The sequence below is a fragment of the Lolium perenne genome, chromosome 5, assembly GCF_019359855.2.
Source record: "Lolium perenne isolate Kyuss_39 chromosome 5, Kyuss_2.0, whole genome shotgun sequence".
Lineage (NCBI taxonomy): Eukaryota > Viridiplantae > Streptophyta > Magnoliopsida > Poales > Poaceae > Lolium > Lolium perenne.
In genome coordinates this window covers 188,860,717-188,928,882 of record NC_067248.2, presented here as the reverse complement: position 1 = coordinate 188,928,882, position 68,166 = coordinate 188,860,717, and the positions used below count along the sequence as shown (strand labels likewise).

General features: G+C 44.0%; 1 protein-coding gene and 1 pseudogene across 1 annotated transcript; both read right to left on the bottom strand.

The window, feature by feature from the left end:
* Positions 1–22,089: 22,089 nt before the first annotated feature.
* Positions 22,090–30,779, bottom strand: LOC127301269 (endoglucanase 22). Its single transcript, XM_051331484.2, has 3 exons — positions 29,829–30,779; positions 29,172–29,639; positions 22,090–23,083 (listed from the first exon to the last, which is right to left on the bottom strand). The coding sequence occupies exons 1-3, from the start codon at positions 30,309–30,311 to the stop codon at positions 22,376–22,378; spliced, it is 1,659 nt and encodes a 552-aa protein (XP_051187444.1). The 5' UTR covers positions 30,312–30,779; the 3' UTR covers positions 22,090–22,375.
* Positions 30,780–35,803: 5,024 nt separating this feature from the next.
* LOC127303927 (uncharacterized) lies at positions 35,804–63,957 on the bottom strand (annotated as a pseudogene).
* Between the last annotated feature and the right edge of the window lie 4,209 nt (positions 63,958–68,166).

The window sequence follows — 68,166 nt, the reverse complement described above, 5'->3', positions numbered from 1 at the left end:
AGAGGAACGCTGGATCCTCCTCATTGGATTCCCCCTGGACTACCAAACGGACGCCACTATTGCCCAAGCTTGCATCAGCTTTGGTCAGACCCTGCTTTGGCATGATCCCTCGGGTAATGGCTCAAGAGTGCTGGTACGTGTTCTGCTAATGGACGCTGCGATGATTCCTCGCAGCCTAGTGTTAAGACAGATGGGAGGGCAGAACGGTTCATGGACAGTGCCGGTTTACCTTTTGAGGGGGCTTGCCCAAGCTGAGGCTGGCAGTGCTCCTTCTGTTCCTATCCAGATGGAAGACCCAATCCCACCTAACGGTAACCCTCACCCGCTGTTGGACCTCACAGATATCGGTATGCAGCAAGGTTTTCCCAACCCCCCGGCTGAGTGGCTGCACAACAACGCAGGGCCTGGCGATGTGGCACCTCAGCCTCCCCCAGGTAGCCTAGTTCAGCTCAACACCATTCCAGGAGAGCAAGGTGTCAACGCGGAAGACGGAAGTGTGCCTGAGAACAATGTATATGATGATCTGGAGGATGAGGGGTTCAACTTTGAAGACCTAGAAGATGCGGGGCTAGACTTTGGCGCGATTGTTTCTGAATCCGAAAACCCTGATGACCAGTTGGTCCTAGTGAATGTGCAGCATGCCATCAACATCTCTGACGCCCTAGCAGCAGCGATAGCCGAAGTCCAACTCAACCCCATTCCTCGCTCTGAGCTCCATCTTGTGCACCCGATCTGGGGATTTATGCCCAACCCTGCAGAAAACCAGCTGGCCATAGTTCCTTTCCATCCTACCCCTCAGTTCCCAGAGGAGATTCCGAGCAATGCAACCGAAGACGAGGCAGAATCCAGTGCTGCAGCAGCCACTCGCAAGCGCCGTCGTCAAGTTCAAGTCAGTGTGGAAAACCTCCGCCGTAGCCCACGCAGCAACAAGTACCAAGGATTCAAACAGCAGATTGTCTCGGATCGTGTGGAGCGCAGGTCACATGTGAAGCCTAGCTGCACCCTTACCATCACGCCCCCTCCTAGGCCTGTATCGGACTCCCTGCCAGTGAATGTGACTTCAGAGTCTGAAGAAGAACAGGGTCGAGAAGCAGAACTTCCACCTCCCACTCCCGTGATGCTGCTCCAGCACATAGCAGTCAACCTCTGTGGAGTCCCAGAGGAAGAAGTATCGCAAGAAGCCTTGCTAGCCACCAGAGAGGAAGAAGAGGAAGGTGACCAGGATGAGACTGAAGCAGACGCAGAGCCTTAAACCTCTCCTAGACGCTCCTCGATCGATATCCGTGTCTTGCTACTTTTCTGTTTCGTGTGTGTCAGTCAGTCAGTTGTGTCTTAGTTTCTCGCGGTGTGTTATCTTGTTTTAGTGTTATCATGGTTTCTCATACGTTTTGGTCGGTTCTCTGTTGGAATATCAGAGGTATGAACTCTGAAGACAAATGTCTCGCCCTTAGAAATAAAATCGAGGAGTGTGGTTGTGTCATTATTTGTCTCCAAGAAACTAAAAAACACCACTTTGATCATTCTTTCATTCGTAAATTTGCACCTCGCCGCTTCGACAAATTCGATTACATCCCATCTCGCGGTGCCTCAGGTGGTCTGATTACGCTTTGGTGCAGTGCTTTGTTCAGTGGCATCGCTATTCATAAAGAATCCTTCGCTTTAACCATCTCTCTTACCTCGACCAAATCTCCTCATACCTTTAATCTCACTAATATTTATGGGCCTTGCTCTGGGGAGGGCAGAACTGATTTTGTTTACTGGCTTGATAACCTTAACGTGCAGCATGACAAACTTTGGATTCTCCTTGGAGATTTCAACTTCGTCAGATCAACTGAAAACAGGAACAGGGAAGGAGGAAACATTGATGATATGATGAAATTCAATGAGATCATTAGCAAACAGGCTCTAGTAGAACTGCCGCTCAAAGGGAGAATGTATACATGGAGTAACATGCAGGAACAACCACTCCTAGAACAGCTAGACTGGTTCTTCACCTCAACAGAGTGGACTTCTGTTTTCCCTAACACAATCATTAAACCCCTTGCAAAACCTGTCTCAGATCACATTCCCTGCGTGGTCATGATTGAAACCCTCATTCCCCGAAGTAGATTATTCAGGTTTGAAAACTTTTGGCCACTTCATCCAGGCTTCCAGGATACAGTTCAATGCAGTTGGAGCAAGCCCATCCACTCCTCTAATAGCGCTCAAGTCATCGCTGCCAAGCTCAAAAGATTAAGAGGTGATCTCAAGCACTGGAGTCGCTCCATTTCCAAGCTCAGTATTGCAATAGAAAACTGTAACAAGTTATTGGGTATCCTGGATGATATTGAGGACAAGCGTGCACTCACCAGGCCTGAGTGGAACTGCCGTGTGATCATCAAGAGGCACATCTTGAGGCTATTAGATTACAAGAACAAATATTGGAAAAAAAGGTGCACCTACAGATGGGCCAAACTGGGGGACGAAAATACAAAAATTTTCCATGCCAGAGCAACAGAGAGATACAGACGCAATAACATAGCAACTCTTAAAGGTCCTGATGGACGCACTCTTGATTCTCATGCAGAGATGGCTGCGGCTTTTCACCAGGCATTCATACAGCGCATGGGTATATCTGTGAATCCGGAGAACAGCTTTGACTTGAGCTCACTACTGCAACCTCTGGATGGTCTTGAAGCTCTCTCAACCCCATTCTCTCACACTGAGATTGATGATGTGATAAAGAAAATGCCAGTAGACAAAGCCCCGGGCCCGGACGGTTTCAATGGCATGTTCCTTAAGTCTTGTTGGAATATCATTAGAGAAGATTTCTACAAGCTTTGCCAAGATTTCTGGGAAGGAAAAATCACATTGCAGTGTCTAAACAATTCCTTGATCACCCTCATTCCGAAGAAATTATCCCCAGAAGAGGTGAATGATTATCGACCCATATCGCTGCTAAACTGTGCTCTAAAAGTCATCACCAAACTCTTGGCGGATCGTTTGCAGAAATGGATTCTTCGCCTGGTCCATCGTAACCAACATGGCTTCATTAAGAACAGAACCATCCAGGACTGCCTTGCCTGGTCATTTGAGTATTTACATCAATGTCATGCCTCTGGTGCACCCTGTGTTGTGCTCAAAATTGACTTCGAGAAAGCCTTTGACACCGTGGAACACCAAGCAATTCTTGAGATCCTTAGAGCCAAGGGTTTTGATGAGAAATGGATCAACATGGTCAGACTGATCCTGGACTCCGGTACTTCTTCTGTTCTGCTCAACGGAGTTCCTGGGAAGGAGTTCAGATGTCGTAGGGGAGTACGTCAAGGCGACCCCTTATCCCCGCTCTTGTTCGTTGCCTTAGGAGATCTTCTCCAGACGGTGGTCAATGCAGCTCATGAGGATGGCCACCTCCAACTACCTATTGATCAACCTGCCGGAGAGGATTACCCCATCATCCAGTATGCCGATGATACATTGGCAATAATACCTGCTTCGGGGGACCAAATCAACACTATGAAAAGCATCCTTCAGACTTATGCAGCGTGTACCGGCCTGAAAATCAACTTTAACAAGACCCAGCTTATCCCGATTAATATATCCAATGAGGTAGCCAACGCTCTGGCAGAATCTATTGGCTGTAGAGTGACCTCGATGCCATTCACATACTTAGGCCTGCCCATGGGCACCACCAGACCTACCGTGGAAGATCTCATGCCGCTTGTCTGTGCAGTGGAACGCAGACTCTCTAGCTCAGCGATCTGGCTCACTTATGGTGGTAGGCTAACGTATGTAAACTCAGCCATCACACCCCTCGTCACCTTTGCAATGTGCACACTCAAAATACCCCTGAAATTTTTTGAGTTCTGTGATCGGGGAAGAAGACATTGTCTGTGGAGAAAGGTTGTCAATGGGGAAGAGAAATGTCAATCGCTAGCTTCGTGGGACAGAGTTTGCCAACCAAAAAACAAGGGTGGATTGGGGATCATCAACCTGCAAATTCAGAACAAAGCGCTCTTGCTCAAGCACTTAGATAAATTCTATAAAAGAGCTGATACTCCCTGGGTACAGTTAGTCTGGTTCAAGCATTATGCAGAGGGCGTCCCTCATGCAATGCCACCCTGTGGTTCATTCTGGTGGAGAGACATTATCGGGCTGGCAGATATCTACAGAGGCATTTCCACCGTCACGGTTGGGGCCGGAGACTCAGTTCTTCTTTGGAAAGATCCCTGGACTGAACCACTACTATGTGATAAAGCTGCTAGATTATTCTCCTTTGTGAACCATAAAGACGTGTCGGTATTTGATTTTGTTAATTGCCAAAATCTAGAAGACCACCTCGCCCTGCCACTATCGATTAGCGCATACGGAGTTGCTCTCTTTGGAGGATGAACTAAATGACTTGCAGTTAGATGCTCAGAAGGCTGATGCTTGGAAGCCAATATGGGGTGCCAATTCCCTTAAACCCAAAGAGTTCTATTCACATTGCTTCAGAAACTGCTCAACGCCCAAACATGTCTCGGATATCTGGAAAAGCAAGTGTGTCATGAAACACAAGGTTTTTGCGTGGTTGATGCTGGTTGACAGAATAAATACCAGAGACATGCTTAAACGCAGGAACTTCAACATTGGCCTCAACCACTCATGTATGACATGCGACACTGGGGTAACCGAAACAAGGAACCATCTATTCTTCATGTGTAGCTTCGGTGCTAGCTGTTGGGCCAAGATAGGTATCACCTGGGATGGGGACCTACATCTAGAAAACATGATCTCAGAAGCAAAAAGGATTTGGAGCAAACCTCTCTTCACCGAGGTGTTAATCCTTGGAGCATGGAACATTTGGAAGGTAAGGAACAGAGCCTGCTTCGAGGGGGAAGAACCTAGCATTGTATCTTGGCAGAGACAACTTTCCCAAGATCTTAAAACTCTCACGTGCCGTACCAAGGAGAGTCAGCAGAGGACTATCAGAGAGCTCTTAATCAAGATAGCTTTATAAGCTAAACCCTCCTCTCACCCTAGCTTCTATCTGTTAGTTGAAGAGAGTTCTTTCTAGCATCTGCTTTCCTGCCCCATGGCAGGTCCCTGATGTACATATGTTGTAAATAACCCTTTCTCCCATTTTTAATAAAAGAACAGTAGGAGCCTCTCCTGCTGGTGAAGTTTCAAAAAAAAAAAACAGATTAGGTTAGGATGGTATCCGTCTTTCCTTTTGTCTCTGCGCCAATGAAGATAGCATCATCTACAACAAGTGATATTCGGTACTTTGTTCGACGACGGTATCTTCTTTCCAATATCAATGGTGGTGTTTGAGGATTAAAATTTTCTTTAGTTATGTGAGCTTTGAGATCTTGTTTCGCCAGATCGATTTTGGATATTTTCTCATGTTGTCGTGAGTAGGATTATCCTCGTAATTTTTGTTCCAAGTGCTCCATCCTAGACAATGATGATTCATACTCTCAGCTCCGGAGCCACGTTAGACACGCTATTCGATTGTTTTTTTTTGGCATACGTGTGTTGGTACTTTTGCTAATGATGATTGACTACTTTAATAATTACATGCGTGCATATAGTTTTAGCATTGCGGCTTAAATTATAATTTTGGCCATTGATATTTACATGTATATAGTTTTGTTTTCTTTCGCTATATTTAGAAAAATACAAGACTGCCTTATGAAAGAACAAATAAATAGCTTTAATAGTTTGTATATTTGCTCTTTAGAATTTATTCTGTAATCTTAAGAGACAACTCATATATCTCTGCTATGTGGTATTTAATTTTAAAAATATGTATGGTATTTGATAAAGAAAAGCTGGTCACATGTGACGATCGATCCGTACATATCATCACTCTATCGGCACATGGGCCTTGTACTTGCGCGGGGTAGGTTCGGTGGCCGCTTGGCCCATTTATGTCGGAGACCATCGTTAAAATTTTGCCGGCCCTGTGGAAGCCCTTGAGAACCACGTGGCCCCGGCCCGCCACCCATGCTCCAAGTCCAAACTCCTTCGCAAAGGTGGCCCGCCATAGCGGCCATTAACGACCAAAATGATCAACGGAAAATGTAAAATCACGCCTAGTAAGCTTCAAGGATGAGGAAGCAGGAAGGAAGCAGTTGCGCTCTGACTGTCTCCTGGCATATGAGTAGGAAGTAGGCAGCAGCTGCTGTAATATCCCAGGTTTAGAGGCAATAAAATGAGAGAACACCAAAGTGTGTATTGCATTCATGAATAGAAAATCCGGGGAATTTTCGCGCTTTCAAATAAAACTTACCACAGTAACTAAAGTTTCACTTGACTTGCTGGAACTGAAGTAGATCATCAAGTCAAGCGCTACAAACTTCACTGTGATCTTTGCTAAAACCCTGTTTTGGGTAGAGATGATTTGATCTATGTGCTAGATCAAATAGAAGTAGATTTACAACAAACAACACCTTAAGTAAGGATCAACTACAAGATCTTATAAAGGATCTTAACATGACATTCCTTACAACAACACATGAATAATTGTTCAATTCTAAATCAAAGAACACAATTAATTAAGGAACTATTCTATACTTATCTTATCCATGTCTTCTACTAAATAAATATTCCTACCATGAGTCACATGGTATATCTTTTCAACTACAATACTTGAACCAAGTCAAGAACACTCATATTCATTCTTCATTAACTTTGACCATTCCAACCTTGTTTCCCAACTCATACCATTAAACCTAGAGAAAGGAGAGAATCATTCATATGCTTATATTATCCATTGGGTAGAACCTAGTTGAATATTCAACCTATCTATGTGAGGTAAACCATTAATACTAATCAATGCTATAAGGAGTACAAGTCAAGTATTAAACCCTACTTGACCTAGTTAATACTTGATAGTAAGTAAGAACCTCTATTACTAGTGATCCAAGAGAAAGACAAGTGTTGTGATCATTACAACTTGGTAATGATCATAAACCTAGAGGAATCCTACCTATTCAGAAGAGCTCAACCTAAAGAGGTATACTCAAGTCTATGGACTTATACTTGATCTTGGAGAGAGACCATAATTCACCAATGAATTGTTATGAGGCCAACACTTTGATCATTACAAATTGAGTGATGATCATAAACCCTAAGAATCTAAGTGAATGTGTTGAGTGAAGTATTAAAGAAGAGAGATTAGTGAGGAATAAGTGGATCATGTCTAATGGATGATCTTACCTTATAAAATGAGATGATAAGTTAAACCTATATATGTGATCCATAGATCTCATTATTCACATGAAATGGTAAGTAAATCATTAGTAGTTAATCCAGACCAATACTCATGCCTTGTGTAGTATTGATATGGTATTTAAACTTTGCCTATTCAAACAATTGAGACAAACCTAGCATTTCCTTGATACAATAATTCTACCTAAGTGAGAAGGATAACCCTAGCCAATTACACATAATCAAGCTTGTGCTCATACCTAATCCTAGTTGTGTATCACCTTAGTGATCACCACTAAAACCCTACACCATATCTGATTACCAATCCAAGTATCACTATGGATTATAAGTAGAACCCTGCCATGCCTCATGCCTATTTTATACTTCAAATAGTAAAGTATTCCCAAGACCATAAAACTTTTCACATAGAATTCACCCCACATAAACTATTATGTCCCACCTTGTGTATCATGGATCACAAGGATAAAACCAAGTCTTACATACCTAATGACTAAATGCCATTTGGTGAGAAGAGTAAAACCAATATCCGATTCTATTTGGTATCTCAAGTACTTGTTTAGTTAACCCAATAGGAAAATGTATCATAGTTGAACCATCACCTTAGCAAGTGAATTGACCTATGATGAGCTTGGGAATTATCCTAAGAAATCCAAGTTACAAGTTGCTAATCAAGATTAGTAATTATAGAGTTTATTCAATCATCTTCTTAAACCCTTAGAAGTAATTTTCCACACGAAATCATGATCCAATCCATCCTTATTACCATCTACTTTAAACTCTAGCCATAATAAAAATTATATGAGAACAATCCATATTGTTAAGTACACTAGTTAAACCAAATAATATTTTCACCATGCACATGTTCTAAAATTTAAAACATTTAAACAGAGTTGGTTTATAAACTTAAAAGCAATTGGGTTGAACCCTAAAATTTATATCTATTTACATTTTTAACTTGTGCCTCCAAACAACACAAATTTAATCAAATACTAAATGTTTACTTAAAACAACAACATAATGCAGTAAGCATCATTATCAAATTATACTAATGTTCAAATAGTTTAGAACCCGCAAGAACAAAGCAGAAATCAACTTGAATTCAAATATCAAATTTAAAACAGAAATAAAAATTTGAAATAAAGAAAGAGAGGGAAACTTACCTGTTTAGGCCACCACAGCCCATGCGAAGCCCAACAGCAGACCAACCCACCAGACACCAGCCCACTATAACGATTCGCTTTAAGAATCGTGCGAAGAGAGAAGCCACCTTCTTCTTCTTCCTGGTGGTCGACAGCACGATGGCGCGGCGCCGGCCACGTCTCTCGCCATGGATAAGGACGCCCGGACGCCAACGAGTCTCTCAGAGCCTCTCCAAAATCTCTTTGCGTCCGAGTCTATCCAGAGACGAAGTGATTCGCGCCCGAAACCTAACCGCCGTGTCCGCAGCATCCTGGCCGCCGGCGACGAATTGCCGTCGATACTGAGCTCTCCTGGAGCTATAAAACCACCAGTAGCTCCGCCGTGAAACCCTAATACCTCGCCGCCCATCCATTGCTTCTCAGTCATCCTCTATTTTGCGTGTTCTTCCACTCACTGTCGCCGGCGTTCACCTTGGCGACGATGGATGAGACCCTCCCGGAGTTCATGGCGTAGCTCAATCGACGCGCCTGATCGAGTAGAGTCATCCGGAGGAGCAGAGCATCAAGGAGGGCCCGGTACAATGCCAATTTCAGATTTTCCCCTTGCAGCAGATCGCCGGAATCCGCGACAGTGAGCTCGTCTCCGGTCACCTCAAGCCTCCCCGAGCCCACCAACATATTCAGGTGACTCTTGCGCATCTCTGGACCCCTCCAATCATTCCTAGCATCGACCATAGCTCGATTTCAAGTATTGACCGGCCGGCACCGCCGCAGACATGCTCACCGGAGCAACTCCGGTGACTATTTGGTGGTGCCGATGATACCGTTCTGCTCGTGGTGATGAGAGGATTCGAACGCAATAGGTTGTATAGTCTCTGGGGGTCTCTACCATCCCTTCCATCGTTCACCGGAGCATCGCCGACGTCTTCTCCGGCGAGGTGACGTGGAAGTGGAACCCCTTAGCAATTTTGACTCGGTCAACTACCAACAGTGCAGATGACATGGACACGGTCCCACCTGTCTGTGACTAGAACTAGGTTTTGAACCGGTACAATAGTATTTCTATTTAAATTTGAATTCCAGTAAAATGTTGAAACTTTGTAAAATCATAGAAAATTCATTTAAACTCAGAAAATAATGAATAATATATCAAAATGCTCACAAAAATAAAATCTATTCAAATAAAATATAAAACAAAAACGTGTGTCAGAATAAAAATTTCCTTATTTTTAACCTTATTAATTATGCAATTACAAGTATTTAAACTACAATTTGAATTCAATAGTTAGTGAAGTTTCAAATTTAAACTTTAACTATTCAGTAATTAATTAAAATGTTAAGATTAATTTTATTTATCATATTTGCATTAACATTAATTATTAGTGGTAAATCATAAACCCTAATTTGCAAATTACTATTTTCTATTTTCTTTAAATAGTAATAACTCAAGAAAATATTAAAAGCCAAGATTATTTTGATAACTCAAATTTTGTAACTTAAACATTCTTTAATTAACAAGTTATTATTTTAAACTCTAATCATAATTATAAAACTCTAATTCTGGAAATTAAACCCTAACTAAAATTTGTCTTAATTCTTAGACCTTTTAAAAATAATTAAATGATAAGGATGTTATTACTTTTGTGCAAAGTACTTAATCACATTAATTCTAATACCAAGTATTACTTTAAGTATTGGATCATAATTTAGAAACCCTAGTTTCAAATTGAGTAAGACCTAGATCCCATTATTTCATGTGATCATTCCACCTTAGAAGCAACTCTAAAAACCCTAATTATGTGTCACATGTGATCATGTGAGATTTACTTGACATATAGAACCCTAATAAGCAACAATTGAATGCATGCTCATGATCCATTAGCATAAACCAAGTCACATGAGATTATCATTTCATGTCCCCATTCTTAATTAAAACCTATATGATTCACTAGTATCACTTAGGAGCAAACCCTAACTTGTTAATTGGATTAGTACCATTGATCACCACTACTATTTACCACACCATGAGAATAAACCTCAATCATCAAACCCTAGTAGAACTATAATGATGTACCCTAGTACCAACCTTGTGTAGCAATTCACAACACATGCTCCTATTCAACTAAACCCTACCTAGAAAGTAATAAGCCATTTAGCTTAGAAGCAATTAGAGATTATTTAGTAAAGCACTTGTAAAACCATAGTAAACCCCAATAGCTAATTTATAGAACCATCTTGATAACCATCCTTTGATATGATGCTTAAGAGAGACCATAGTAATAAACCTATCAATACTTGCTACATATAGACCCATCCAACTTAAGAACCCAACTAGTTCTATTAGAGAACTAAATGAATCCAATAGTAAACCCTAGAAGGCCATAGCTCCTATGTATAGTAGTTCATATTCTTATTCAACATGTTCTTCAAAAGTTATTCTTTTGAAGTACAAATGCCAATCAAACCTTAGAAGCCCTAATCCTTCTTTGAAATACTCAATATTTTTTAAACAACATGTTCTTCAAAAGTTATTCTTTTGAAGTATATCATAAGTAATCATCAACTATGTTCTGTAGAACTTAAAATTGACAAATGTTCTTTACATATTATTCCACCACTATTCTTTATGTGTATGATTGTTATGATGTCTTATATCACTTGGTTATGATGCTAATATACCTAAACCCTAATAAGAACCTTGTTTGAGAACCATTTTAAAAGTGCAACCAACCCTAAAGAAATCTTTACAACTCATCCATCCTAAATCATCGAGGTTAGGTTACACTCGGGACGATTGCATCTCATGCTATGCATTATAGCATTATTGCCAGTTCTTGAAACATTGTCCTTACCGGACGATGATGGTATTTCAGAATTTGGAGTTATCACGTATCGAAGCTTTTGCCTGCATAATCTTGCAGTCAAGAAAGGCAAGTTTATCGCTTGCTCATGTCATTTGATTATTTTTATCAAACTATATGCAAAGTACTATACTTATCACTCATGCATTGAAAAGCAAAGTATTATTTTACAATTATGAATATGACTATGTGGTGGGCAATGGAACCATGGTATGTGTTGATATGGTGGAGGTTCCATTGCATGGGTTATATTAACCTAGGATTAATTACCAATGCCGTCCAGTGATTCTAGCGCCGTACAAACCGCGTTAACCATGAGATCTATAATGGCTCTAGGGAAGCCAGCCGTATCTTTTCCCTTCTGCACGCCAACGGACTGGTAGAGCTGCGGGGTGTTGGAGGCACTGCCGTAGGTTGGGATAGCCTTTTAAATCCCCATCCATTAGTGATGTTAGCTCTACGGTCTATGATGGATTGTCCGGAGTACACCGTGAGTAAAGCCGTATTATCGGAAGAAGTCTACTGGGGGTGTACGGTCGGACAAAAGGGTGGGTTTGCAGTCGCGAAGAAGGCGGTGTGGGCTTGGATCTTTATACCTGGCCTCACACCAAAGGAAGTGTGAACGGGGGCAAGTCCCTGCGGATGGCAAAAAGGGTGGGATCTCTTATGGGAAAAGTAACGCACCTCTGCAGAGTCTATCAAATTGTGGCTGTCACTCCCTGTTCCGGGAAGGGAACTGCGAACGCGGCAGGAAAGGAACTCCACGAAGTTCTGGTCAACCTGTGAAGACTGACGGGCATAGTTTTCAGAATAAAATAAACCTTTTGAAGAAATGTTTATGAAAACTTGCATTGGCTTATGACTTTCTGGTCTATGGCTGTAGCTAGTGCATGATACACCTATTTCCTAATATGAACTTGCTGAGTACGCTCGTACTCATTCTATCCCATTTGAACCCCCTTCTTAGATCAAGGCACCGAAGGAGAAACTACCGTGGAACTCGAAGACAGAGGAGTCAACTACAACAAGATGAAGAATCCAATCAAAGAAGTCAATGGAGTCAACTTATGCATCAGCTATAATGGAAACCTAGACTAGTAATAGAAGGGAACATTTCCCTAATCCTAGCACCTAAGTAGCTAGAATTCTATAGCAAGCCAAGTAGCTCTTAAATTTGAGTTAGCAATAAGATAGACTACGAGTCGTTCTTCTGGAGCTTTATTTGAAGTTTTACCTCACTGTAAAGTAGGAGGTTGTGTTGATCTTATGTAAACAGCTCGTGTGTGCTTCTATAGATATACCTTGGACTCGCATATGTTTCTGTTTTACCACTCTGAGAGATGTAATATGAGTGGAACGGTGTTTCACTTGTGTTATGTCAACGACTTATGTACTACACCATGCAGTGGTACGCTGGGTCATCACAGCTGCCCACTCTTCATTGTCATCTCTCTTTCTCTCTCTCCTTAAGTAGAACACATGCATCGAATGTCTTGAAGTGGAGCTTGCTTCATGGAACTATGGAAGCGGCAGTGCGGCGGCGTGGCGTCACGCCGAGCGGCTCCATGTGGCACCGGACATGTGGCGTGGTTGGCCTCAATGTGGCCCTGGTGACCGATCGATCCATCCATCATCCATCGACTGCATGTATCTTCAACGTGCGCCAGTGCCCTGGAACAGTGAATCTCGATGATACAAAGCTTCGTTGTCGGCGTCGATGCCATGATGGCGATCCCATGAATCCACCCTCGGGTTGCCACAGTATACGTTGCCATGCCAACAGCAACAGATCGAGATGTTTCCGTCAGTTAGACAGGTACGAGTGCAATCTGAAATTCTTTATGTGGCGCTCCCCTCTCGTTGATATATACCCCCTCCTTCACTAATATACGATTTAGATATTTTAAAATAGTTATAAATTAAAATGAGTAAAGCCTACACATTAAAACTAGACTAACAAACAAAAATGAAAAAATCTATAAAATAGCTAATAAAACATCTTACAAAATAGAATGGAGGTACTACGTTTGGAGAACACTTGATGACCAGGACCCATCAAAGTTTTGACACATACCTCCTACCAAACAAACAAGATCGCCGGTCAAGGACAACCCCTCTCTCTCTCTCGTACGACCACACATGCGCTCTCATTGTTCGTGCTACTGCTACTGCATCATGTTCCCTTCATCTATCAATCCTGCATGGGCCTGGGGCGCGACTTCGCGACGAGCGCTTAGGAGAGCCACGCCCAAGGTGAGGCCGCCCTTCCTTTTTTGTTTTCCTACTAGTATTAGTATTTTGTTTTTGTAAATTTGGTTATTTTCTAAAAAAATCTTATTATTTCCTCTCTTTTATATCAGATTTCAATTTTGTGTTTTCTCTTTCATTTTATTCCCCCTCTGTGCAACCATATGAAATATATACTTGTTCGATGAGTGTACTTTTTTTTTACCATGTGAGCAATGTCATATGTGGATAGAATCCCTTCAGTAGATTACCTACAAAAAAATCTCATATTATAATTTATTTAAAACACACGGACAATTATATTGAGTTACGTGAATATGTTTTTTTTTTCTTATATAAACATTTTTAAAACTGTGTGAGCATTGATAGATATGTATTAACACTTTTTTCTTAAATTTACAAAATATATTTTCATAAATATATTAGCCCTCAGAGTTGTTTCATAGAAAGCCAAGTTTTTCTGTTAAACACCAAGTGATTCCTATTGTTCCAAATGCTCCACATAGCAGCACATGAAACAACATTTAACTGCTCAAATATCTTATTGCAAAGCCATTTGGATGCAAGGGATAAGTAATCATAATTTTTACATCAAAAATCTCTTGCACAACAGCCCAAAGCAGTCTAGATACTAGGCATTCAAAGAACATGTGTTTAACAGATTCTAGCTCACTACAAAGCTCACAAAACAAGGTTTTTGTATATCCCTATGCCTAAGGTTATCTCTGGTCATGATCTTGTTTTGAGATAAAAGCCAGAGAAAAATCTGCACTCTAGGTGGAATTTTTAGATCCCAAACAGAAGGCAAATAAACTGGTTGAATCCCCCTAAAATTAATGACAGCATATAGAGATTTAGAGGAATACACACCTTTTGATTCATATTTCCAAATAGGTTGGTTCTCTTCTTCAGAAAAAATAATAGTTTGTGCAATTTCTACTAACTCAAATCACATTTCCATCACATGTGGTGTAAAAGTTCTCCTAAAATCACATTTTAGTTGTTGCCCATCCCACAGATCAGCAACATGTTTCATTTGTTGATTAACTACAAAATAAATGTCCCAATACTGGGTAGATAAAGGTGCATTTCCAAACCTAGTGTCTTCCCAAAATATAACAGTTCTACGATTTTCTATTTTCCATTTATATCCAAATTTAACAGCTCTAGATGCACACATCAAACCCTTCCAGAAGATAGAACGATTTATGTCCTGGCAGCAAAAGATGTTAGGATTTCTTGTGTTATACTTAGCATCCACTATTCTTTTCCATAAACTACCTTCTCCTTGGATATATCTCTTAATCCAAGAGCAAACTAGACAAATAGTTAAATCTTGGAGATTAGGTATACCAAGCCCACCATACTATTTCTTCATACAAATAGAAGACTAGTTGGCCAAATGTATTTTCTTATTTCCATCTACACCATTCCAATACAATTAGCTATTTGGGTGTTAATAAGATCTAGAGCCCATATTGGAAATTTTAAAAAAGGAAAGCATATAAGTAGGAATACTAGATAAAATAGTCTGAATGGGTATTCTTTTTTTGCCTTCATGGAAAAAAGTTTCCCCCTCCATCCTGCCATTCTACCAAGAAAATTATCAACTAGAGGCTACAAATTCTCCCTTTTCAGCTTACTAAAATGCAAAGGAAAACCAAGGTACTTAACAAGAATTTCCCAGCAACACATTGGAATATATCTAAAAAAGGAGCAAGCTCTAAATTCTCCATGTTTATATACATCAATTCACTCTTGTGGTAGTTGATTTTCATCCCTGATATTTGTTCAAAACAAGTAAGGGTCCACTTAAGATTTATAGCATTTCTCTCATCATTTTGCAACAAAAATAGAGTGTCATCTGCATATTGCAGACTAATTACCCCACTAGGAACTAAATGTGGGCATAAGCATGTGATTATGCCACATGATGCTCCTTTATTTAACATTTTAGAGAAAACATCTACAAAAAAAATTAAACAACATGGGAGCAAAGGGATCACCCTGTCTTAGACCTTTACCAGTAAGGCAGAAATCACCCTCAACATCATTTACCTTGACCCCAACAGACCCTCCTTGGGTGATTTGCTTACTTATAGAGATTATTTTATCCCCAAAACCTCTAAGTTGCAAGATTTCATAAAGAAAATCTAGATTTCCTCTATCATAGGCTTTTAAATAGTCTATTTTGAATACTAGCCCTTTATTCTTCTTTCTATATACTTCATGTATAATCTCATGAGCCGAGACAACACTCTCTAAGATAAATCTCCCTTTAATAAAAGCAGATTGTTGTGGAGAGATCAATCTATCAATTAACATAGATAATCTATTGGTAATAACTTTTGTGAAAATCTTAAATACACAATTTATGAAGCTTATAGGTCTAAACTTTCTCATTTGTTTTGCATCATCCTCTTTGCGGATAAGAGTAATCATGGCAAAATTCAATCTGTATATGTCTAATCTACCATTATACCAATCATCAAAAAGCTCAAGGAGATTCCCTTTATAATTCACAAAAAGTTTGGAAAAAGAGGAAGGATAAACCATCAGGACCTGGTGCTCCTTCAGCATATAAACCAAACACGGCTTATTTAATTTCTTTTTCAGAGAATTCCTTTTCTAGTTCTATATTTTCCTGTGGAGTAACTTTCTCCTCATGAGAGAAAAAATCATCCAACAATTTAATATCAGGTCTATCTTCTTTCTTGAAAAGCTCTTTATAGAACTCAGTTGCTACTTTAAGAATACCTTTCTTGTCAGTTACAGGACCCTCAGGCCCTTCTACTATATTTTTTTCTTCTTCTTTGATTAGCCACCGCATGGAAGTAAGCAGTATTCCTATCCCCTTCCAGAATATTTCTATCTCTAGACCTCTGTCTGTCTAGCTTTAGTTTCTTCAATAATCTAGTAAGTATTAAGTTCTATCGAAATATCATCTAATCTTTTCCTACTCAGCTCATCTAGAGGTTGGTTTTCAGCCATTATATCAAGGGAATCATACTCCTCCATAAGTTCCTTTTTTGTGTTTCCTAATATCCGCCTCTAGGTTTGCACTCCATCCTCTAGCTAGTCTCCTAAAATATTTACACTTGTCGTGCCAACTATCAATAACAGATTTATTCCCTGTAGGAAGGGCCCAAGCTTTAGCCACTAAGTCACTAAAATCAGGTCTAGATAACCACCATTTTTCAAATTTAAAGCCACTTTTATTTGGGATTTGATCAAAACCAGAGTTCCAAATGATGGGAATATGATCACTCCCTACCCTAGGCAAGGCCCTAGCATGAGCTAAAGGGAATTTCACCTTCAACTCAGTGGTACAGAAAAATCTATCAATTCTACTCATAATCAAATTCTCTTGATTATTGGCCCAAGTAAAAGCTCTTCCAGGGAGCCCAATTTCTACCAAGTCCCATAGTTCTACCCATGCATTAAACTTATTAGCGCATCTATGATCAATATTACCATTACTCTTATCTAGTTGAGATCTAACAAGATTAAAATCCCCACCAATAATGGCAGGTCCTTCCCAGTTAAGGAACAATCCATGTAATTCAGCAATAAACTAATCCTTGTTCTCCTCATATGGAGAGTCGTAAACAATAGTAATTCTAACAACAATACCAGCTATTTTATTCCTAGGTACTGCACTAATAGAGAAGTTTTTAATACCCCAAGAAATGACATAAAAAAGATCTAGGTTAATCCCTACCAAAATCCCCCTGCAGAGCCAACAGCAGGGAGATGATTCCAAGCAAAATTCCTATTCCCTAATAAACACTTCAGGAAAGAATTAATAAACTGTTGTTTTTCGGTTTCTTGGAAACCAGTATAATCTAGCCGCAAAGGAGTAAGAATTTCATCAATATATTTTTCTCTACCCAGGGCTTGAATCCCTCTACCATTCCAGAAACCACACTTCATCTAAAGACTTTCCTGGGGTGCTTGCCCCATTTTTTCCTAGTCACATAAACCCACACATTCTCTCCTCTATCATCAAACTCATGATATGTATTATACCGATCAGGAGTTCTTGCGCGGTCAGAAGGATCTGACAGGTCCCCTAAACATTTACATTGCTCTACATCTAATGCATTGTCTAGAGTCTTACTCTCTGAATCAACATCGGTATTAGCACATCTAGCATTATCTGAGTCAATTGTATCATCTACATCAGTTGTATCTACATGAATTCCTATCTTTCTAGCCATATCACTCAACTCTTCTACTTGCAAGACATGAAAAGGATTGGATTTGATTATACATGTCATTTTTTAGCGGCTCCTGGATTGTTCTTCTTTTACTTCAGCTCCATAGCCTTGTCCATCACATTCTTGGATCTGTCAATTCTCTCACTCTGTCTGACAGGTTGCACAACCCCCATGCCACTTTCTGTTTCTTTCCAACTCCTTGTGCTTCTCTGTTCCTCAGCAAACCATCAAAAGTTGGCATGATATCCTCTGGCAGATGGAGTTGTTCTTCAACAGCTTCTTCCATTCTCTCAGCAAAGGTCGGCCCTTCTTCTTGCCAGAAACTAGTGACTTCAGACCTCACACCCTCATCAACAACACTGTGATCCTCCCAGATGAATTGTCCATCTGTTCCTATGGCACCCTTCTCTAGCAACAGCTTGTACACTTCACTTCCTGGTATCACTTCTTCCACAACTGTATCACCCACATTAGCTGGGACTTGTCTCCCATGAGAGCCAGAGCCAGGTTCCACCTGTTGATTTGAGCCTCCACTAGATTGTGAGTTTGTGTTATTCCTATTTGCTTCACATCTTCCATCAGTGTCCATACCATTAGTTCCAGAGCCAGGTCCACCTCCTGCATTAATGCCATCTTGTCCTGTAACAACATCTCTCTGTACCCCAGGTGCTTTAGGAATCTCAGTAGTAAATTGCAGCTGGAAGAGTTTCCCATGGAAGTTAAACAATCTACCGGCATGGATTCTGTTGGGATCTCTACAAAGGATTTCCACTCTAACAGCCTATGCACAGTTTCTGAAAATGCTTTGCTAATCCACTTTTGTCAGCAAGCCACAAACTGAGACAACTTGGTCAATGATATTCCACTCACACCATGGAGGAAGCAGCCCCCTAACTTGAATCCAAGTCTCAGCTAGAGTCTCAACAGCCATTTGGTGATTGAAACTGTAACTCCTTCCTTAGCTAATGCAAACCTGGGGTATCCAATCACTTGTTCCACAAGGATATGTGGAGGGAATTTCACCAAATATGACCAATCACCAAGTTCTCTAATTTTCCATGGCCAATTTGTCTTTTAGATGTTGGAGAACTCACTAGCTAGATCCTCTCTGCTGATTTCCCCATCATCATTAGTCACCACACCACAGTTCCTTGTCGAGCTGATATGATTAACACTAACCTCAGGTGCCTCAGTATGATAGAAGCCTAGACCAGTTGCGGAGCTCCCTATGTATCTTGCAATCTGATGAGGCCTCTTTAGAATTGGGCAATCGTCCATAGAGTGATTACTGGCCTTACAGATAAAACAACATGCATTCTTTGAGCAAGCAGCCTTCAAGTGACCTGGTTCTCCACAACCCTCACAGATAGTATCAGCATAGTTCAAAGAACTAGACCTAGCAGCCTCTACCTGAGCAGGCCTTTTTTTCTTCTGTTGGAATCTCCCATGTTGATTCTTGTTCCTACCACCATGGTCTCCAGATGCCTGTTGCCCCTGACCACCATTCTGTTGGGGATTTACCCATTGATTTGGTTGCATACCAAAATATTGATGGGATAAGAAGGAAACAGTCCACCAAACCATGGTGGATGCATAACACCAGGGATGAACCCATAAGGTGCTTGTGGATGATAGGGTAACGCCTGCATCTGGTTGAATTCAGGTTGAAACTGTTAATTATGCTGTTGTTGTCGATCTCCTCTCCCACTGTTGCCACGACCACGACCTCTCCCTCGATCTGCCATGATAAACCCTCTTCTAGATCAGAATCCTCAACTCCAAGCACACACAAACCTGGACGATCAGGAGGAAGTGGTGGCGGCGGTGGCCTGAAGGGGGAGACGCGAACCCTAGGTCCACCCCTATTTATACAAGAACGTCTCTGCCCTGGTGGTTTGGTAGGATGCCATGGAATATGCCATAGGCCATAGCTGCTTTTAGAAGCTTTCCACCTCATCCACCTCCGAGCTAAAAGTGTTCCAAAAGTGTTCTCTCAATTCTACCGTTGGTATCCTGTCAACGGCTAGATGCCCGGACAATATGTTGCTAGCAAAAACTCCAAAAGCTTGTCGTTGAGGCCGAAGCCTCAGCCCTCATTCTTCTCTGCCACCAAAACTTGCAGAGTCTTCTCCATCAGCAAAGTTTGGTATCTGAAAACCAACAACGAGGTTGCCGCCGCACGATCCCTGCGCGAACCCCCTTCCGATTCACAGATCGGCTCTCCCACATTGGCGGTATTTGACGGTTTGCTTCGACCATCGCCATGGAAAAGGGAGATAGAGGACGCCTGGGACGGCCTCGCTGCCCAGCCCGCCGAATTGGCTTGCAGGAGGCCCTCATGGCGCTGCGCGGAATTTTCGACGATGCCTCCTCCTTGCCCTTGAGCTTGTCGTGGATGATTTTGCTCAGGGATCTCTTCTTCGAACAAGGCTTCACCGCCACAGGGCCATGGCAGAGGATGGAGGCCGCCGCTTCGGCGGAGCTGCCTGTCGAGCTCGAGAACCTCCTGGAGACGATGAAGCCCCTGTGCGGCGCGATTTCGATCAGAATCGGCCCAAACGAGACGATGCAGAGATTGAAATCGCGATCTCCCGAATCCGACGCAGATCGAGCACCGGACGCCGCTTCTTCCCCGACCTGCGCCTCACCCACTCCAGCAAGCGGTAGCCCGCCCTCGGATCGCCATGGATCTTGCTTCGAGTTCGCGGAGGGGAAGCCGCGGCCGTCAGCTCCCGTCCCCCACCTGCCGCCTTGTCGCGCCACGCCTTGAACCTCGCCGCAACCCTCCGGAACCTATCCTCCATCATCGCCGAACGGCACCAGCGTCAGGCACCTCCGGGAAGCTCCGCGGCGACGAGGAAGTGGGGAGAGCGTTACCGAGCTTGGCCTGGCTAAGCCTATCTGGACGGCGGAGCGGTGGCGTACGGACGTGTGGCAGTGGAAGTCCTTGGTGGTGGTGGGGTGGAGGTCGACGCGTGGCGTGCGGTTCCGCCATGAACAGAACCTTGGGTCGGACGAGTCATCTTTTTTCTCTTTTTCTATTTTGTGCGACCTGCTGGACTAGTGGTTGTGTTGGGTTGGATGCAAGGATTATAATTACTCCTTAAAATATATGCGAGTAAAACAGGATTATAATTGATCCATAGGTACATCCTCCTATCAGAACTATGGTGAGTTGCTCTAAGTAACGCCTGCCTCTGGCCAGGGTTTCGAATCCTGCAATTGTCCACATTACCAGAGAACAAAAGTAAGCACGCCTCCTACCAAACCTCTGGCATGGTTGGTCGTTGGAACTAGCTAATCACGGACATGTGGTTATCACTATCTCGCGTAGTAAGTGCCGCTGAACTAGCACTGTCCCCGTCGCACCGATCGGCCGTGATCACTCCCCCCGCCGACGTGTCATGCTAAACCCTGCACAAATCCTAATCGCGCTGGCGACTGGTCACAGTGCAGCACTGGTAGTCCTGAAAGCGCCCGGGAAAAACGGGAACCGCGCGACAGAACGTGCGTTGCCAACTGCCAATGTCATCCAGACCAGGAAGCGCCACGCCGTTCCAGAGCAATGCAAAGTCCGGAAAAAGTTTGCCGCCGACGACACGTACCAGCGGCGCCGCCGCGCACCGCCGTAGGCACCGGCCGACCGGCGACCGAGGTAATTAGGCGGGCCGGAAAATCGCCATCATGAGCGGTGCTAGCGTGTGCGATTGGTCGGCCGTGGTTATTAATATTGCGCGCCTAAATCAGTAGTGGACGGAGACTACGACAGTGCATGGTCGCCGGCGGCCGGCGGACCAGCGGGCACGTAGTAGCATCCCGCGGTTCGCGCAGGAGAGGGCCGTCGCCGTCGAGGGACGCGTCGACGCCAGTTCTGCTCCGGGATGTAGGGGATGCCGACGCGTGCATATGCAGTCATTAATTGTGGCTTCCTTCCCATCCGCGCATTTTCGTCGGCATCTTCTCGTCGACGCCGGCCTGAGCGGATCACCTTGCACTATAATGTACTCGCTAGAAGTCTACTACATCGGATAAGCGCTCCAGTTTTACTTAGAGGTGGCTCCGGGTACCTCATACTCCTAGTTCGTAGTTATGGGAATTTTTGGTGTTTTTCAGGTAATAAGACATTGTTAGCATGTTTTCACATGTTATCTGTTTTATAGGTGTTGAGTGATGGTTTTAGATATTTTGATGTATGATCTTTGTTAGATCTTTGTTGAATAAATTAACATATAGATGGTCGTATGCATCAATTGATGCAAATGCTGAGATGCAATCTTCTTCATTTAAAAAAATCATGTTTTTATGAATCAAACAACCTATGTAGAATTTTTTTCATAAAATTCAAACTTTACATATATCATTTGAATCAAAGGAACACTCATCATGTAGTGCCGTAGCGGTACGTCTATACTAGCGGTACAGTAGCTATAGAAAGAAAAAAACTAGTGATCCAGTAAAGATGACACAAGTCCTTTAAATTTGCTTTCTGAAACACCTAACTAACTTGAGAATACAAGTACCTAATCTTTCACCCACCCGATCGATTTCGTTATTATTGTTCGTCCACTAGACACTATGCCTGTTCTTTTCTTTCACTAAGTAACTCTTTCTCATATTAACACTTGGAAAAAATCTTATATGGAAGTAAGTTCGTATACGAGAAAGAAAAAGAATTTCCCGCCCAAGCTAATTATACCTGCAGGAGCACCTTAGTTTATCTACACTTGGCTGAGAGTGCCGTCCCTAGGCCTGGGCGGCACCCCTCCGAATCTGACGAGGAGTTCTCCGCCGCCGCCATCGTCGACAGGCGGTGCAGCCTGGCGAAGACGGCGACCATGGGCGCGGTGTTGTAGGTGCACGCCTCGGTCTGCATGTAGTACTTCCTGCCGTCCCTGAACTGGTCGCGGCGGTTGGGCCCGCCGACGATGGCGCCGACGAGCACGTTGGGGTTCGGCTGGTCGCGGCCGAACCAGTCGTCGAAGCCCTGCACGCACCCGATGAAGCGGTTGTCGGCCTTGTGTGCGACGATGGACGCGGCGCGGTGGTGCACGCGCAACGGGAACCGGGTGCCGTAGCCGACCATGTAGCTCATCCGCAGCGGGTTGCGGCCGAGGATGTAGTCGGCCTGCGACCGCGCGAGGGCCAGCAGCTCGGACGGCGGCACCTCCGGCGCGTCGGGGCAGCGGAGGCTCTCGCCGGCGCGGGCGAGGTAGCTGGAGTAGACGGTGAGGAGGAAGGCGGCGCTGGAGGCGTACTGGAGGTTGTTCCACTGGCGCACGTAGAGCATCCCGGCGGGGCTGCGGTGCACGTTGCTGCCGTTGTTCCGGCCGAGGCACGCGCACAGGTAGTGCTCCGCCTTCGCCTTGTACTGCTCCAGCACCGCCCGGTGCTGCGCCCCCTGCGGATCGCCGTCCAGCAGCAGCTGACCAAAATGGAGTGGCAAAATCAGTACTTCCTCCTTAAAAAATTATGCTACATATAATATTCAATCGGTGAAAATCAAACTTTGCAAAGCTTAACTAAATATATAACAAAATATGTTAACTTTTATGGTATGAAATCAATAACTATAGAATTCAAGGTAAAAAATATATTTTTATATGGTCTACATTTCATATTATGGTTATTGATAAATTTTGTCATATAGTGGGATAATTTTATAAAGTTTAACTTGGACAAAAAATTTCAAAACATATTACGCGATGGAGGGAGGGAAATTAAGAAATGGAGGCCGAGATGTATGTAGCTTTTTATTTTCAAACACTTAAAATTCGTATTATGAAATTTTTAAAAATTAGGAGTAAAATTCTAGAGGTAGCTAGCGAATGATCTATAGTACAATCCTGTAAATTTCAATATAAAATATTTAATATTCTAGGCTGCATAAAAATTATAAAATCTGATAAATTATATAGTGTAGAAATATACACTATTCACTATAAAAAAATGTCATATTTTGTCTTTTTTGTAGCCTAGAATACAAAGTAGTTTATATTGAAATTTTGCATGTTTATAGTATACATCATTAGCTACACCTGAAATTTCATTTCAACTTTATAAAATTTCAAAATATAAATTTGAAGTATTTAAAAATAAAGAGGATGGCCTCCGTTTAATTTCCCATGAACATTCTATAGAAAACAGCTATAGCAAATCAGTGATGATTAAGAACCGGGAAATATAGTCGATGGTTTGAATGAAGATTCGCAAAATTGGGATCCAGCTGGAACGATGGACGGATGTAAGTTGCAACTAACGAATCTCTCTTCAATTCCACGCAGTGTTGCTGTCGGTGGCTGCGAGCGAGTGAGGCCAGACGTGACGTGACACATATGGTGGACTCGCTTTCCTGTCAATGCTCTGACTACATGATCAACGGTGTATCTCACTGACCGGCTGGTGGGCCCAGTGGACCGATGCTTAACCGGAAACATCGGCTAGCATCCTCCGAATTTTGCTCTTTTTGATGAAACCAATGAGTGAGTGAATGAAAGCCGGCCTCGGATTTTGCCTCAGCAGGTGATGCGTGACGAAGGGAGCTTCATATCCTAGAAGAAACAAAGGAGAGAGCATTTTGATTCCCTTTGACGTTTGTTTTATTTCGACATTTTGGGCCCCAAGAATATTCTATATTCCTTTTTTTGCTACTATACAGTGCACATCTATATAATTGTACTAAAAGGAATATCGGTTTGTCTCTTTTCTCTTTTTTTTACAGAAAAATGGTGCACAAACTATGAGTTCCTCTTGCCGACACATTAACTTCACTTTCTTCAAGATGCGAGACAGGCTAAGGAGTGGACAGCTCAAAGAAATGAATTTGAACGTCACCACCCGTCTACCACAGCAAAAGCTGACAGCCTCATAGCTGTATTCCATGAAGCCAACACTTCAGTCTGAAAGTCTGAGGGCGATTTTAAAAAATGCTACAGTTATCTAATGGATAGGGGTTGACACGGTGTAGATAGTCCTACTCCTACATGCATGACCGCATAATGGAAAATTGGTTATAGACTAGCTACTACTCTGATCGCGATATTTGCTTGGGCAATCATATAATTGTACTGCCAGGAACCCCTCTAGCTAGGTAGAAACTTTCTTGGAAATTAAGCATGCATACTTGTGTACAATATAACAAATACTCCTTCCTACGTGTGTTCCTTATTTCTTCACGCCATGTGCTGATGTGCCTACGAAAGTTTCAGCTGTTCGATAAAGAAGATGATCGAGGAAGGAACAGGTGCAAGGTATTAATATTCTGACCATGTTGTCAGCCATTTCCGAAATAAACGTCCACATCTTAGAACTAGTGGTTGCAGATAACTTAAAAGCAGCTAGCATATCCATGATTCGTTGAATGCACAAAAAAATTCACTGTACTCAGCTAAACTGTTGACTGGGTACATGTAATTCTTTTAAAATATGATTTGTCGCTTAACGGAGCCTGAGTTCCATGGAGTTAGTTGTCAAAAAAAAAAAGTTCCATGGAATTCAATTTTTATAAAAAAGGAAATCGATCTTCTAAAGTTTTAAAAAAAAACTAAAGCAAAGCTGAGTTGGGTTTTTTCCGGTTAAAAGAAGATTGCAATCGACATAAAATTGTTTGGCCAGTGTGAAAAGTGGGCATTAGTCCCTTTCTTCTTCTATACAAGGTCACAATCTCATTTTCTAGATACAAATAAAACAAAATCAAAATAGCACGATTACTTCCACGGAAAATTTGTCGTGTTCCAGGCTAATTAAATGTGCTGCATTTTGTTTCTCCATCTCTATGGTTGCAAGAACCTTTCACATTATGAGCACCAAGCTACGAGAAAGAAATCTAACCAATTCTTCCCAGGAAAAGATAGTGAATTTGTAGAGACGAAAACTGTGTTTCGGAAGGTGGCCTTATACCGAAGAACATAGGGAGCCGCAGAGATTTTTATTTTTCGGTGGGTACCGGTATTACCGGTGTACGGAAATAGCGGTCATAATACCATTTGAGAATTGTCAAACAGATCTAGGAATTTGTTTAAAATTTATCAACCAAAAAAAGGAGGAAACCCAGAAATTGATTTCCGGTGAGATTGGTGGTTGGTAACCTAGATATTGGTTTCCGGCAAGATTTGGGAAACCTCGGCCGAGAAAAGAACCCTCGTTGCAACTAATTCTAGCTAGAAGTGGATTGCAACGTAGATTGTTTTCGACCGTGGATGAGTGGTAACCGGAAGAAAAAATGCTCACGCCATAGAAAGAAAAGTTCAAGAAACACAAAGTTGCGCGCGTGACTGTCACTTGTCTGAGAAGTAAGGTAATTTTTAGCGGCATGAAAATTAGGTGCACCCGTTTTATAGCCATTAATGAACAAAAACTGGCGATGTGAACTTGCCATTAACGGAGAAGTTTGGGACGCAGAGCTCGTCTATTCTCGTCGAGAAAGGCAGAGAAAGCTACCGCACCGTGAAGACGAGGGCATGGAAGAACGGGGCGTCAGACAGCAACGCGTCTGGACCGACCCCGTTACCTACACATTGACGACAGTGAGCTCGGGATCGCGCCAGGTCAGCCATATCCTACTCAGCCTCTCTGTAGACCGGGACATGCAATGTGGAATTCCGGGCCACCCCGTCTTTGACAGATCACTTTGACGTACGGGGAGGAGTCGCGCGTCACCGGAACGACGATGATCCACATGCAAACGACGCGACGTCGTCGTGCCCTTTCCCTCTCCAAACCTCACTTTCGAGTTTCGATAGCCTCCACGGAAAAGATGAAAGAGGGCTGCTGTTTCTTCCCCCCCAGAATACATGGGGAGTAGTATCGGTCGTGTCCGTGTCCTTTTCCCCAACGTATGTGTTTGGACCTGGCTGAATTAGTTGGTGGAATTTCGTCAGCCCGGTCGATCGGTCGGTCGGTTGGTCTGGCAAGCAAGCAAGATATACAACAAATTTAATTTCGTGTGCGGTTTGGCCGTGCTTGCGAGAGGGGGCGCAGGAACCTCGTCTTCTCCCGCATCATCAAAGTTGTACTGTACTACGCAGAACCGGATCCAGCCGATACCTAGCTATAGCTAGAGGATACATACGCGGTGATCGAGTGCTGATGATCTCAGCGCTTATCGGCCAGCCTTGCGCTCGATCGGCTAGCTAGGGTGCCTAGCTAGCGGTGATGACACCGATCCCCATCCGCGCGGCCATCGATCGCTTTACAGCACCGACACGACATCCCATCCTGAGGTGTCCGTACGTGCATGGCTGGCGTGTGCGTGATGTTGAGCCCGCTTGATCCCACGCAACTTTCTCATGTCCGCGCACTGATCCGCTTGTATGTGTACGCGCTTGTAAATTCTGCGAGAGATCAATCTCTACTCGCAGTTTCTCCCTGGTGTCCTACACCCTGAGATGAGCCAGGGCGAGCATATGATTCACTAGTCTGTGCCACTTTTTTTTTTTATCTCCTCGTAAAATATTTGACAGGATCGGACAGGGTCAAGTCCTGCCCTGCTGATTAATCCAGCGTACGTAGAGGGGATGAACGATGAGATTAGACTCCGATAAAAATACCATTTCACCAATCTGAGACGCTAGCTCTTTTCCTCAAAATACTACCGAGGCATGATCAGGTCGTGCCTACGTACGTACGTCGAGTTGATTGCCAGTAGGGGTGGACTAACGAGCTGCTCGGATAGTTAAGACTCGGCTCGTTAAGCTCGTGATCGTTAAGACTCGAATCGTTAAGCTCGTTAAGAATAACGAGCTGAAATCATTGTTTGGCTCGACTCATTATGTTCTTACGAGCGCTCGCGAGCAGCTCGTTAAGGATCGTTAATGATGCAATGCAAAGAAAACATGTGTGCATTGCCTGGTGCGGAAGAGTGGAAGCATGGGTTTTTAGATCCTACTATAGGAGTTTCAAGCATGGTTAAAGACCACTATTTTGCTTGGCCCCTTCCTGCCAAATATTTGAGATAACTAAAGTGACTCGCAGTCAAAACTAGTGAAGCCTAGCTTGTTACCGATCTTAACGAGTAGCTCACGAACATAGTCGGCTCGATTGTTTAGCTCGTTAACCTTAACGAGCAAAAACTGATGCTCAGCTCGGCTCGTTAACAAAACGAGTCGAGTTCAAACGAGTCGAGCAAACGAGCACTCATTTAACTCGCCGAGTTTCGAGCTTTTTGTCCAGCCCTAATTGCCAGTTCAAACCATACATAGCCAGGGAGCAGTTGCGCGGTGCGATCTGAGTCTTTTTCTTTCTCTGCTTAGCGTCAGCGGGGTTTCAGGTTTTTTCCAGAAAGGAAACCGAATAATCCTAAAGCAGGACGAGAGCACGACGTGGATGGGAAAGGCAAAAGCCCCAGCTTAATTAGCAGGACCCTGCAGCTTTCAGGAGGGGAAAGGCTCTGGCGAGATGCCTGGCCATGTGAGGGCAGGACGATCTCACTCACTCACTCACTTCTCCAGCGACCATAATTGCTGACTGAATGGCTATAGCTACAGCCTACATGGCTCGCCTAACAGGTGAGATTAGTCGTCGTCAGTGATTGATCAACAGCGACTTGTGTCTGCAGATCTCAGTCCATTCATCACCCGTCTCGTGGTCTTGTGGATTGCCAACTTCTCTTTTTGAAACGAAGCATGGATTGCCAACTAGGCGTATTGCTAGGCAGAGTACATGTGCAGGGCTTGGCATGATCGTACGTACAGAGGTGTGGATCCTACATGGATTCGATCTCCCGGGGAGCAAGAAAGTGTAAGAGCATCTCCACTCGTCTCCCCACGGAGCCCCCACGGCCACTTTTTTCCATCCGGACGGCGAAATTCGGCCCAGTCGCGCCCCCGGTTCCTCATTTTGGTCCGGATTTGGACCTATTTTCATCCGGCGATCCCACGCCATCCCCGACCCCCCGGGGAGCGCTCGGGGACTCCGGATGAAGCTAAACCAACCACCCACGCCCACGTGTCTCCTCTTTCGTCCGGATTCCCCGAGCCATCCTCTTTTTCTCCGAGAAACGCCGCTTGGGGAGCATACGACTGGAAAACTACTCCTCCCCACGCCAAATCTTCCTCCAATCCGGACGAAAATTTCTCCGGATTTGGGCGTGGGGAGCGCCAACGAGTGGGGATGCTCTAAGCCATGTGGAGGCATTCATAATCCTGCCCTTTCTCAAGCAATTTGGGCGGGAAACTTAAACGCCCAATTTGGGTAGTATCTAACCCTGTTTCCTGGTGGTGGTAAAAGTGAAAACAATCTTAGCTAGGAGTACCACTTGGTAGATGCATTGATTTTCTGTACGGTGAGGTAGGGGGACATGCACGGCCGTAACCTAGCCCTTGGAAGCACGGCTCAACCACCGGCACCGACTTAAATTACTGATCAACCAAGGTTGAAGCGATCAAGTGCTGGGGTGTGGAGCACTGAAAGAAGATTGGCATGCATGAAAGCGTTTCTGTTTCTGAAAGCGAAATTCCCTGGTACGAAACGTGACGACAGAAGACGTAAATAAGCTAGGTGCGTTGGTGGCGTACCTTGGCGGCGAGGACCTGTAGTCCGGCGTACTTGTTCTCCCAGCTGAACTCGGTCATGTGCCACCCGGCGCCGCCTCCGAGGGGACCGCGGGCCCCGTCGACGGCGTAGCGGAGGTAGGCGTCGTCGCCCGTGGCCCGGTGCAGCCAGAAGGCGGCCCAGAGCAGCTCGTCCCGGTAGCCGCTGACGGAGGTGTAGAAGCTGTGCGCCTGCTTGATGCTGCTGTCGTAGTTGCCCCGGTACGTGTCCGCGAACTCGAACAGCTGCCGCGCGTGCCGGAGCAGGAGGTCCGCGTAGTCGTGGTGTTCGGCGGAGCGGCGGAAGACGAGGGACGCGGCGGCGAGCGCCGCGGCCGTCTCGCCGACGAGGTCGGATCCCGGGTTGTCCTTGTCCACGCGGTACGCCTGCCGCGACGTCGTCATGTCCTCCGGCCGCTGCCAGCAGTAGTGGTCCGTGTCGCCGTCCCCCACCTGCATGGTCAGACAGCCAGCGGCGCTCGATCGTCAGACATCCGTCCGTCATCAAGGCCATCATTCGCAGCAGCAGTAAATTAATTAATGGCGGCTGTCGGCCGCTTTTCGATCGCGTGTCGTCTCGAAATGGTCGCGATCCACTGGAAGCCCCAGCGGTAAGAAAGAACATGCGTGCGCGTGACGTACCTCTGCCCAGTAGACGAATGGCTCGGTGTGCGCCTTGACGAAGTAGTCGGTGCCCCACTTGATGGCCTCCAGCGCGTGCCCCCACTCCCCGGCGGCCTGGACGTCGTCGCCGAACTCGATGGCGCCCCAGGCGAGCATGGTGACGGTGAAGGCCATGGGCAGGCCGAACTTGACGTGGTCGCCGGCGTCGTAGTAGCCGCCGACAAGGTCCACCCCCTGCTGCAGCCCGTCCGTGAGGCCCGAGTGGCCGCGCCACCGCACGCGCTGCCCGTACGGCAGACGCCCCGACCGCTGCGCCTCGAAGTAGAGCAGGCTCTTCGACAGCGCGGCGCCGTAGTCCGGCGGCGCATCCGCCTCCGCTGCTGCCGCATCGCAGCCGAGGCGGCCAGCGAGGGAGAGCAGCGCGAGCAGGGCGGCTGCCAGGAGCAGCGGTGGCGGCGCGGCGGGTGGGGGAATCGCCCGACGGGCGCGGCGCTGGCTCATGACACGCCCGCGCTTGCGCGCCGACGATGACGACGGCGACGCAAAGCCCCGCGATCAGGGCCTTCCCTCTTTTTAGCCGGACTAGCGGTGTATTTTAGCTTGCTGGCTGGGTTTCGTGTTTCCTTTCCGTCTCCCTTTATGTTTGTCTCTGACTGAATGACTCCCTGATCTGGGGTTTGTAGGCAAGCAAGCGAGTGTCAAGTGTTTCCAGGTGCGCGAGAAATGATATCTGCGGGTCCCGTCCCCGGCACGTAGGCGCGCGGCCGCTGGGCTGGCCTACGTGTCCGCGGCGCGCCAAGATCGGCCAAATGCGTGACGAGAACGACGCGCGCGGTGCGTGCTCGGCGCGGCGCGGCGAGCGGTGCGCGAACGGTGCGCGGGTGTTGGGTTCTGGCTAGCCGGGGAATGGAGATCGGCGGCGAGGGATGGGGGAGGAGGACGGTGGTTGGACGGACGGACCTTAGCTGATCACCGGCTCACCGCTGCCGCAGCTTGATCGTGGGCGAGCGGCATTAATACTTGGCTAATGTGAGTGGGGCGAGGGGGATAATTGACCGGCCGTGCAGGGGCAGGCAGGCATCGAATGAGTGAAACATGGCGTGCTCCGCTCCACGCTCCACGCGTACCCAACGCCTACCGGCCGAGCTTCATTCAATGGCGGGGATAGAAAAATGTCGGTAGGGCATGGCGGACAGGGCGGCCTTGCCTGGACCCCGGCGGCGCGCGCGGTACGTGTTGGTGGGGGATAGAAAAATGTCGGTAGGGCATGGCGGACAGGGCGGCCTTGCCTGGACCCCGGCGGCGCGCGCGGTACGTGTTGGACGGCCGCGGCCACCAACAGACGGGATGAGCTGGGTTCTATCCTCGACGTGCGTGCGTCAGTGCGGCCGGTTGATCGAAACGCGCACCACCATTACTACGCATTTTGGGCCGGGTGAGCTGGAGTAGTATCTACTCGTATCTGTCTAGCGCTCGTACTAAAATGCATGGGAAGATAGTGGCGTCGATCGACTGCGCGCGCAGTTCGTGCGAGGCTTCGGTGTCGGAATAAAAACCAATCATCATTTATCCCCCGATGGGTTTCAACATCGTTGCACACACGTTGGCTATCCTTGTTGCACGCACAAAACGAGGATGGGCTGGTCAGCTAGGGGGATTGATTACTTGTGATTCCACAATATGATGACGATACGGTTTCGTTCATGAAGCACGACCTAGAGAAGGTTGTTAGTACGACACTAATAGTGTGTATCATTAAGCAATTAAATATCATGCTTAAAATTAATTTTCACAAAAATAAAAATTTCAACATTAGTATCAGACTAATATTGGTAAGACGAAGGAATAGGAAAAACCGTATAAACAAGTCTCTAAATGTGAGTCGGATTTTTTGAATTAAAAAATTCTAATTCTACCTATAAAGGTGTTTTTACCTTTAACCATTAATTTAGATGACGATCACACCTAAGCCTAATTGGTTGTGGACCAATGGTATCTCCAAGTGTCGTACACGGGTTTTAGTCCACGTATTAATCGAAGGTGATTGGAGACCCCCATTTGCTAAAGAAGAGAAGTGTTAGCGTTTTCCTTATATTTTTCTTATATTTATTTATGTTGGATTCAAATAAAAAGAAACGTACTTTTAAGAGGGGTGGTCTCGGTAACCTTGACAAGCCACATACTTATTCTACCACCATATATCACCATCACACAAATTGAGGAGAGTTTAGCTTGTTGGGGAAATGGTCTTTTGAGGGTTTTCTACCAAATCGGCACCTAAATTGTTTATGGTGATTCTCATACCGATCAAGTCAATCCAGGTATTTACCAGGTATGGTAGCAATCGATGCTTTCGGTACCTGCTCCAGTAAGGCTCATTCAACCGACTTGCTAGGATGGACACTGTCCAAATTGGTATGAACCCCGATCAACCGAGTTTGGTACAAAAGCAATCGACTAGAAATTCGGTTATCCCAACTTACCACAAATTTGCACACGGGGAATTTCCCAAAATGTCTATTTTCTACCTTGAGCTATAAAACCAAATTCTTCCTCCTTAGGAAGGGTAGTTCAACTATTCATATATAATCTTTTGTGCTATCGCTCTCTCGCCCAATTGTTGAAGCACATAAGCTTGAGGGTCTCCGACGGGAATCAGCAATTCCAAATCCCTTTGGTAGAAGCAAGTGAGGTCGATCTACGACTACACCAAGCCATATTTCATGTCTCCTTGTGTTCATCAAGTTTTCTTCTTCCCCTTGGGTTCAAGGGAAACCCTAGGCAGCTAGGGTCTCATGGAGGCTTTCAGCTTGTAACTTGCCTTGTGAAAAGTTTGTAAGGTTTGGAGACCACCTTTACGGTCTACCACGAGTGATTGAGTTTTTCCTTTGTGGGATAGGCTCTTGGAGAACAAGGTGAGCCTTTGCGGGTTGGGATCCCTTCGTGGGATCTCACACCTCTTCAACGTGACGTACCTTCCTTCCAAGGTAGGGAACACGATGAAAGTGCATGGAGCCCCATGTAAGATTTTGGCAATTGATGACAATCCTTATGGACTAATGTTTGCATATAGGCAATGCTTGAATTATATCTTGGTTTCAATGTTGCAATAAGAAGAAAATGAAGAAGATCAAGTGATATATGTCTTGAAGAAGAAGATAGAGTGAGATCTCATGTGCATCTTCAAGACATCAACAATATTAAGAAAGAAGAAGTGGTGTGCATTAAAGAAGATATATGAAGAAAGAGCTTGCAATCCAAATGGTGATCATGGATACATGAAGATATGCTGAAGAAGAAGCTCACCCATACTGGATGATGGGGCATTGATGGCAAACAATTTGTGTGTACCAATTCGTTAGGACTCCAAGTGCAAAGTGTTGTAGCAAGCGTATTTTCCCACAAGGGTGACTCGAGGGTTTATATCGAACTCTAAGTGAATTGGCTTAGAAGCTGTCTTTTTTCTCTCCTCTTTAAGCAACCTACAAAGCAAAGTTTTTTCCTTGTGTCCCCAAATCCATCGTGTGGTTGTGATGAAGCTCGCGTCTATCGTCAAATAGTTGGGACTCCAAGCGCAGAGTGTCGTAGCAACAGAAGCTTTCCCCACAAGGGTGACTCGGAGGTTTGTAACGAACTCAGGGAATTGGCTTAGAGTTATCTACTCTTCCTCTTCTTCTAGCAATCCTTCAAAGAAAAGTTTTGTCTTGTGTCCCCAACTCCACCTTGTGGTTGTCAAGCACAAGATTTCATATTAGTGATTGTAGATAAAAGAGGTAACGAAAGTAAAACAAATAAACTATTTAAAATAAATAAAAGCGGTAAATCGATAGTTATTTTTTGGCTTTGTGTGTGATTAAGTAAAGGAAATATTTTTGTATTTTCGGATTAAAATATTGATGCAAGTAGAAAGTATGATAAAAGTAGCGGAAACGTGTTTCTTATGACTAAAATTGGACGGGTTCATGGGTTCACTTGTCTACTCTCTTTTAAGTTGTAGTGCATACTAACAATTCATCAATCATCGTAATATTGGTGGAACTTCAATATGTGTTCGATGGGCATTCAAATGGGCATCACATTGATGCATATGATGCCCACAAGTATAGGAGATCACTGAAATCTTCGATGGAAATTATTACCCAAATTTATAGTTCGACTGAAGGGGAACAGAAGAATACCCATAAGACTTTAGCAATTGAGACGTCACTCTCAACCACACATGTATATCAATAAACTCACAAAGCAAGTGGTCATTTTATAGCAGTTGATTCAATACACTAAAAGCAAGTAGTAAATAAAAGCAGTTGATTTCCAGTTTTCACTGAAAGTAGTAGTATATAACTTTTAGTGGCTAAAAGAATAGGTATAAGGCAGCAATGAGGTAATGTATGGATGATATTGATCATATAATATAATCCAACTAACATAGCATTCATCTCTAATTAATTTGAGCGTGTGTGATCAAAATATAGTCATGCGTACTAACTAAGAGAATATTCATGATATCTTTTATCCTGCTTGCCCATTCTACCCTTTCGAATAGACCGCAACAAAGCATTAAGACCACGCATTAACTATTGTTGAATCGTCGTGGCTCCCCTGCATCGACCGCCGAGTGGTGGCTCGCCGTCGCTCTCGCAATGCATGTCCTCCTGCTTCCTCCAATGGTATAGGCGGACTCCTCGGTCCATCGGGGTTCCTGTGCGCCGCCTTGGTGTCCTAGTCGATGAAGAGAGGCGGTCGTCGGTGGTGCTCCCATGTCGTTGGAGTGCTCTGGGAAGTTCCCATCGTCCTCGGGTGTGCCTCAACCTCGTCATCCTCCTCAATCATCTCATCCTTCATCAATGGGCAGGGTGCTATCAAGGAAGACATGGTGACACAAGGCACTGTTTGATGCTGTGAACACCTTTCTTTGTTGCTATCTACCCCCAACATCGGTGCTACAAAGGGCAGGTTTTGGTGCTACAATTTTTTTTTGCTACGGGGGTCTCCGGCATGGTCTCCACACGGACCTTCGTCGACGTTGGTGGTGGTGCTATGATGCTAAAATAGTATAACTTGTTTGCTACAACCTGTCTGAGATATTGATACAAATTCATACTTTTTTTTGCTATGAGGTTACCGGTGAGATCTCCGGCGACGTCTTTGTATATGTCTCCGATGAGTCTCCGAGGATTTGCATGAATAAATTTTTTTGCTACAACATTTTTGTGATTCTGCTACAATTTCACGATATGTTTGCTACGGGGTCAACGGCGAGGTCTCTACTGAGGTCCCATTCGATGTCTCTAACGATATCCATTTTTGCTACAATAGCAAAATATTTTTGCTAAGGGGTCTCCGGCAAGGTCTCGGTGAGTTCTCCGGCGAGTTCTCCGTCGATATCTTTGACGATATCCTGTTTTGCTACAATAGCACAACTTTTTGCTACGCGCTCTCCGGCGAGTCTCCGGTGATCTATCCGGCGAGCTGAGGCTTTTCTTTTATTTTGTAGGTGAATCGTTTTTTACTACACTAAAGTAAAAAATTTTTGCTCCCCGACAGAAAAAAAGGGACACGTGTGAGCACGAGAAGCAGGAGGCTAGAAAGTCAAATCCCCCGAGGATTTCCCTAGCACTGTCCTTTGGAGAAGTGCTGGGTATTTCCGCTTTAAGAGCATCTCTAACTCACCGAAACTGAAAACGGTGAGTCCAGTCTCTCAAAAACGCTTGTTCGGTTGTTTTTGGCACTCACGAAGAATAGAAATTGTAAATAGAAACTGAAAAAACAAAATTAAATTCTCATGGGAGAATACATCAATGAACACATATTAGGACGATAGTTGTTGCTCCGATTGAGCATCAAACTTTACATAATTTGTACTACGAAACCAATATGAACTTAAAGCTACCGCCGCATGACCTAATTTGACCAAAATTCGGCCCTGACGGCCTCAACGCGTGGCGGCGGAGGTGGTGGCGAAGGAGCGCGAGGCGGCGGATGGTCTCGAACTTCTACTCCGAGGCGAGCTTGACGATCTCGAGCTTCACGGGGCTTACGCGTGCCTCCCGGCACGCCGCCTCGTACTCGCGGACCTGGCGGCCGGCGCCGGCCTCCTCCCGGCGGAAGCGTGCTCGCGCCTCCACCTCGGTCACGGTCGTGGCCTGCGCGATGACGGCCTCCTCATCCTGGTCGTCGTGGACGTAGTCATCGGTGGACAAGAGAGGTGTTGGCACCGCGTCCTCCTCGTCCTCCGAGCTATCGTACACCGGCAGGAGAGGGGGTGGCACGACCCACTGGTGGAGGCGCTCTCGCCGCCGTTTGCGTAGCGAGCGAGCTTCCCCGGGGGCGTGAGCCCCTAGTTCGTCCACTGGTGGGCGCTACGCTTGCGTGAGCTCTCCGAACGGTTCCATTTCCGCTGCTCAGCCTCCAAGCGAAAAACGGGGGGCCGCGACGGCGAGTCTCCGCCGCCCAACGGGCTGCCTCCCCTCGCGGAGCTTCCGCGGCTATCCATGGGGAGGTCGCGGTGGAGCGGAACGTTGCTGGCGGTGGGAAGATTTCTCCTCAAAGGAGGTGGCGGAAGACGTCAGCCGCGGCGAGTGGAGTAGGGTTTGGAAACCGTAGTCCCCACCATGACCAGGTTTAATACGGGGCGAGCGTCGTATTTCTCGTCCGAACTGAGTTTATGGACCAGGCTCTAAGTTCAGGCTCTATCTAGGCCACTCTCAGCTCGAACCCTTGGGGTGTGTTCGGTTCGGGAACGAAGTGGAACGGAATGTCATGGTTCCATTCCATTAGAATGGGTTGGTTCCATTCTTGTGTTCAGTTGAGACCAAAAAAGTGTAATGGAACGGTTCCGTTTTGTGTTCGGTTGAGACCAAAAAACTGGAATGGAATGGCTAGTATTTGATTCAGCTCACCTCCTTGCTATGCTAGGTGAGATTACCTCCACGTTTGTCACTTGTTCTTATTTGCAACAACATACAATCAAAATTTCGGCAGCATTTCATTTGTATTTTCGACAATAAGCAGTGCAAATAAATAATCACAATAGAACAATATATAGCATCAAAGATTTCAACCATACAAGCATACTAATAGTCACAGTACATGAAAGATCATTCCAAATTGTCTAGAAAATGGCATACAAGCCATCCAAAAGAACGTTCCAGTTCATAGCATAGTAAACCATACAGTTACTCCAAATTATAGCGCACTCCAAAGTTCTTCTCCACATACCGGCTCACCCAAACCAACTTGTTCTCGAGTTTAAGGGTCATGAATGCTTTTGCCGTCTTCGGGTTGTCAACAAGATGAGCATAGTAGTGAGTAAGGCCTGAGTAGTGAGCAATATGTCCTTCATCGAATCCATTGATTGCAGCCAAAGCATCCCACAAGCCATCTGGTATAGCATCATCATCTCCACCAAATTTGAAAAGAGCATCAGCCACCATTTTGAACCCATCTTTGAGAGTGGTCACTAGTGGATCATCTTCATTTTTCACAACCTTAGCCTTCTTTTTTGGTGGTCCTTTAGAGGTAGACTCGGCAACATTTGGCGACACGTTCACCTCACTTTCATCTTCGTCAAGATCAATAGATAGTGTGTCATTCCCGAACTTGGCATATTTCCATGTTGCTGTAGTGGATCCAAATATGGTTTCCATGGCACGGTAATGTTCAATTGGGGTATTCAAGTATGGTGCATCAGCTTTGAAGGCCTACAAAAAATGTCCAAGTGAGTAGACAAAAATGTGAAAGTGGCTATCATTAATTAGACAAAAAAAACTTGAAGTGCTCATATAACAATCTTACATTGCAATGGCCTGCATAGTGTTCATCGCTGAGCCTAATGGTGCTTGTATCCTCATCCCATAGAGCTCCACTTAAATTCTTCAAGTGGACTATCCTTCCCCAGATCTTCTTCCACTTCTTAAGGTGGTTGCTACAGTGATCTCCGCTCAAGGACAGCTTGAAATGGTCATTCAAAGCCTGAGCACATTTGTTATGATGCACACTCTTGAATCCACTTGAAGTTCTAGCACCACTAGCCACAAGGTCTGCCAAAAAACCTAGCATCATGGTGGACATGGAATTGGTCCACACAACCAGCCCACTCTTACCGGTGCCACTTGTAGCACTTGCACCGGTGACTTCAACACTATCCATTTCTGTCCAGCAATAAAAAGCATGGAAAAAACACATTAGGAGCATCACAACTATGGTTTCAATACATAAAAATGGTCCCATTTCTGTCCAGCAATAAAAAGCATGGAAAAAACACATTAGGAGCATCACAACTATGGTTTCAATACATAAAAATGGTCCCATTTCTGTCCAGCAATAAAAATCATGGAAAAACACATTAGGAGCATCACAACTATGGTTTCAATACATAAAAATGGTCCCATTTCTGTCCAGCAATAAAAAGCATGGAAAAAGCACTTTAGGAGCATCACAACTATGGTTTCAATACATAAAAATGGTCCAATATATCCAGCTATTACATGAATGCAAAGATAGCATGATACAACATTAAAAATACATGGTTCCAATACATAAACATGGCACAAATGTCCAGCCATACTCAATTTCCATACATGGCCTGCCTATCCGCCCACATTTGATTAGCAATCTGTTGCCTACGGTCTAGGGTGGCCCTATGGTCTCTGGCCTGTTGCCTTGCTGTTCGGATTAGTTGGGTTGTCCAAGTCACCTTGATGACGCGTCAAGCACACGTCCGTTGGGAACCCCAAGAGGAAGGTGTGATGCGTACAGCAGCAAGTTTTCCCTCAGTAAGAAACCAAGATTTATCGAACCAGTAGGAGCCAAGAAGCACGTTGAAGGTTGATGGCGGCGGAGTGTAGTGCGGCGCAACACCAGGGATTCCGGCGCCAGCGTGGAACCTGCACAACACAACCAAATTACTTTGCCCCAACGTGACAGTGAGGTTGTCAATCTCACCGGCTTGCTGTAACAAAGGATTAGATGTATAGTGTGGATGATGATGTTTGCAGAAAACAGTAAGAACGAGTATTGCAGTAGATTGTATTTGATGTAAAGAATGGACCGGGGTCCACAGTTCACTAGTGGTGTCTCTCCGATAAGATATATCATGTTGGGTGAACAAATTACAGTTGGGCAATTGACAAATAAAGATGGCATGACAATGCACATACATATTATGATGAGTAGTGTGAAATTCAATTGGGCATTACGACAAAGTACATAGACCGCTATCCAGCATGCATCTATGCCTAAAAAGTCCACCTTCAGGTTATCATCCGAACCCCTTCCAGTATTAAGTTGCAAACAACAGACAATTGCATTAAGTATGGTGCGTAATGTAATCAACACAAATATCCTTAGACATAGCATTGATGTTTTATCCCTAGTGGCAACAGCACATCCACAACCTTAGAACTTTCTGTCACTGTCCCAGATTTAATGGAGGCATGAACCCACTATCGAGCATAAATACTCCCTCTTGGAGTTACAAGTAACGACTTGGCCAGAGCCTCTACTAATAACGGAGAGCATGCAAGATCTTAAACAACACATATATGATAGAATGATAATCAACATAACATAGTATTCTATATTCATCGGATCCCAACAAACGCAACATGTAGCATTACAAATAGATGATCTTGATCATGTTAGGCAGCTCACAAGATCCGACAATGATAGCACATGAGGAGAAGACAACCATCTAGCTACTGCTATGGACCCATAGTCCAGGGGTGAACTACTCACATATCACTCCGGAGGCGATCATGGCGATGAAGAGTCCTCCGGGAGATGATTCCTCTCTCCGGCAGGGTGCCGGAGGCGATCTCCTGAATCCCCCGAGATGGGATTGGGGCGGCAGCGTCTCTGGAAGGTTTTCCGTATCGTGGCTCTCGGTACTGGGATATTCTCGACGAAGGCTATATGTTGGCGGAAGGGTAGGTCAGGGGGCGCCACGAGGGGCCCACACGCTAGGGCCACGCGGCCAGGGGGTGGGCCGCGCCGCCCTGTTGTGTGGCCGCCTCATCGCCCCACTTCGTTTCCCTTTCGGACTTCTGGAAGCTTAGTGGGAAAATAAGACCCTGGGCGTTGATTTCGTCCAATTCCGAGAATATTTCCTTACTAGGATTTCTGAAACCAAAAACAGCAGAAAACAGCAACTGGCTCTTCGGCATCTCGTTAATAGGTTAGTGCCGGAAAATGCATGAATATGACATAAAGTATGTATAAAACATGTAGGTATTGTCATAAAACAAGCATGGAACATAAGAAATTGTCGATACGTTGGAGACGTATCAGCATCCCCAAGCTTAGTTCCTACTCGTCCTCGAGTAGGTAAACGATAACAAAAGATAATTTCTGAAGTGACATGCTATCATAATCTTGATCAATACTATTGTAAGCACATGTAATGAATGCAGCGATTCGAAGCAATGGTAAAGACAATGGTTAAACAACTGAATCATATAGCAAAGACTTTTCATGAATAGTACTTTCAAGACAAGCATCAATAAGTCTTGCATAAGAGTTAACTCATAAAGCAGTAAATTCATAGTAAAGGTATTGAAGCAACACAAAGGAAGATTAAGTTTCAGCGGTTGCTTTCAACTTGTAACATGCATATCTCATGGATAATTGTCAATGCAAAGTAATATGATGAATGCAAATATGCAAGCATGTAAGAATCAATGCACAGTTAACACAAGTGTTTGCTTCTAAGATGGAAGGAATAGGTGAACTGACTCAACATAAAAGTAGAAGAATGTCCCTTCGCAGAGGGAAGCATTGATTGCTATATTTGTGCTAAAGCTTTTATTTTGAAAACATAAAGAGAGCATAAAAGCAAAGTTTTGAGAGGTGTTTGTTGTTGTCAACGAATGGTAGTGGGCACTCTAACCCCCTTGCCAGACAAACTTTCAAAGAGCGGCTCCCATGAAATTTTTATTTTTGGGTGGCACTCCTTCCAACCTTTGCTTTCACAAATCATGGCTAACCGAATCCTCGGGTGCCTGCCGACAATCTCATACCATGAAGGAGTGCCTTTTTATTTTAGTTTTATTTAGATGACACTCCTCCCCACCTTTGCTTTCTCAAGCCATGGCTAACCTAATCCTCGGGTGCCGTCCAACAATCACATACCATGGAGGAGTGTCTATTTTTTTGTAAAATTATGAAAGTTAATTAATTGGGGCTGGGAACCCCATTGCCAGCTCTTTTTGCAAAATTATTGGATAAGCGGATGAAGCCACTAGTCCATTGGTGAAAGTTGCCCAACAAGATTGAAAGATAAACACCACATACTTCCTCATGAGCTATAAAACATTGACACAAATAAGGGATGATAAATTTTGAATTGTTTAAAGGTAGCACTCAAGCAATTTACTTTGGAATGGCAGAGAAATACCATGTAGTAGGTAGGTATGGTGGACACAATTGGCATAGTTTTTGGCTCAAGGATTTGGATGCACGAGAAGTATTCCCTCTCAGTACAAGGCCTAGGCTAGCAAGGTTGTTTGAAGCAAACACAAGTATGAACCGGTACGGCAAAACTTACATAAAAACATATTGCAAGCATTATAAGACTCTACACTGTCTTCCTTGTTGTTCAAACCCTTACTAGAATATATCTAGACCTTAGAGAGACCAATCATGCAAACCAAATTTTAGCAAGCTCTATGTATTTCTTCACTAATAGGTGCAAAGTATATGATGCAAGAGCTTAAACATGAGCACAACAATTGCCAAGTATCAAATTATTCAAGACATTATACCATTTACCACATGTAGCATTTTCTGTTTCCAACCATATAACAATTAACGAAGCAGTTTCAACCTTCGCCATGAACATTAAGAATAAAGCTAAGAACATATTTGTTCATATGCAACAGTGGAGCGTGTCTTTCTCCCACACAATGAATTCTAGGATCCAATTTTATTCAAACAAAACAAAAACAAAAACATACAGACGCTCCAAGTAAATCACATAAGATGTGACGAAATAAAAATATAGTTTCACTAGAGGAACCTGATAATGTTGTCGATGAAGAAGGGGATGCCTTGGGCATCCCCAAGCTTAGATGCTCGAGTCTTCTTGAAATATGCAGGGATGAACGACGGGGGCATCCCCAAGATTAGAGCTTTCACTCTCCTTGATCATATTGTATCATCCTCCTCTCTTGATCCTTGAAAACTTCCTCCACACCAAACTCAAAACAACTCATTAGAGGGTTAGTGCATAATCAAAATTCACATGTTCAGAGGTTACATAATCATTCTTAACACTTCTGTACATTGCAAAAAGCTACTGAAAGTTAATGGAATAAAGAAATCCATCAAGCATAGCAAAACAGGCAATGCGAAATAAAAGGCAGAATCTGTCAAAACAGAACAGTCCGTAAAGACGAATTTTTTAGGTGCACCAGACTTGCTCAGATGAAAATGCTCAAATTGAATGAAAGTTGCGTACATATCTGAGGATCACTCACGTAAATTGGCAGATTTTTCTGAGTTACCTACAGAGAATTCAACCCAAATTCGTGACAACAAGAAATCTGTTTGTGCGCAGTAATCCAACTCTAGTATGAACCTTACTATCAAAGACTTTACTGTTGGAGATATGCCCAAGAGGCAATAATAAAGTGGTTATTACAATATCTTTATGTTTATGATAAATGTTTGCATACCATGCTATAATTGTATTAACCGAAACATTGATACATGTGTGTTATGTAAACAACAAGGAGTCCCTAGTAAGCCTCTTGTATAACTAGCTTGTTGATTAATGGATGATCATGGTTTCGTGATCATGAACATTAGATGTTATTAATAACAAGGTTATGTCATTAGTTGAATGATATAATGGACACACACCCAAATGAGCGTAGCATAAGATCAAGTCATTAAGTTCAATTTGCTATAAGCTTTCGATACATAGTTGTCTTAGTCCTTCGACCATGAGATCATGTAAATCACTTACACCGGAAGGGTACTTTGATTACATCAAACGCCATTGCGTAAATGGGTGGTTATAAAGATGGGATTAAGTATTTGGAAAGTGTGAGTTGAGGCATATGGGGGTAGTGGGATTTGTCCATCCTGATGACGGATAGATATACTCTGGGCCCTCTCGGTGGAGTGTCGTCTGATTAGCTTGCAAGCATATGATTTGATCATAAGAGATGACATACCGCGGTACGAGTAAAGAGTACTTGTCAGTAACGAGGTTGAACAAGGTATGGAGATACCGATGATCAAACCTCGGATAAGTAAAGTATCGTGTGACAAAGGGAATTGACATCGAATGTAAATGGTTCAATCGATCACTAAGTCATCGTTGAATATGTGGGAGCCATTATGGATCTCCAGATCCCAATATTGGTTATTGCTCGGAGAGGAGTCTCGACCATGTCTGCATAGTTCGCGAACCGTAGGGTGACGCGCTTAAGGTTCGATGTCGCATAAGTAGATTTGAATATGGTATGGAGACGAAGTTTGTTCGGAGTCTCGGATGTGATCCAGGATGTCACGAGGAGGTCCGGAATAGTCCGGAGAATAAGATTCATATAAGGGAAGTTGATTTCTGGGTTTCGGAAATGTTCGGGATTTTTCCGGTGGTTGACTGGAAGGTTCTAGAAGGTTCCGGAGGGGTCCTCCATGGGGCCCACGACCTAGGAGGCCTAGCATGGGCCGAGGGGATGCTCCCTGGCCTAATGGGCCAGGGGCACATGGCCCCAAGGCCCAGGCCGGCCAACCCCCTAGGGTTTCCTAGGGGGGGATCAACTTGGGGGAGGGGAAAGCCCTCTCCCCCCTCCTGGCCGCCGCCCCCCCAACCCTAGATGGGAAGGGGGGCCACCTTGGCCGGCTGGCCCCCTATATAAAGAGGGGAGGGGGTGGCCGGCCACACCCCCCATCCATTGCCTCCTCCTCTGGCCGCCTCTCCCTCCACCATACGCTGCTCCGGCTTAGGCGAAGCCCTGCAGCTTTCCTTCCTCCACTACCACCACCACGCCGTCGTGCTGCTGGAATTTGGAGGAGATCTACCACACCTCCTGACATAGGCATCCCAAATGGGCCTGCCAAAGATAGTACCCGGGGTTTACTAAAGGCCCACTACCCGAAGAATAAGAAGATTCGGGAGCCCAAGATATACCAAGGAAAGTCAAGAGTTGTAATAGGAAGTGTTATTTGTAATCTGGCGGGATGAGTTAGAAACCATCCCGGACTCTGTAACTTGTATAGCACGAATCCCTCGGCTCCACCTCCTATATAAAGGGGGAGCCGAGGGACGAAGAAATAATCGAATCATTGTCTACAAACCCTAGTTTTCATAATCGTCGAGTACTTTTCGGCTGAAACCTTCGAGATCTACTTACCCTCTACTTCCAACTAAACCCTAGCCTACAATCCATAGGCATTGACAAGTTGATACCTTGTCACCTCCGCTGCCCGCTGGAACGGGAGAGGAAGGAGCTTCATCGACACCGTACGCGCGACCGAGTACGGAAGTGCTGCCGGATTGCAGCACCGGGGACGATCGTCTACACCAACAACGAGATTAATCTCGTAGGCTTTGGAATCTTCGAGGGTTAGTCTCATCTCCATCTCGTTGCTTAGATCTTGTAGATTAGATCTTGGGTGTTCCATAGATTAGATCTTGGATTTATTCGTCTTGCGGTAGGAAATTTTTTGTTTTCTATGCTACGAACCCCATCAGTGGTATCAGAGCCATGTCTATGCATAGATCTATTGCACGAGTAGAACACAATGTTTTTGTGGGCGGTGATGCTCTTGTTGCTTTAGTTTGTGTACTTTGCTTCTTGCGGGATGGTGGGATGAAGCGGCCCGGGCTAACCTTACATGACCGCGTCTCATGAGACTTGCTCCACGCTTGACATGCAACTTGTATTGCATAAGTGGCTTTGCGGATGTCTGTCTCTCCCACCATAGTGAAGATTGTAATTTACACTTCTATTGTCAACACTAGTATCACCGTTGTGGTTCATGTTCGTAGGTAGATTGGATCTTACTCGAAAACCCTAAACCACGTAAAATATGCAAACCAAATTAGAGGCGTCTAACTTGTTTTTGCAGGGTTTGGTGATGTGATATGACCATGATGTGATGATGATTATATTTGATGTATGAGATGTTCATTATTGTATTATGGCAACCGGCAGGAGCCTAATAGTTGTCTTTAATTTGTTAAAGACCTGCGTGTCTATTCATCATGTAATAGCTTTATTTCAAGTAGTTGTTATAGTAGCTATAAGTGATGAACAACCATGAAGCGGCGCCACTGACCTTGACGCCATGCTGGTGATGATGGAGATCATGTCCGTGCTTTGGAGATGGAGATCAAAAGCACAAAGACGAAAGGCCATATCATATCACACATTATGAATTGCATGTGATGTTAATCCTTTTATGCATCTTATTTTGCTTAGATCGCGACGGTAGCATTATAAGATGATCCCTCTCACTAAATATCAAGATAATAAAGTGTTCATCCTTAGTATGCACCGTTGCTAAGACTTTTCGTTTCGAAGCATCTCGTGATGATCGGGTGTGATAGACTCTACATGTGCATACAACGGGTGCAAGCCAGATTTGCACACGCGGATACCAAGGTTGCCTTGACGAGCCTAGCATGTACAGACATGGTCTCGGAACACGGGATACCGAAAGGTAGAGCATGAGTCATATGAATGATATGATGAACACTTTGAGTGTTCGCCTTTGAAGCTACATCTTTTCTCGTGAAGATCGGACTTGGTGTAGTGGATTTGGTTCGTGTAATCACTAAAACAATGCGAGAGATGTTGTTTTAAGTGGGAGTTCACCTAGTTAATTTCAGAATTAAAATTGAACTCAATTTATCATAAACTTAGTCTAAACTCTTTGCAAATATGTTGTAGATCATGGCGCCCCCTCCATCAATTTTAACCAGTTCCTAGAGAAAGAAAAGCTTAAGGGCAATGGTAGCAACTTCACTGACTGGTTCCGTCATGTGAGGATTTTCCTCACTGGTGGAAGCCTGCAATATGTGCTCGATGCACCGCTAGGTCCCCCACCACCTCCTGCAGTGTCCGAGGACATAAAGAATGTTTATGAGACTCGGGCAACTCGGTACTCCGAAGTTCAGTGTGCCATCTTGTGCAGCTTAGAGGCAGAGCTCCAAAAGCGTTTTGAGCACCACGACCCCTGTGAGATGATGCGTGAGCTCAAACTTATCTTTGAGACTCATGCGGTCGTGGAGAGCTATGAGGCCTCGAAGCAGTTCTTTACCTGCATGATGGAAGAAGGCAGCTCCGTTAGTGAGCACATGCTCGTCATGTCCGGGCATGCGAAGAAGCTCAATGACTTGGGGATGATGATCCCTAACCAGCTGGGTATTCATCGTGTCCTTCAATCACTGCCACCAAGTTACAAGAACTTCGTGATGAACTACAACATGCAGAACATGAATAAAGATTTACCTGAAATCTTTTCCATGCTGAAATCTGCTGAAGTAGAGATTAAGAAGGAGAACCAAGTGTTGATGGTCAACAAGACCACCAGTTTCAAAAAGCAAGGCAAGCCTAACAAGGGTAACTTCAAGAAGGGCGGCAAGAAAGTTGCACCGCATCCTGAGAAACCTAAGGCTGGTCCTAAACCTGAGACTGTGTGCTATTATCGCCGTGGGAAGGGGCACCGGAAGCCCAACTGCCCCAAATCCCTGGCCGATCCGAAGAGCGGCCACGTCAAAAAGAAAGGTATATTTGATATACATGTTATTGATGTCTATCTTACTGGTTCTCGTAGTAGTGCCTGGGTATTTGATACTGGTTCGGTTGCTCACATTTGTAACTCGAAACAGGAACTGCGGAATAGACAAAGCCTGGCAAGAGACGAGGTGACGATGCACGTTGGAAATGGATCCAAAGTCGATGTGATCGCTGTCGGCACGCTCCCTCTACATCTACCTTCGGGATTAGTTTTAAACCTTAATAATTGTTATTTGGTACCTGCGTTGAGCATGAACATTATATCTGGATCTTGTTTAATGCAAGACGGTTATTCGTTTAAGTCTGAGAATAATGGTTGTTCGATTTATATGAGTAATGTCTTTTATGGCCATGCACCTGAGATGAATGGTTTATTCTTGTTAAATCTCGATAGTAGTGATACACATGTTCATAATATTAATGCTAAGCGAATGAAATTGAATGATAATTCTACTTATATGTGGCACTGTCGTCTTGGTCATATTGGAGTGAAGCGCATGAAGAAACTCCATTCCGATGGACTTCTTGAGTCACTTGACTTTGAGTCACTTGACAGATGTGAAGCATGTCTAATGGGAAAAATGACTAAGACTCCATTTTCTGGTACAATGGAGCGAGCTACAGACTTATTGGAAATCATACATACCGATGTGTGCGGACCAATGAGTGTAGCATCGCGCGGTGGTTATCGTTATGTTCTAACCTTCACGGATGATCTGAGTAGATATGGATATATTTACTTTATGAAACATAAGTCCGAGACTTTTGAGAAGTTCAAGGAATTCCAAAGTGAAGTAGAAAATCAACGTAACAAGAAGATTAAGTTTCTACGTTCTGATCGCGGAGGCGAATATCTGAGTTATGAGTTTGGCATGCATTTAAAGAAATGCGGAATACTTTCACAATTGACACCGCCGGGAACACCACAGCGTAATGGTGTGTCCGAACGTCGTAATCGAACTCTGTTAGATATGGTTCGGTCTATGATGTCTCTTACCGATTTGTCGTTATTGTTTTGGGGTTATGCATTAGAGACAGCCGCATTCACTTTAAATAGGGCACCATCTAAATCCGTTGAAACGACACCGTATGAACTATGGTTTGGAAAGAAACCTAAGCTGTCGTTCCTTAAGGTTTGGGGTTGCGAAGCTTATGTAAAGAAGTTACAGCCTGACAAGCTAGAACCCAAAGCGGAGAAATGCGTCTTCATAGGATACCCTAAAGAAACAATTGGGTACACTTTCTATCACAGATCCGAAGGCAAAATCTTTGTTGCCAAGAACAGATCCTTTCTTGAGAAGGAGTTTCTCACTAAAGAAGTGACTGGAAGGAAAGTAGAACTCGACGAGGTTAATGAACCTTCTCTCATAGATCAGAGTAGCGCAGTGCCGGAAGAAATTCCTGCACAGCCTGCACCGATAGGAGAGGAAGCGAATGATGATGATCATGAAACTTCGAACGAGGAAGCTACTGAACCTCGCAGATCGACGAGGGAACGTACCACTCCTGATTGGTATGATCCCTGTCTAAATGTCATGATTGTGGACAACAATGATGAGGACCCTGCGATGTATGAAGAAGCAATGATGAGCCCAGATTCCAACAAATGGCAAGAAGCCATGAAATCCGAAATGGGATCCATGTATGATAACAAAGTATGGACTTTGGTAGACTTACCTGATAGCCGCAAGGCTGTCGAGAATAAATGGATCTTTAAGAGAAAAACAGATGCCGATGGTAATATTACTGTCTATAAAGCTCGACTTGTCGCAAAGGGTTTCCGACAAATTCAAGGAGTTGACTACGATGAGACTTTCTCACCTGTAGCGAAGCTAAAGTCTATGAGGATTTTGTTAGCAATAGCTGCATTTTTCGATTATGAAATCTGGCAGATGGATGTCAAAACGGCGTTCCTTAATGGTGATATTGAGGAAGAGTTGTATATGGTACAACCCAAAGGTTTTGTCGATCCTGAAAATGCTGACAAGGTATGCAAACTTCAGCGTTCCATTTATGGACTGAAGCAAGCATCCCGGAGTTGGAACCTACGCTTTGATAGAGTGATCAAAGACTTCGGTTTTATACGGACTCATGGTGAGGCCTGTATTTACAAGAAAGTGAGTGGGAGCTCAGAAGCGTTCACGATATTATATGTAGATGACATATTATTGATTGGGAATGATATAGAACTATTAAGCAGTGTTAAAGGTTATTTGAATAAATGTTTTTCAATGAAAGACCTTGGTGAAGCAGCATACATTTTAGGCATCAAGATTTATAGAGATAGATCAAGACGCCTAATAGGCCTTTCACAGAGTACATACTTGGACAAGATTCTAAAGAAGTTTAGAATGGATGAAAGCAAGAAAGGGTTCTTGCCTATGTTGCCAGGTAAGGTCTCGAGTAAGACTCAAGGTCCAGCTACAGCAGAAGAAAGAGAGAGGATGAGCAAGATCCCCTATGCTTCGGCAGTAGGCTCTCTCATGTATGCCATGTTGTGTACTAGACCGGATATCGCACATGCTGTTAGTTTGACCAGCAGATATCAAAGTGATCCAGGAATGGAACACTGGACAGCGGTCAAGAATATCCTGAAGTACTTGAAAAGGACTAAGGATATGTTTCTTTGTTATGGCGGTGACCAAGAGCTCGTTGTAACTAGTTACATCGATGCAAGTTGGAACACCGATCCTGATGACTCTAAGTCTCAGTCTGGGTACGTGTTTATATTGAATGGTGCGGCAGTAAGCTGGAGCAGTTCCAACCAGTGCACGGTGGCGAAATCTTCAACAGAATCTGAATATATAGCGGCTTCAGAGGCTTCATCGGAAGCGGTATGGATGAAGAGGTTCATTGTTGAGCTTGGTGTGGTTCCTAGTGCATTGGACCAGTTAGTCATTTATTGTGACAACACGGGTGCCATCGCCAATGCAAAGGAACCAAGGTCACACAAGAAGCTGAAGCATATCAAGCTGCATTTTCATTCGATTCGCGAGTACATCGAAGATGGTGAAGTAGAGATTTGCAAAGTACACACAGATCTGAATGTTGCAGATCCGTTGACTAAAGCTCTCCCTAGGGCAAAGCATGACCAACACCAGAATGCTATGGGTGTTAGGTACCTTACAATGTAATCTAGATTATTGACTCTAGTGCAAGTGGGAGACTGTTGGAGATATGCCCAAGAGGCAATAATAAAGTGGTTATTATAATATCTTTGTGTTTATGATAAATGTTTGCATACCATGCTATAATTGTATTAACCGAAACATTGATACATGTGTGTTATGTAAACAACAAGGAGTCCCTAGTAAGCCTCTTGTATAACTAGCTTGTTGATTAATGGATGATCATGGTTTCGTGATCATGAACATTGGATGTTATTAATAACAAGGTTATGTCATTAGTTGAATGATATAATGGACACACACCCAAATGAGCGTAGCATAAGATCAAGTCATTAAGTTCAATTTGCTATAAGCTTTCGATACATAGTTGTCTTAGTCCTTCGACCATGAGATCATGTAAATCACTTACACCGGAAGGGTACTTTGATTACATCAAACGCCGTTGCGTAAATGGGTGGTTATAAAGATGGGATTAAGTATTTGGAAAGTGTGAGTTGAGGCATATGGATCAATAGTGGGATTTGTCCATCCTGATGATGGATAGATATACTCTGGGCCCTCTCGGTGGAGTGTCGTCTGATTAGCTTCCAAGCATATGATTTGATCATAAGAGATGACATACCGCATGATGCAGTAAAGAGTACTTGTCAGTAACGAGGTTGAACAAGGTATGGAGATACCGATGATCAAACCTCGGATAAGTAAAGTATCGTGTGACAAAGGGAATTGACATCGAATGTAAATGGTTCAATCGATCACTAAGTCATCGTTGAATATGTGGGAGCCATTATGGATCTCCAGATCCCAATATTGGTTATTGCTCGGAGAGGAGTCTCGACCATGTCTGCATAGTTCGCGAACCGTAGGGTGACGCGCTTAAGGTTCGATGTCGCATAAGTAGATTTGAATATGGTATGGAGACGAAGTTTGTTCGGAGTCTCGGATGTGATCCAGGATGTCACGAGGAGGTCCGGAATAGTCCGGAGAATAAGATTCATATAAGGGAAGTTGATTTCTGGGTTTAGGAAATGTTCGGGATTTTTCCGGTGGTTGACTGGAAGGTTCTAGAAGGTTCCAGAGGGGTCCTCCATGGGGCCCACGACCTAGGAGGCCTAGCATGGGCCGAGGGGATGCTCCTTGGCCTAATGGGCCAGGGGCACATGGCCCCAAGGCCCAGGCCGGCCAACCCCCTAGGGTTTCCTAGGGGGGGATCAACTTGGGGGAGGGGAAAGCCCTCTCCCCCCTCTTGGCCGCCGCCCCCCAACCCTAGATGGGAGGGGGGCCACCTTGGCCGGCTGGCCCCCTATATAAATGTAGGATAACGTTGCATAGAAAACAAAAAATTTCCTACCGCGAGAACGCAATCCAAGCCAAGATGCAATCTAGAAGACGGGAGCAACGAGGGGATGATCAAGACTAACCCTTGAAGATTTCCAAAGCCTATAAGAGTAGGCTCTTATTGCTGCGGTAGACGATCACTTGCCGCTTGCAAAAGCGCGTAGAAGATCTTGATCACGGTGCCACGATCGGGCAGCACCTCCGTACTCGGTCACACGTTCGGTGTTGATGAAGACGATGTCCTTCTCCCCGTTCCAGCGGGCAGCGGAAGTAGTAGCTCCTCCTTGAATCCGGCAGCACGACGGCGTGGTGGCGGTGGCGGTGGAGATCTCCGGCGGAGCTTCGCTAAGCGTGCGGGAGAAGAGGAGGAGAGAGGGGGCGGCTAGGGTTTGGGAGAGGGGGTGGCCGGCCACCTAGGGGTGCGGCCAAGCTATGGGCTTGTGGTGGTCAGCCCCCTCTCCTATGCCCCTCATTATATAGGTGGAAGCCCCAAGAGTTGTAGTCCAAGTCTTCGAATAAGACCCCAACACCAAAACTTCCCAAAGGTGGGAAACCTACTCAAGGAGGGAGTCCTACCCAAGGTGGGACTCCCACCTTTTCCTTAGGTGGGGTGGCCGGCCACCTCAGGTGGAATCCACCTGGGATTCCTTCCCCTTAGGGCTGGCCGGCCATGCTAGTGGAGTTCCTCCGGGACTCCACCTTCCATAGTGCTATTCTTCCGGACTTTTCTAGAACCTTCTAGAACCTGCCATAAATGCACCGGATCATTTCCAAACTTGGAATATGACTTCCTATATATGAATCTTATTCTCCGGACCATTCTGGAACTCCTCGTGATGTCCGGGATCTCATCCGGGACTCCGAACAAATATTCGAACTCCATACCATATTCAAGTTCTACCATTTCAACATCCAACTTTAAGTGTGTCACCCTACGGTTCGTGAACTATGCGGACATGGTTGAGTACTTACTCCGACCAATAACCAATAGCGGGATCTGGAGATCCATAATGGCTCCCACATATTCAACGATGACTTTAGTGATCGAATGAACCATTCACATACGATACCAATTCCCTTTGTCACGCGATATATTACTTGTCCGAGGTTTGATCTTCGGTATCACTCTATACCTTGTTCAACCTCGTCTCCCGACAAGTACTCTTTACTCGTACCGTGGTATGTGGTCTCTTATGAACTCATTCATATGCTTGCAAGACATTAGACGACATTCCACCGAGAGGGCCCAGAGTATATCTATCTGTCATCGGGATGGACAAATCCCACTGTTGATCCATATGCCTCAACTCATACTTTCCGGATACTTAATCCCACCTTTATAACCACCCATTTACGCAGTGGCGTTTGGTGTAATCAAAGTACCTTTCCGGTATAAGTGATTTACATGATCTCATGGTCATAAGGACTAGGTAACTATGTATCGAAAGCTTATAGCAAATAACTTAATGACGAGATCTTTATGCTACGCTTAATTGGGTGTGTCCATTACATCATTCATACAATGATATAACCTTGTTATTAATAACATCCAATGTTCATGATTATGAAACTAATCATCCATTAATCAACAAGCTAGTTAAGAGGCATACTAGGGACTTCTTTGTTGTCTACATATCACACATGTACTAATGTTTCGGTTAATACAATTATAGCATGATATATAAACATTTATCATAAACATAAAGATATAAATAATAACCACTTTATTATTGCCTCTAGGGCATATCTCCTTCAGTCTCCCACTTGCACTAGAGTCAATAATCTAGTTTACATTTATAAAGATATAACACCTTGGCCTTTTGGTGCTTTATCATGTTTTACTCACGGGAGAGGTTTTAGTCAACGGATCTGACACGCTCAGAAACGTATGTATTTTGTAATTCATTTGCGTCTCAACGCATCACTCATTTCCAAATGAGTTGGCATTTAAATATGTTTGGTCTTCTGGTGGAACCTTAATTCCGCGGTCTGAAATATGTCACTAATATTGTCACACACAATATAGCTTCAAAATTCTGACTCTGTCGGAACTACACCAAGTTCTCAAAGAACCTCTTGACTTAACATCCTTTGTCATTGTCAAAACAATGACATACTCTGCCTTCTTTTGTAGAATCCGTCACAATATTTAGAACTCTTCTAAATCTAGCATAGACAACTTCTAGCTCATTGTGCTACCCTTTTAAACAACACTTAGTCCAATTTGAGATTTGAAATTTTATTTTCATATGTGACAAAATTAATATCGGTGCAACACCTTACAGCGATTTGTTTTGTAATTTCTCCATATAAAACTATATATATATACTTGGTTCTTCTTAAGTACTCAAGAATATTCTTACTGTTTTTCAGTGATCATCACATGAATCATTCTGGTACATGCTCATAACACTTTTAGAGCATAGGACATCTGATTGTGTACATATTATTCGTGATCTATAATCACTCATGTGTTTTTACTCATTGAGTGTCAGATACACTCAAGTCTTGTTAAAACTTCACATGACAAGAACATCTTCTTAATATTTCTATATTGAACTATTTCAATATCCATTCTATGTACTTTGACTTAAACTTATTTTGTGTTTCAATCTATCTTCATAGATCTTGACACTAAATTTGTTTCAGTCCATATCTTTTCATTGAAGTTAATTTCTCAATGAAACCTTTTTAATCAAGTATATAATTACATCATTTATAACCAACTATATGTCATCTACATAAAGTATTATAAATATGTCTCAGCGCTCCCACTTAATTTCTTGCAAATGCAAGCCTCTTCATCGTCTCTTGATGAAATCAAAAAACTCTTTGACTATTTCATCTGGTGAAGATTCCAACTCTGCGATACTCACTTCATCCGATTTGAAGTTTGTATACTTATCTAGTATTCCATGGATCAGGAAAACTCTTGGTTGTATCTTGTATACACCTTTAGTACACACTTCTAATAAGTAATGTATTTTGCCATCCTACTAACATATCTCATAAAAGAAATATGTAGTGATTACTAGAATAATCCACATAGACTATAAGCTACGGAAGATCTAATCTTATCATAGTCAACTCTTTGAACTTTGTCGTAAACAACTTTTCGACAAGTCAAGCTTCTTCAAGTATATTCCATCCAAGTCCATCAATTTTATAGATCCATTTACTTTCAAAAAGTATTTATCTATCTTGGATTTCATGGCATACAGCCATTTTAACAGAGTCAGGGCCCATCATAACTTCTTTGTTTGTAGTTGGTTTATCATTGTTCAAAATCAATCCTTTGTCCACAAATCATTTATTTGATCACAAAGTAAACCATACCTACAAGGTTCAATATGTACTTCGATCTCCATGGCTAAAATACTTTGTAGTCATGGGAGCCATGATCGTTGTGGCCGCTTCCGAAACCAATTCCGATGCTGCGTTACTATGATCATTATACTCAGGTTCATAAACCTTATCAAATTATATTGTCCTCCCACTCAAATACTTCACTAGAAACAATTTCTGGAAATAAGAAACTTTGACAAACACTTTTGTCTTTGTCTCGTGGGAAGAATTCCCAATTAAATCTCTGGGATAACCAACAAAGACATTCATCCGATTTTGGTTGTAAACTCTTAGACCAAAATTTAAAGAAAAGACTATTAGGGTTTATACCCATACCATAACTTGTATGGTGTCATTTCATCGGATCATGATGATGCTCTATTCAGTGTAAAAGCGGTAGTCACTAAAGCATAATCCACAAAAATATAATGGCATCAATATTTTATCTCATCATTGATCCAACAAGGTTTGGATACATATCTCGGATACTATATCATCATTATGATACTCCAAGAAATGTGAGTTGTAGAACAATTTCATAACTCTCTTAGATATTCGCTAAAACTCGTAATTCAAATATTTCCACCATGATCCAATCATAGATATTTGACTTTTCTATTACGATGATTTCCACTTTATGTTGAAATTTATTTGAACCCATTCAAATGTTTCAAACTTCTTCCTTATCGAATATATCCACATATATATACTCAATTCATTGTTGAAAGTTTTCATGAAGTAGAAGAATCTCCCGCACACAACTATGCTCAGTGAACCATATACATCATTATGTATTTTTTCACTAAGTTTGTTGCCCGTTCAACTCTTGGCCTATGAACGGTATTTTAATCATTCTCTTTAGAAAAGATTTGCAAGCGCCAAATGATTCAAAAATCAAATGACTCCAAAAATCCATTTGTATGGAGTTCCTTCATGCGTTCCTTTCTAACATGACCTAAATGGCGGTTCCACAAATAAGTGGAATTCAAATCATTTGCCTTATGGCATTTTAGCGTCAGTTTTATGTATGTGTGTTTCACCATTAAGATTTATAATAACTTATCCATCGTACATGGAGTAATGTCATAATTTGAACAACTCATTGTTTTCATTTGACCAGAGCAAAATAACAATTATTAAGTTCTTTATTATAAATTCTAAGGGCTAGATAGAATGCCAACGACGAACACAATAACACTTTATTTTGTTCCAGACGTGCATTCCTATCATATTCCTTGTCAGTCACTTATTTCATTGTATTCTTGTATTGCGTTGTTTTGTATGACACTTCATACCAACCAATATGGTACTAATACCCAAGAATTTCATCGTGTGACTTAACTAGGAATACTACCATAACATGTATATCATTTATATACACCTGAGCTAGACTTTCTAGTCTTTTCTTTTCTTTTTGGCAAAATATCTTTTGCAGTTTCTCTTTTAGTTTTCCTCATTATTCAGAAAAACACTTCAACATCAATAACTTCTAGGTTTGTTGGTCAAATACCAATAACCTTGCGGTTCTTACTTTGAAGTTGATCATCATATGACAAGTGTTCTAGATTTCACTTATTAGTAACTTTGTAATACAATGAACAATTTCACTCATAATTTTATCCATCGGTTCATGACAACTTTTTGAGACCATGTCTGTACATGCTAGGCTCATAAAGTTTAACCTTAGTATTCGCATGTGCAAATCTGGCTTGCACCCGTTGTAAGCACACGTAGAATCTATGACACCCGATCATCACGTGATGCTTCGATACGATGAGTCTTAGCAACGGTGCATACTAAGGATGATAACTTTATGGATATACGAATATCGTTAGTGCCCTAATAGTTGGAGGATTGTGACGCCTGGCGTCTTCAACCTTCATACATTCCCATAAAACTTATGAGTTTATGTAGTCTCACCAAAATATATTCTATCATCTTGCAATAAGGTCTTAGATATCACATATATCTCATACCTTGATTATTTCTCAAAACTAAATTTTCAGCTCCTTACTTTTCAAACAAATTTGAAATTCAAGTTTGACGGAGACAAGATAACTTTAGGTACTAATTGAAACCTTAGCTCTTTGAATCAACAATGTGAGGTTTACTAAAAGTTTGCAATAGGACTTAATCAATTCTTGATTCTTTAACAATACGGTACTAATCCGTAAAGTTTCTTGTCAGATTTTAACAGTATTTCTATCTCAATAACAAGACTAGCGCATGGTAGAAAACGGATGCCAATACTACAAAATTAATTCAAAATACTACTCAGACTATGTTTATGATAATTAGTTCATGTTTTAATCTAATTACTAATGAACTCCCACTTAATACAACATCCCTCATAGTTGTTAAGTGGTACACGATCCAAATCCACTATACCAAAACCGATCATCACGTGAGATGATGTAGCTTCAATGGTGAACATCAACATGTTGATCATATCATCCATATGACTCGTGTTCAACCTTTCGGTTTCCATTGTCCCGAGGCCATGTCTGTACATGCTAGGCTCGTCAAGCAAACCCAAGTATTCCGCGTGTGCAACATGGCTTACACCCGTTGTATGTGAACGTTGAATCTATCACATCCGATCATCACGAGATGCTTCGAAACGACGAACTGTACAACGGTGCATACGAGGGAAGAACACTTTATTATCTTGATATTAATGTGAGGGATCATCTTATAATGCTACCGTCGCGATCTAAGCAAAATAAGATGCAAAAAGGATTAACATCACATGCAATTCATATGTGATATGATATGGCCCTTTAGTCTTTGCGCCTTCGATCTTCATCTCCAAAGCACGAACATGATCTCCATCATCGTCGGCGTAGCGTCAAGGTTCATGGCGCCGTCTTCATGGTTGTTCACCTCATGTAGCAACTATTACAACTACTTTAAAATACTACTCAACATGAAATTTAAAGACAACCATAAGGCTCCTGCCGGTTGCCACAATACAATAATGATCATCTCATACATATTCATCATCACATCATGGCCATATCACATCACCAAACCCTGCAAAAACAAGTTAGACGTCTCTAATTTGGTTTGCATATTTTACGTGGTTTAGGGTTTTCGAGAGAGATCTAATCTACCTACGAACATGAACCACAACGGTGATACTAATGTTGTCAATAGAAGAGTAAATTGAATCTTCACTATAGTAGGAGAGACAGACACCCGCAAAGCCTCTTATGCAATACAAGTTGCATGTCGAACGAGGAACAAGTCTCATGAACGCGGTCATGTAAAGTTAGTCCGAGCCGCTTCATCCCACTATGCCACAAAGATGCAAAGTACTCAAACTAAAGATAACAAGAGCATCAACGCCCACAAAACCATTGTGTTCTACTCGTGCAACCATCTATGCATAGACACGGCTCTGATACCACTGTAGGATAACGTTGCATAGAAAACAAAAAAATTCCTACCGCGAGAACGCAATCCAAGCCAAGATGCAATCTAGAAGACGGGAGCAACGAGGGGATGATCAAGACTAACCCTTGAAGATTTCCAAAGCCTATAAGAGTAGGCTCTTATTGCTGCGGTAGACGATCACTTGCCGCTTGCAAAAGCGCGTAGAAGATCTTGATCACGGTGCCACGATCGGGCAGCACCTCCGTACTCGGTCACACGTTCGGTGTTGATGAAGACGACGTCCTTCTCCCCGTTCCAGCGGGCAGCGGAAGTAGTAGCTCCTCCTTGAATCCGGCAGCACGACGGCGTGGTGGCGGTGGCGGTGGAGATCTCCGGCGGAGCTTCGCTAAGCGTGCGGGAGAAGAGGAGGAGAGAGGGGGCGGCTAGGGTTTGGGAGAGGGGGTGGCCGGCCACCTAGGGGTGCGGCCAAGCTATGGGCTTGTGGTGGTCAGCCCCCTCTCCTATGCCCCTCATTATATAGGTGGAATCCCCAAGAGTTGTAGTCCAAGTCTTCGAATAAGACCCCAACACCAAAACTTCCCAAAGGTGGGAAACCTACTCAAGGAGGGAGTCCTACCCAAGGTGGGACTCCCACCTTTTCCTTAGGTGGGGTGGCCGGCCACCTCAGGTGGAATCCACCTGGGATTCCTTCCCCTTAGGGCTGGCCGGCCATGCTAGTGGAGTTCCTCCGGGACTCCACCTTCCATAGTGCTATTCTTCCGGACTTTTCTAGAACCTTCTAGAACCTGCCATAAATGCACCGGATCATTTCCAAACTTGGAATATGACTTCCTATATATGAATCTTATTCTCCGGACCATTCCGGAACTCCTCGTGATGTCCGGGATCTCATCCGGGACTCCGAACAAATATTCGAACTCCATACCATATTCAAGTTCTACCATTTCAACATCCAACTTTAAGTGTGTCACCCTACGGTTCGTGAACTATGCGGACATGGTTGAGTACTTACTCCGACCAATAACCAATAGCGGGATCTGGAGATCCATAATGGCTCCCACATATTCAACGATGACTTTAGTGATCGAATGAACCATTCACATACGATACCAATTCCCTTTGTCACGCGATATATTACTTGTCCGAGGTTTGATCTTCGGTATCACTCTATACCTTGTTCAACCTCGTCTCCCGACAAGTACTCTTTACTCGTACCGTGGTATGTGGTCTCTTATGAACTCATTCATATGCTTGCAAGACAATAGACGACATTCCACCGAGAGGGCCCAGAGTATATCTATCCATCATCGGGATGGACAAATCCCACTGTTGATCCATATGCCTCAACTCATACTTTCCGGATACTTAATCCCACCTTTATAACCACCCATTTACGCAGTGGCGTTTGGTGTAATCAAAGTACCTTTCCGGTATAAGTGATTTACATGATCTCATGGTCATAAGGACTAGGTAACTATGTATCGAAAGCTTATAGCAAATAACTTAATGACGAGATCTTTATGCTACGCTTAATTGGGTGTGTCCATTACATCATTCATACAATGATATAACCTTGTTATTAATAACATCCAATGTTCATGATTATGAAACTAATCATCCATTAATCAACAAGCTAGTTAAGAGGCATACTAGGGACTTCTTTGTTGTCTACATATCACACATGTACTAATGTTTCGGTTAATACAATTATAGCATGATATATAAACATTTATCATAAACATAAAGATATAAATAATAACCACTTTATTATTGCCTCTAGGGCATATCTCCTTCAATAAAGAGGGGAGGGGGTGGCCGGCCACACCCCCCATCCATTGCCTCCTCCTCTAGCCGCCTCTCCCTCCACCATACGCTGCTCCGGCTTAGGCGAAGCCCTGCAGCTTTCCTTCCTCCACTACCACCACCACGCCGTCGTGCTGCTGGAATTTGGAGGAGATCTACCACACCTTCGCTGCCCGCTGGAACGGGAGAGGAAGGAGCTTCATCGACACCGTACGCGCGACCGAGTACGGAAGTGCTGCCGGATTGCAGCACCGGGGACGATCGTCTACACCAACAACGAGATTAATCTCGTAGGCTTTGGAATCTTCGAGGGTTAGTCTCATCTCCATCTCGTTGCTTAGATCTTGTAGATTAGATCTTGGGTGTTCCATAGATTAGATCTTGGATTTATTCGTCTTGCGGTAGGAAAATTTTTGTTTTCTATGCTACGAACCCCATCATTTACTTGGCACAACAATGCAACAAAATAAAGATAAGGAGAGGTTGCTACAGTAGTAACAACTTCCAAGACTCAAATATAAAACAAAAGTGATGTAGTAAAATCATGGGTTGTCTCCCATAAGCGTTTTTCTTTAACGCCTTTCAGCTAGGCGCAGAAAGTGTGTATCAAGTATTATCAAGATATGAAGCATCGACATCATAATTTTCACCACTTGCCACATTAGGTATCCTAGATGCTCCGTTATCTATAGTGGTATTAAGAGCTTTATCAATTTTAGGCCTATAATAGTTTTTTGGTTTAGGTACCTTAGAGACATACATGAACTTTTGCTCCTTACCCACATAAGATTTCTCCTTAAACTTAATAGAAGAAAAAGTTGAACCCAAGGTTCCCATAGCTTCTTCAAGTTTACTAATCCTTTGGGTTTGATTATCATGAATAGCACAAGCTTCTAAGATGGCAATTCTCTCATTAATTCCACCTAGAGAATTGTCAAGTTTATCAGTGCTATTAAGTAATTCTCCCAATTTAGTCTCAATACTTGGAAGATTCTGCTCTATGGTTTCCAACTTTTCATGACATTTTCAAGAGAGATTTCAATTTTAACTTCATTAACAGGTGGTATTCCAAATAGACTCTCAATAATGCAACTAGCTTCTAAAGCAGGAGTGCCCAGGAAATTACCTCCCGCGAGACAATCAAGAACATACCTATTCCAGCTAGAGATACCAACATAAAAATTCCTGAGTAGGATAGTGGTGGAGTGTTTCTTAGTGCACCTATTATGAGCATCACTAATTCTATACCAAGCATCTTTTAAACATTCTCCCCCTTGTTGCTTAAACGAACGAACTTCAACTTCAGGATTACTCATTTTAGCAATAATAAATAAAGCAAACTAGATAAAGTGAATGCAGGTAACTAATTTTTTTGTCTTTTTAATATAGAGAACGCAAACAAGATAGTAAATAAAGTAAAGCAAGTAACTAATTTTTTTGTATTTTGATATAATGCAGCAAACAAAGTAGTAAATAAAGTAAAGCAAGACAAAAACAAATTAAAGAGATTGGAAGTGGAGACTCCCCTTGCAGCGTGTCTTGATCTCCCCGGCAACGGCGCCAGAAAAACAGTCTTGATGACGCGTCAAGCACACGTCCGTTGGGAACCCCAAGAGGAAGGTGTGATGCGTACAGTAGCAAGTTTTCCCTCAGTAAGAAACCAAGGTTTATCGAACCAGTAGGAGCCAAGAAGCACGTTGAAGGTTGATGGCGGCGAAGTGTAGTGCGGCGCAACACCAGGGATTCCGGCGCCAACGTGGAACCTGCACAACACAACTAAATTACTTTGCCCCAACGTGACAGTGAGGTTGTCAATCTCACCGGCTTGCTGTAACAAAGGATTAGATGTATAGTGTGGATGATGATGTTTGCAGAAAACAGTAAGAACGAGTATTCCAGTAGATTGTAATCGATGTAAAGAATGGACCGGGGTCCACAGTTCACTAGTGGTGTCTCTCCGATAAGATGTAGCATGTTGGGTGAACAAATTATAGTTGGGCAATTGACAAATAAAGATGGCATGACAATGCACATACATATTATGATGAGTAGTGTGAAATTCAATTGGGCATTACGACAAAGTACATAGACCGCTATCCAGCATGCATCTATGCCTAAAAAGTCCACCTTCAGGTTATCATCCGAACCCCTTCCAGTATTAAGTTGCAAACAACAGACAATTACATTAAGTATGGTGCGTAATGTAATCAACACAAATATCCTTAGACATAGCATTGATATTTTATCCCTAGTGGCAACAGCACATCCACAACCTTAGAACTTTCTGTCACTGTCCCAGATTTAATGGAGGCATGAACCCACTATCGAGCATAAATACTCCCTCTTGGAGTTACAAGTAACGACTTGGCCAGAGCCTCTACTAATAACGGAGAGCATGCAAGATCTTAAACAACACATATATGATAGATTAATAATCAACATAACATAGTATTCTATATTCATCGGATCCCAACAAACGCAACATGTAGCATTACAAATAGATGATCTTGATCATGTTAGGCAGCTCACAAGATCCGACAATGATAGTACATGAGGAGAAGACAACCATCTAGCTACTGCTATGGACCCATAGTCCAGGGGTGAACTACTCACACATCACTCCGGAGGCGATCATGGCGATGAAGAGTCCTCCGGGAGATGATTCCTCTCTCCGGCAGGGTGCCGAAGGCGATCTCCTGAATCCCCCGAGATGGGATTGGCGGCGGTGGCGTCTCTGGAAGGTTTTCCGTATCGTGGCTCTCGGTACTGGTATATTCTCGACGAAGGCTATATGTAGGCGGAAGGGTAGGTCAGGGGGCGCCACGAGGGGCCCACACGCTAGGGCCGCGCGGCCAGGGGGTGGGCCGCGCCGCCCTGTTGTGTGGCCGCCTCGTCGCCCCACTTGGTTTCCCTTTCGGACTTCTGGAAGCTTCGTGGGAAAATAAGACCCTGGGCGTTGATTTCGTCCAATTCCGAGAATATTTCCTTACTAGGATTTCTGAAACCAAAAACATCAGAAAATAGCAACTAGCTCTTCGGCATCTCGTTAATAGGTTAGTGCCAGAAAATGCATAAATATGACATAAAGTATGTATAAAACATGTAGGTATTGTCATAAAACAAACATGGAACATAAGAAATTATCGATACGTTGGAGACGTATCACACCTCCGGTATAATAAACTCGTCAATCCCTTGAGATAGTGCATAGTTATGAAGAATGCAACATACTACAACAATATCAACTTGTACTGGAAACGGGAAGAATGGTTTGGCATCATCCAAAATTTTGAACCTCCTCTTGAGAGATCCAAAAGCTCGCTCTATCGTCACTCGTAAAGACGAGTGCCTTAGGTTGAATAGCTCCTTTTCATTTTGGACCGGGTTGCTGCCCCACTCGTTCAAATGGTATCTTGTTTGACGAAAAGGTGGCAAAAAACCAGGCTTGGCTCCATATCTGGCATCAACTAGATAGAATTTTCCTAAGCAAATAAAACAAGTTTTGGTGACAATGGTTCACACAATTTATAGACAACTAATCTTTGGCTATTTGTTACCTTCTGGTACTTGTAGGCCTCTCTCACGCTCTATTGCATCAGCTAAAACAAGGGCATCATGTGCTGTCCCCTCCCAACCAGCCAACACATACGTGAACCGAAGGTCAAAATCTACCGCTGCCATCACATTTTGAGTAGCAAAAGCCTTCCTACCACGAAATGAATGTTCCACATCTTTGGTAACAGATGCTCGCACATGTGTACCATCGATAGCTCCTATGGAGTCCTAAATTGTGAATAATATTAAATGACATAAATCATATCCTTAATAGTTAACGAAAAGTTTTAGAAATACCTTACAATATGGGCCAAATCGATGATTTCCTGCAATTTTTGTTGGGGTCTCCATTGATGGTGGCCTGATATAATCATTACGCAGCTCACCTATGGCGTGTAGGATACGTCTAAAATATATGCTAATTGTCCCGAATGATAAACCAAAATTTGTTGCAACAACCCTATTCCGAAGGTTATGTCCAACGGTATGTAGAAACAACGCCACTTGTTGCTCCACACACAAATGTTGACTATTCTCTAGCAATTTGCGATCTCTCAATATGTCACATAGCCCGAAAAAGGGAGCTCTTTCAAACCTCAACATATTTCTACAAGTCACATAAGATTACCAAATTTTATTGTTTAGATAGTCTATCCTTTGTTGATCTCTTTCATGCATTGGGCCATAGGTTATACGTGGTCTTCTCTTCCTTATAATAGCTCGAACAAGTACTGCAATCGTAGCAAGAGCCACAAAAACAGCAGCTCCCCTAATCATCTTTTTCTTTTTATCCATCCTCTTGCCCATCTACAACATATGTATGCAATCAAAAATCACTAAATCAAAGATCTACAATATATGTATTGAAATTACAGACTCTAATTTCAATCAAGATTGATTTTTCTCACAAAATCAAGTGGTAATTGATACAAATATAACATAGATCTGAGCTGAAATCAATACAAGCAACATGGGATGGATTTCATCTCACCTTGCAGGGAACCAGTGCTGATTCGTGCCCGCCCACGGTCGCTGCTTCGTGCCCGCTGCCGCCGATGCTTGCCTGCCCTCCCGCCGCCCCGTTTTCCTGCCCTCCCGCAGCTGCTTGGCTGCCCTCCCGCCGCGCGCCGCTTGCCCGCCGCCGCGCGCCGCGCGCCGCTCGCCTGCCTCTGCTCCCAGGCGTCGCCCCGCAACGAGAGGTGAGTCACGAGCGGGTCAAGCGGGTCCAGGGGGTCACGAGGGGGTTAGGGAGAGGTGCGGTGAGGAAAAGAGGAGGAACGAGTGCGTTCCACCGATTCGGTGGAACCGGTGTATTCCGCATCTGGGTAGAATATTCGTTTTCCAGGAACCGTTCCATTCCAGGATACAGTCCAACCGAACACAGGTATGACTTATGAGCTCTAGGTGCAGAACCATCCCATTACATCCTACTTGGTTCCTCCAACCGAACACACACTTGAGCTCACCGGAAAAATAGGGTTCCTGCGGGCGGGGTTTTTGCTCTCTGTTGAAATGAACTGCGCATTGACTGGCGTGGTGCGACCGATCGGGCAAAGGTGCTCCGCTCGGGCGTCGACGAGCAGATGCGGACGAGAATTCGCGGATGGAACAGACGCCACCATTAATCACGGCGCGCACGCGTCGGTGTCCCCTTTCCCGGAGTCGGGCAAAGCGAACCAATGGTGCTGACGCCGCGGTGTCGACGCGTCGCTCGACGGCGACGGCCGGCGCTCTCCCGCGGACTTGCGGGATGCTACTACGTGCCCGATGGTCCGCCGGCCGCCGGCGACCATGCACGTCCTCGGCTCCGTCCACTACTGATCGATTTAGGCGCAATAACCACGGCCGATCCATCATCATCGAACACGCTAGCCCCGCGCATGATGACGATGAGTTCCGGCCCGACTGATTAACTCTTTCGCCAGTCGGCCGGCGCCTGCCACGTACGGTGCGCGGCGGCGCCTCTTGTACGTGTCGTCGGCGCGGAACTTTGCATTGCTATCCCGGTCTGGATGGCATTGGCACGCACGTTCTGTCCCCATTTTCCCCGGGCGCTTTCAGGACTACCAGTGCTGCTGCACCTGCCCTGTGACCAGTCGCGAGCAAGACTACGATTTTTGCCGGGTTTAGCGTGACACGTCGGCGGGGAGTGATCATGGCCGATCGGTGCGACGGAGACAGAGCTAGTTAAGCGGCACGTACTGGAGATAGTGATAACCACATGTTCGTGATTAGCTAGTTTCAGGCTTTCAGCGACCAACGATGCCAGAATATTTTGTTTCGAGGTGTGCTTACTTTTGTTCTCTGATAATGGGGACAATTTCGAGATTCCAACCCTCCTTTCTTTTTTGGTTTTCATGGTTCCAACCTTGGTAGAGATATTATTTTAAGCTCTAAGCCTGTTGAAAACCTAACATGGTGAGCCACTTACCGCACACACGATTTATTTCAGCCGCTGGGTCTAAAAGCCGTGGTAAATGGATTTTCCACTATCATATCTCCGCTCAGCCTTTCCCTCGATCTCCTTAATCACTCATGGCCCTAGAGCGGTAGAGCCTCACCCATCTTCCCTGTCTAGCTCTGCCCGCCACCCTGTTTCCGTACAGCTCTTGCCGCCACCCCATCCTTGTAAAAAGGAAAACTAAAATAAAAGAGAAACCCACAAAATAAAAAAATGGGAAAAATGAAATAAAATAAAAATGAAAAATGAAAAATAAAGAAGATATCAGAAAATTGCAAAGGAAAAAAAACTTCCTCCGTCCTAAGAAAAGTTACTAAAGTTTTTGTAGATACAGATGTATCTATAATTAAAATATGTATGTATACATTTATATCTAGACAAAGTTAAGTATCTCTTTTAAGAAACGGAGGACGTAATAAAAGTGGAAGGGGGGAGGGGGGACTCACGCTTGGTGGGCCGACCAACTTTGTGTTGCGCTTGGCCGTAGCTCTCAACCTCTTGTAAGTGATGTTGGCCAAGCTGCGCACGTCTTTTCAGTTGTACCTTTGGGGGGTGGGGGTAAGGGTCAGAGTGTGCCCATAAAATATACGAAAAAAGAAAAGGAAAAAAACCAAGGCGGGCAAGCCGCGAGGTCTCCGGGGTCGTCTGTGAAGAAAGATCCGTTCGCTCTATCTCATTGCGCACCATGCATGCGACATCCAGTAATGGTAGAGTCACGCTGGTGAAGATCATCCAGTTTCGCACTTTCCACACACCCCAAATGATCTATGTGATCACCCTACTAGCGATCCATTCTCTTTCAGAAGAGTGGCTATAGAATCAGGGCACCAACGGAAGTCTCGGCTCATCCTCGTAGCGGCAGGTGGCACGGGGAGGTCACTCGACGCGAGCATGGAGTCCAGAACCTGAGCGGTGAAAGTGCCGTCATGGCAAAGATGTTGAACCGTCTCCTGGTGGATGTGACATAGCTTGCATATAGGGCCGTGAGGCCATCGATCGCCCCAAGGCGAGCACGTACATCAGAAATGCCAATCTTTTTATGTGCCACTAACTATGCAAAAAAATATCTGCACTTCGGCTCCGCGTGTGTTCTCCATATTTTCTTTGTGTCAAAAGACGCATGAGACACGAGATAACTAGGAAAATCATATGTTACTGATGGTAACAATAGTGTTGCTACTGCATCTATTTATACATTTTTCGGTATGAAATGATTGCATTTGTACAGGTGGCTAAGCTAAGAGATTAAACATTGTTTGTGCTCAACGAAGTCCCTCCTTGAGAATAGCTTTTGAGTTGAAAAGAATTTGGTCTTGTATTCTGGAAGTTGAGCGCCTTCCTAGTTTTCCATCCATGTTGTCCGAAGCACCAAGTATGATACTTCCTCCGTCCTACCAGAAATGTCTCAATTTTATGAAAATTTAGATGTATGTAAAAACTATTTAGTAGTTAGGTATATCTAAATTTTAACAAAATTGAGACATTTTTTTGGCGGGAGGGAGTAATATCCATGAAGAAAGGCTCATGGAATCTCCGTCGTGTAATATCCATGTTCCCTACTCGTTCGTTCTTCACTGTGGACGACTGATGGATGAATGGAACATGATATGCAGTAGCAGTAGCACGAGCAGGGAGAGCGACGTGGTCGTACGAGAGAGGCTGGCGTGGACCGGCGATCTTGTTAGTTTGGTAGGAGGTATGCGTCAACTTGAAGTGTCCTGATCATCAAGTGTTCTCCAAGTGCTTCCGGTCACGCTAGTTAGAGAGTTGCGAAGGATTTACACCACGAACTGAGCGCTAGACACACCCATCTATCGGCAGCCAAAGTGTATTGTTTGGCAGTTGAGGAAACCGAGGGTGAATTCATGGGATCGCCATCGACGCCGACAACAAAGCTTTGTACTCCCTGTTAATGGGACGTTAATACTATTTGTCAAAGCATCGCCATCATGGAGTACTATCGAGTTTCACTGTTCTGGAGCACTGGCGCACATTGAAGATAGAGCCGTGCATTACAGTCGATCGATGGATCAATCGGTCACCAGGCCCACATCGATGATACAGAATAGCCACGAGGCCGACGAACCACGCCGCATGTCCGGCGCCAGATGGAAACAATCCATGCATCCATAGAACGGAGACCCCAAGACATGCGATGCATGTGTTCTAGTGCTACTTAATTATGGAGATTAGGAGATAGAGAGAGGGAACACTGAAGATGAGCAGCAGCTTCCTACGTCCTACTCGCATGTAATATCAGGAGACAGAGCGCAAACTGCTTCCTTCCTGCCGCCTCATTCTTGAAGCTTAGCCATGGATCGATCAGTTGGGTCCATGGCGGCGCCTTCGCAGAGGAGTTGGGGCTTGGAGCATGGTTTCCCTGCCGGGCCAAGGCAGAATTTTGACGAAGGTTGTCGTCCTCCACATTAATGGGCCGAGCGACCAACCAACCTACCCGGGCAGTGTAGGTCCACAGGTCCAGGGCCCATATGCCCAACAAAATATACACGTACCGCGACGTACGGACCGATCGCCACATGCGACCACCTTCCATGCAGGTTTTGATGCACAGTTCACTC

Excerpts from the sequence above, each read along its gene's own strand:
- LOC127301269 (XM_051331484.2), bottom strand. The coding sequence starts at position 30,311 with ATGAGCCAGCGCCGCGCCCGTCGGGCGATTCCCCCACCCGCCGCGCCG. Across the intron at positions 29,640-29,828 it reads CATTCGTCTACTGGGCAGAG|GTGGGGGACGGCGACACGGA; the intron begins GTACGTCACGCG and ends CTGACCATGCAG. Across the intron at positions 23,084-29,171 it reads TACAGGTCCTCGCCGCCAAG|CTGCTGCTGGACGGCGATCC; the intron begins GTACGCCACCAA and ends CATTTTGGTCAG.